Source organism: Hippopotamus amphibius, chromosome 6 (assembly GCF_030028045.1).
Source record: "Hippopotamus amphibius kiboko isolate mHipAmp2 chromosome 6, mHipAmp2.hap2, whole genome shotgun sequence".
NCBI classification, from domain to species: Eukaryota; Metazoa; Chordata; class Mammalia; order Artiodactyla; family Hippopotamidae; genus Hippopotamus; species Hippopotamus amphibius.
In genome coordinates, this window is record NC_080191.1 from 20,963,392 (window position 1) to 21,021,189 (window position 57,798).

At 38.5% G+C, this 57,798-nt stretch overlaps 3 protein-coding genes across 5 annotated transcripts; 2 read left to right on the top strand and 1 right to left on the bottom strand.

The window, feature by feature from the left end:
* Positions 1-2,848: 2,848 nt before the first annotated feature.
* LOC130855588 (acyl-CoA-binding protein-like) lies at positions 2,849-3,380 on the bottom strand. Its single transcript, XM_057739412.1, has one exon. It carries the CDS (start codon positions 3,308-3,310, stop codon positions 3,047-3,049), a length of 264 nt encoding a protein of 87 aa, XP_057595395.1. The 5' UTR covers positions 3,311-3,380; the 3' UTR covers positions 2,849-3,046.
* An 8,768-nt stretch (positions 3,381-12,148) lies between these two features.
* On the top strand, positions 12,149-21,134 carry GTF3C6 (general transcription factor IIIC subunit 6). Its single transcript, XM_057740282.1, has 6 exons — positions 12,149-12,537; positions 12,867-12,947; positions 14,317-14,380; positions 14,485-14,529; positions 16,029-16,142; positions 17,908-21,134. The coding sequence occupies exons 1-6, from the start codon at positions 12,427-12,429 to the stop codon at positions 18,207-18,209; spliced, it is 717 nt and encodes a 238-aa protein (XP_057596265.1). The 5' UTR covers positions 12,149-12,426; the 3' UTR covers positions 18,210-21,134.
* A 1,468-nt stretch (positions 21,135-22,602) lies between these two features.
* On the top strand, positions 22,603-57,075 carry RPF2 (ribosome production factor 2 homolog). Of its 3 annotated transcripts, XM_057739224.1 has the most exons (10): positions 22,603-22,713; positions 25,088-25,220; positions 26,175-26,212; positions 29,345-29,384; positions 35,342-35,423; positions 36,439-36,515; positions 40,527-40,626; positions 49,414-49,516; positions 56,015-56,159; positions 56,888-57,075. In XM_057739224.1, exons 1-10 carry the CDS (start codon positions 22,658-22,660, stop codon positions 57,065-57,067), a joined length of 954 nt encoding a protein of 317 aa, XP_057595207.1. In that variant the 5' UTR covers positions 22,603-22,657; the 3' UTR covers positions 57,068-57,075. The 3 variants fall into 3 exon arrangements, with proteins under 3 accessions (XP_057595207.1, XP_057595208.1, XP_057595209.1); XM_057739226.1 differs by lacking the exon at positions 22,603-22,713 and having other exon boundaries at positions 25,108-25,220; positions 26,135-26,212; XM_057739225.1 differs by lacking the exons at positions 35,342-35,423; positions 36,439-36,515.
* Positions 57,076-57,798: the final 723 nt, after the last annotated feature.

Here is a 57,798-nt window from a genome sequence, read left to right on the forward strand (position 1 = left end):
GGCTGCCACAGAATTTGAACCGCTTCAGTCCTTTTTTGTGTAATTAATCTAACAGCTGCACAGAGGAATTATTAAAGTGCAATTATTAAAGTGCAAGTGCCTGGCATATATTAAGTGCTCAGTAAATGTGGGTTGAATGAATGAATATAAGATTAGAGTAGGTTAGTCAGGACATGTTTCCTGGAGTAAGAGAAGTAATAGGCAGAGACTAAGGAGCAAAGGTTAGCCTGGCAGAGCAAATGACATTAGCAAAGGCCCAGTGGCAAACAGAAAAAAAAAAGAAAGAAAGAAAAAAAGCCAGGATGTAGCGTTTCAACAGATTGGCTTGGTTGGAACAAAAGGGTTAGTTAGTGAGTGAAAAGGAAGTGTGAGGTTTGATAAGGTATGGTACATTCTGATACAAGCCAAACTGTCGTAACAGATTAAAACATGTATAACACCCTAAGTATAACAGTTTTGTTCCTAGAATTTTGACTTCTTTTCTTGAAATGTGTTGATATAAAATGTTAGTTCTGTAAGACTAAGCTATTTAAATAAGTAATATTTTGTAAATAGACTAAATGCCATCAAGATGGTAAAGCAAAAATTAATGGTCTAGGCAATGTCATGGAAGGAGAAAATTTAGAGATTATCTCTTCTAATTCAAACCCTCTTTTACAACCTGAGGGGTCAAGGATCCAGGCAGATTAGGGTCCTAAAGTATTGACAATCCCAGTCTAGGCTGCTGTGCTATTTACCAATTGTTGATGGAATCTTTAATGTTTACAACTCCACCTGAATGGCATAATTGTTACTATTTGAAGATCAACACGGAAAACGTGAAGCATATAATTAGAAAAAGAAAAGATAAAGACATCATACACAGAAGATGTTGAAATTGAAAGGTGGGAAGTTTAGACCTGGATTAGGGCAGCAGCTGAGGGAAATGAGAGGAGAGGTCAAGAGATATTACAGCTAAAAGTACAGTACTTTTAGTAATAGTACTTTTCTGAGTAATATACTTAACCACTGGACTGTACACTTAACAATAGTTAAGATGGTAAATTTTATTTTAAAAAAAGAATAAAAAATAAGTGCATACTTTTTAAAAGAAATTATTTCTATTAAACTTTTGCTCCATCTACTTTGGAGCTATGTCAGCTTTTTATGTTTTAGAAGCACAGACTCACTCAGGTCACCTCAAGTAACGGGAAGCCTATCTATTTTAAGGATACACATGACAACAAAAGAGATAAGAGTATCATACTAAGAATAGCAGTATGATTGGGCTTCAATTGGGAACTAAAAGTGAACATGGAACTGGAGAAACTCCATGTGCACCTAGAGACTGTGTTAACTTGTCACTCTTGGCTGCAGCAGGAATGCAGTATTCCCCAACACAGGGTGTCACCATTCCTCTGTCTCTATGACTACCAGCCAACCACCTCATTTAGTTAGTTATAGCTCTGCTTACTCATTATTCCAGCTTACTCATAGTCTCTATGACCAACTTTCAGCTTCTCTCCCCACAACCAACAGACCAATCCTCTCTGTATATCCCATCTCAAATTCTTAAAAGGAAAAAAAATCTGGCCTACCTCAATTTTCACCTTAAGTGTGCATCAGAATCACCTGGAGAGCCTGTTAAACCACTCATAGTTGGGCCTCATTCCCAGCATTTCTGATTTAGTAGTCTGGGGTAGGTAGGGTTTAAGAATTTGCATTTGTAACAGAATCCTGAGTAATGCTGACTACACAGGTCTGGGGACCACACTGGAGAACCACTGGTCTGGTTAGTCACTCTTTTATCTGTTTGGATACAGCAGATGGGGCTCTACCTCATGTTGTAAATACCATACTTCTGAACAGACTCTCAGGCTCATAATTGGAGATTTTAAAAAACTTCCGTCTCTTAATGACCTCTGCATTTAGGCATTCACCCAAGTCTTACTGTTTTTTCAATTGGAATGTCTCTGACCTTTCCTTTTATTTTCCTCAGTCACTGCCCTAATCCAGCGTCTCATCTCCCCACACCTCAATATCTACAGAAAAGCTTCCTGTTCCCAGCCACGCCCCCCCATTCCAAACTACCTTTCCCACTGACAGTCCCCAAATGCTTTTTCCATTGGCTCCCTTTGCCCATCTCATGTTACAATGAAATAATCATTGTAACACCTCTAAACTTTTCCCTTTTAAGTCGATAATATGTACTTTTTTTTTTTTGGCTACGTTGACTATTTGCTGCTGTGCACAGGCTTCTCATTGTGGTGGCTTCTCTTGCTGCAGAGCGCTCTCTTTAGGTACAGGGACTTTGTAGTTGCAGCATGAGGGCTCAGTAGTTGTGGCACACAGGCTTAGTTGCTCCATGGCAAGTGGGATCTTCCCAGGCCAGGGACTGAACCTGAGTCCCCTGCATTGGCAGGCGGATTCTCTCTCTTTTTTTTTATTGGCTGTGTTGGGTCTTTTTTTTTTTTTTCTGTGCACGAGCTTTTTTTTTTTTTAGTTGCAGTAAGTGGGGGCTACTCTTCATTGTGGTGTGCGGGCTCCTCATTGCCGTGGCTTCTCTTGTTGCAGAGCACAGGCTCCAGGCACATGGGCTTCAGTAGTTGCAGCACATGGGCTCAATAGTTGTGGTTCACAGGCTATAAAGTGCAGGCTCAGTAGTTGTGGTACATGGGCTTAGTTGCTCCGCGGCATGTTGGATCCTCCTGGAGCAGTGATCGAACCCATGTCCCCTGCATTGGAAGGCGGATTCTCAACCACTGCACCACCTAGGAAACCCAGCAGGCAGATTCTTAACCACTGCCACCAGCCAAGTCCTAAGTCAATAATATTTATTTATTTTATTATTATTATTTTTTTGAAAGTAACAAATGTATTTTTAATTGATCTACGGATAAAAACTACTCAGTGAGGGTCAGTAACCATTTCAGCCCCTCTCTTGTTAGCGTCATATCCTGGGCTATTTTGAGCAACTGGGTTAACTAGTTATTTATTAACTTCATCCACAGTATTAGAAAAACAAGGCATTATATCCGTTTAGGTGAAATGTGTGGCTGGCAGTCCCTTATATTCCATATTTTTTCTTTAGTTCTTCTACTTTGTCGACATACGCTTTCATGGCATCTTCCTTGGAAGTCCCTTTCAGCTCATTCCAGGCATCCCGCTTGGCCTTGCCTTTGAGGTCCAACATTCCAGGCCGCTCTGTATTTACATCACCCACAGTTGCTTGTTTGTAGCGGCTGTAGATGAAAAGCATCTCATTGTCTCCTGGCTTGGTCTTGAGGTGCTTAACCTCCTCAGCAGCTTTCTCAAACTCAGCCTGGGACATGCCGGCGGGGATGCAGTGATTCCAGGAAGCTCGCGGAGGTGGCGTGGAGTGGCAAACAGTAGCACACGGCTCAACTAAGTCAATAATATTTAAATGTTCATTTTTCCACACTGATGTTTCCTTTCTAACATGACCTCCTACTCTTTCCCTTGAGAAACCCACCTATCTGAGAGCTCTTAGGACCATATTTTAGGAAAAAGCTTCAACTTCTTTTCTTTAAATTAATTAATTAATTTATTGGCTGTGTTGGGTCTTCATTGCTGTGCGTGGGCTTTCCCTAGTTGTGGTGAACGGGGCCTACTCTTTGTTGCAGTGCTCAGGCTTCTCACTGTGGTGGCTTCTCTTGTTGTGGAGCACAGGCTCGAGGTGCACAGGCTTCAGCAGTTGTGGCACGCAGGCTCAGTAGTTGTGGTGCATGGACTTAGTTGCTCTGTGGCATGTGGGATCTTCATGGACCAGGGCTCAAATCCATGTCCCCTGCATTAGCAGCTGGATTCCTAATCACTACGCCACCAGGGAAGTCCTCAACTTCTTTTTCTATAAAGATGACTCTAGAATTTAACCTCTAAACCCTCTCAAGTCCCATGACTACATTTCAACTGCTAGCTGCTAGATTTACCTAACTATTCTGAGAAGCTCAAACTTGGTGTCCAAGGCCAACCTCAACATTTATCTACTCATACAAGTTCCTCCCCAGGTTTTTCTTATTCCTTTAAAAATAAAACAAAATAAAGAAGTAAAACACACACATACATATACACTCCCATTTTACCAGTCATCCAGGCTCTTAATCATAGTAATTTCAATTTTTCTATCTGCTCCTCTTCTTTCTCTTCTCCTCACTGTACTCCATTTAATTAGAAGCCAAGTTCTACATTCTGCCACATATCACAGGCGCTGTTGTAACCTGGCACTTCTCCAGCTATGAATGTCATCATGATGTTCTAAGCCATCAACCACTTTTGATCCACACCAATATTTCTCAAATATTTCTTCAAAAGTACCTCTAACAGCAGAGAAAATATAAGTGGTGGGGAGGAGGGTTCATACCCTTAGGGAATGTAACCCTTAGCAGCTTTTAAATCTTTCTCTACCCAGTTTGGAGAAATTTCTTGGTAGACTCCTGCTATGTTTAAAAAGTTAGGCAGATTTTGCGTCTTCCTCCATCTATTTTTGCTTTAACATTATAGGCAGCTTCTATAGCTGTCAGTAAGCCAAACTGATGCTTTGAGACATTTTCCACGTTTATCAGGAGCTTCATGTGGGGTACCTGTGTCTTGATTTGAGAAGAATCCCTGTAGACCCCACCTGGCCCCACCCGGTCTCTCCGCCTTCAGTCTCTCAAAGTGTATGTGCCGTTTTACTTCATCACCACATAAAACACACTCCAATAGTGCTACACTGCTACCAAATTAAGTATCAACTGGCTTCTTTTGATTCGAAACCCTCCAAAAATGATCATTTCAATTTTATTTCTGATACAAAGTTCCTTTTCTGCAAGCTGAAATGCTTTGGTTAGTATGTTCTCAATATTTAATTGAATCTGGTTGTTGGCAAGTGGCTTACTTTTCATAGCCATCTAGCTAGGACAGTCATTCTCAAAGTGTGTTCCCCAGACCAGAAGCACTAGCATCGTCTGAGAACCTGTTAGAAATGCATATTTTTCATCCTGTCCTATACCAGAGCTGCTGAATCAGAAACTCTGGCTGAGCAAGCTGTGCTCTAGCAAGCCCTCCACGGTGATTCCGATGCAGCTGAAGTTTGAGGGCTGCTGGTCTAGCATTTCGTTTTTGAACTTAAAAGGGAGTAAGAGATGGATTTAAACAAAGTAAAACAAAAAACCAAAAACCTAATGGAATATAAACTTATTTAAGTGTAAAATGTTTTTTTAAGACAAATTGTCAATATTCACTAAAGGCTCTTTACTAGAATTCTGCTACTAAATATAATTTTCATACAGGCCCTTCTTACTTTAGAAAATGTATTCTAAAGGAAGAGCAGATTAAATAATTTTTAGTTCATTTGTCTCCTCCTAGTGGTAGGCTTTTAAATATCAACCACGACACCTCATTTATGTTTCTCAGAAATTACGTTTCTGAATTTTTTCTTAAGATTCCTCTTAATAGCTACAATTAAAATCAATGGGCCCTCCTACCAAATTACATAGATCTTTCTCTATTAGCTCCAACTGTGGCTGTAGAAAACCATGTAATTTGTCTCTTCCATGGCTCTTTTTAATCTGACCTGTAAATCTTCCCTCATTTTGTTACCCATAACTTCTTAGCAGTATAACTTCATTACTTAGAACACTTTGAAACGAGTCTTCTTCCTTTATAGGATGTCAACAACATCCAGGCATTTACCTTTATTCCTCTCACTACCGCTCACTTTCCAGCAATGCCCAGGGAACCACACAAAACCTCCAGGGTACTGGGATAGCCACTGCCGCCAAATCTCTTGTCAGCGAACACTTTGAGTCCTCAAGCCCCTAGCCTATATTGACTCTTTTTTTTTTTTAAGGACTGATCACTTTTATTTTTTTTTTAAGAATTTTTATTGAGATACAGTTAACATACAATAAACTGCATATATTTAGAGTGTACAATTTGGTATTTTTTTATTATTAGTGTTGTATATATGGCAATCCCAATCTCCCAATTCATTCCCCCCTCAAACCTCCCCACTTTCCCCACTTGGTGTCCATATGTTTGTTCTCTATGTCTGTGTCTCTGTTTCTGCCTTGCAAACTGGTTGATTTGTACCATTTTTCTATATTCTGCATATATGTGTTAATATATGATATTTGTTTTTCTGACTCTCTTCACTCTGTATGACAGTCTCTAGGTCCATCCATGTCTCTACAAATGTCCCAGTTTCATTCATTTTTACAGCTGAGTAATATTCCATTGTATGTATGTACCACATCTTTTTTTTTTAAATTTATTTATTTATTGGCTGTGTTGGGTCTTCATTGCTGTACATGGGCTTTCTCTAGTTGCAGTGAGCGGGGGGCTACTCTTCATTGCGGTGTGCAGGCTACTCACTGCAGTGGCATTTCTTGTTGCAGAGCACAGGCTCTAGGCACATGGGCTTCAGTAGTTGTGGCACATGGGCTCAATAGTTGTGGCTCTCGGGCTCTACAGTGCAGGCTCAGTAGTTGTGGCACACGGGCTTATTTGCTCCGAGGCATGTGGGATCTTCCCAGACCAGGGCTCGAACCCGTGTCCCCCGCATTGGCAGGTGAATTCTTAACCACTGCGCCACCAGGGAAGTCCCTGTACCACATCTTTTTAATCCATTCTTCTGTTGATGGACATTTAGGTTGTTTCCATGTCCTGGCTATTGTAAATAGTGCTGCAATGAACATTGGGGTGCATGTGTCTTTTGGAATTTTGGTGTTCTCTGGGTATATGCCCAGCAGTGGGATTGCTGGGTCATATGGTAACTCTATTTTCAGTTTTGCAAGGAACCTTCATACTGTTTTCCATAGTGGCGGTATCAATTTACATTCCCACCAACAGTGCAAGAGGGTTCCCTTTTCTCCACAGCCTCTCCAGCATTTACTGTTTGTAGATTTTCTGATGATGCCCATTCTAACGGTGTGAGGTGATACCTCATTGTAGTTTTGATTGCATTTCTCTAATAATTAGTGATGTTGAGCAGCATTTCATGTGCCTCTTGGCCGTCTGTATGTCTTCTTTGGAGAAATGCCTATTTAGGTCTTCTGCCCATTTTTTGATTGGGTTGTTTGTTTGATATTAAGCTGGATGAACTGTTTATATATTTTGGAGATTAATCCTTTATCTGTTGATTCATTTGCAAATATTTTCTCCCATTCTGAGGGTTGTCTTTTCATCTTGCTTATAGTTTCCTTTGCTGTGCAGAAGCTTTGAAGTGTCATTAGGTCCCACTTATTTATTTTTGTTTTTACTTCCATTACTCTAGGGGGTGGGTCAAAAAAGATCTTGCTGTGATTTATGTCAAAGAGTGTTCTGCCTATGTTTTCCGCTTGGAGTTTTATAGTGTCTGACCTTACATTTAGGCCTTTAATCCATTTTGAGTTTATTTTTGTGTATGGTGTTAGAGAGTGTTCTAATTTCATTCTTTTCCATGTAGCTGTCCAGTTTTCCCAGCACCACTTATTGAAGAGGCTGCCTTTTCTCCATTATATATCCTTGCCTCCTTTGTCCTAGATTAGTTGACCATAGTTTACCTCTGGGCATTCTATCCTGTTCCATTGATCTATATTTCTGTTTTTGTGCCAGTACCATACTGTCTTGATCACTGTAGCCTTGTAGTATAGTTTGAAGTCAGGAAGCCTGATTCCACCAACTCCGTCTTTCCTTCTCAAGATTGCTTTGGCTATTCGGGGTCTTTTGCGTTTCCATACAAATCATAGAATTTCTTGTTCTAGTTCTGTGAAAAATGCCATTGGTAATTTGATAGGGATTGCATTGAATCTGTAAATTGCTTTGGGTAGTACCTTTGACTCTTAAAATCAACAAGACAAGGTTTGATTTCTTCTAAAAGATTTTATTAATATGGCATAATAATTTATGGAGATACTAGTATACTACATTTGCCCCTTGATCCCTTCCAAGCGGGCAGCCAGGCCACTTATATTGCTTAGTCTTGGATATCTAAAGGATGGAAAGCTGAATCTACTTGAAGACTGTGGCTTTTCCCATCTATTGTTAGAGTTTGAGCTCACTGAAGAAGTTACGCTAGATGTCTGAGAGGAAAAAGGGAAGAGGTGCCTTTATTTTACACTGCAGGAAATCAATGGAGATTTCCTTAGGCTAGGACTGAGTGTAAACTGGTGGGTCCTCATTCCCCTAGCAGCACCCTGGAGAAGTGTCAAAACCTATGGTTTGCTTAGAAAGGCTAGACCACTAAGCATGAAGGTTCCCAAACATAACAGGGATTCCCATGCTCTGCAGAAACAAGAGTCCCTGCATTTCAAGGATCTGTGTGGCTTCAACCACGGGCAGCTCAGCAGTAAACAATTTGGGCTGAAAACTGGAGCCATCTCTCCAAATAGTACACATGATCTGGGAATGGGGGGAGGCTGTGTAAAAGGGAGGAAACTGATGGAGATTAAATTTTCCTGCCATCCTGATGTGACAGGGGCTCAGTTAAGTTCAGTTTGACTTAAAGAAAATAAATATTTTTTTAAAAATACATCCAAGTTTGTGATTGCAATTCACATACTAGGAAATACAGCAAAGAACAAAGCAAAAAGAGATGGAAAACACAGTCATGGACAAGTTCACAGAACAAGGGACACATGCTAATGTCACTCAAGTCTTGCTATACAGATGATGTGGCACACATTAGGTATGACCTCCCTAGTTCTGTCTCCCCTTTCAACTCTGTTAAGTTTGGGTACTCCATCTCATTCCTCCAACCCTAGCTAGGGTTGGCCTGATGCAGGGGTTTGTATCTCTACCAGATCTGTTAAGCTTCCCACTTTCCCAGAAAAGATGAGTATATGGGGGGGATTCGAGGGGGGGGGCGTCAAGGAAGGGAGGGAATATGGGGATATGTGTATAAAAACAGTTGATTGAACCTGGTGTACCCCCAAAAAAATAAAATAAAATAAAATAAAATAAAATAAAATAAAAATGAGTATAGAGGAATAAATCAGACAAGTAAAGTTTCCTAATTTTCTAAGTCTCAGTTTCCTAATGTGTAACAGGGGAATTAGACTAATGAGGGCTTATATTTAGCTCGTATGCCTGGTAAACCATACCTGTTGTTAAATTATTGAAACTCTTCCACATCAGTCAGTAAAAAGCAAGTGCCCCAAGCAATTTTTGCTTCCCTGTTCAGTTTTAAAACTAGATGTTTCTATTATTGTTGTCTTTAAAGCAACAACTTTATTAAAATATAATTCACATATTATAAAATGTTATTTTAAAGTATACAATTCAGTGGGTTTTAGTATATTCAGAGTTGTGCAACCATTACTACTAATTCCGGAAAGTTTTCATCACCCCCAAAAGAAATCCCATATCCAAGAGCAGGCATTCCTGATTCCTCTTCCCCTCAGGCCCTGGCAACCACCGATCTACTTTCTCTCTATATAGGTTTGCCTATTCTGGACATCTCATATAAATGACCATCATCATGCAATATGTGGCCTTTTGTGTCTGGATTCTTAGCATAGTTTCAAGTTTATCCATATTGTAGCGTGTATCTGTACTTCATTATTTTTGCTGAATAAGATTACATAATATACATGCAACACATTTTGTTTATTGCTTCTATTTTTTTTTTTAAAGGTTAGACTTTATTTTATTACCAAGGTTCTATAGTTGTAATGGGCTTTGCTTCTGCGTTGGGTCTTCGTTGCTCCACGCAGGCTTTTTCTAGTTGCAGCGAGCGGGGGCTACTCTTCCTTGCTGTGCGCAGGCTTCTCATTGCGTGGCTCTAGCCGTGCGGGCTTCAGGCTTCGGTAGTTGTGGCACACAGGCTCAGTTATTGTGGCTCATGGACTCTAGAGCACAGGCTCAGTAGTTGTGGCGCACGGGCTTAGTTGCTCCGCGGCATGTGGAATCTTCCCGGATCAGGGATCGAACTGCAGTCTCCTGCATCGGCGGGCAGATTCTTAACCATTGCTCCACCAGGGAAGTCCCTATTGCTTCTATTTTTTTAAGCAAAGATAATTTAGTTCTTTAACGCTGGCATCTGGGTATTATGATCTTTTTTAGTATTGAGAGTAGAAGGTATTAAGAATGGACTCCAATTACAGGCCATGGAAATTCCTCCCAATCACCAAAAGGCTTCTTTCAAAGCTGATGCTGATGGGTTATTCTGCCCAATAAGTTTCCTGTTTTCTGTCTGAAAGATGTTTCAACCTTTAAGCTAATTTTCAAAGGGCATGAGCTCTAGGCTATGGAGTCAATCCTGCAAGGTCTTATTTTCTCCCCACGGAATGGTTTACTAGTCTATGTGCTATGTTATAATTTCAAAACTTACAGATTTTGTATATACATATATTTTTGTCCATACATAGAGTATCCCTGAAAGGATACATAAGAAACTGGTAAAAACAGTTTCCTCTAGAAAGGGGAGCTGGAGGACGGGGATGGAAGGCTTACTTTTTGATCTATATATTTTTATAAATCATTCAAAATAAATAAAAATAATAATTATGTCTTAAATAGTAAACAAAAATAACCTTGACTAGAAGTAAGAGGCTTATTTGAAAGGGACATCCTGAGTCATTACACTGACCTCGTAAAACATATTTTCATTCCTCAAGCCTTCACATCTGCTGCTCCCTTAGCTTGGATTGTCCTTTTCCTCTTCATCCTCCCTGGACCCTCAATAAATTCTGACAATTTATATAATTTTTCAATTAACAAAGCACTTTTTTTTTTGTTAAGTTTTTGTTTGTGCCACAAGGCATGCCAGATCTTAGTTTCCCAACCAGGGATGGAACCCAGTGCCCTCTGCCTTGGGATCGTGGAGTCCTAACCACTGGACCACCAGGGAAGTCCCCTACAAAGCACTTTTACATACATGATCTAATCTTCAAACAAAAAAATACACAATAAAGATGAATAATTTTATCCTCATTTAATAAATAAGAACATAGGGGATGAGAAAGTGCAGCAGCTTGTGCTAGATCACAATTATTATACTTCAGAGCTGGAATTCAAATCTACAACTTCTAACAAGTCCAACGCTTTTTTAAGCTACAAAATCTTATACATTTAATGGAGGAACTGCGTAAAAATGCACAATGATGTTTACTAAAGTGTTGTGCAATATCAATATTGCACAATAAATACCATCACGTAGATCTATATTTATCATGGAAGACGGAAAAACATCCATGATACTACATATAGTGAGAAAAGCAAGTTTAAAATAGATGTACAGTTTGAACACATTTTTGTAATAAAAAATGTGTACATAGAAAGAAGCTGGAAAGATATATTGTGTAGGAAAATTTTTTTGTGTTTTCTTATAAATTTTTATTTTTAAAATTTTTTATTATTGTTATTTTTTGACCACGCTGTGTGGCATGTGGGAATCTTAGTTCCCTGACCAGGGAGCCCAAAGACTTAACCACTGGACCCCCAGGGAAGTCCCTTGGTTGTTTTGTTTTGTTTTGTTTTGTTTTGTTTTGTTTTGCTTTCCCGAACCGTATTGGCTTTCGGAATCTTAGTTCCGGGACAGGGGACCGAACCCCGGATGGCGAGCAGAGACAGCACCAAGTCCTAACCCCTGGACTGCCAGGGAATTTCCGGAAAATGCTTTGTAAAAGTCATAATACTCTTAAATTTTTATATATTACCACTAACAATAGAGTAAATGCACATTAGTGCTGAAAATGTGCCGAACAGTAGCCTAAATGTATTTTATATGTCTTATCTCATTTAATCCTCAAAATAACCAACTTGCCTAAAGGCTTGCTGTTAATAATGCAGCAGAACTGAACAAATATCAGACCCCAAACCTCACGCTCTTTGGCGGTAGATCATTCTGTCTCACGTCCAAAGATCATTTATTTTATAATCAGAAAAATCCATGAGGTTACTTGAAGAAAATCCTGTTCAAAACTTCACTTCCCGGGGTCTCTGGTACTCCCCAAACAACTCGTGTCTCTTACAGCACCTAGGACAATCTGATGAGCATATAATTGGTTGATCCCTTAATCTACCTCTCCTGCATCTTTCGCTTTCTGCGGCCTGAAACCCAAGCTCACTTCCTAGCGCAGAGGGCGCCTGTTACGTGAACAGCGAGGAGTGCCCTCACTTGGATGCGGGAGAACTTGAATTGAGGCTTAGTGCTCACACGACGTTAAGAATTTCTTTCCAAGCTTGCAGGCTTGGGCCACACGAGGCCTCTCCATTTCCCTCGCGCACCGTGACCTCCTTGCCTGCACGTTCTTTATCCCCTCTGCTACGACACTGCTCTCATCCCACCAGGGCCGGAAGCCCGAGGCTTCCCTAGGTCGCGGGACCCGCCCGGCCGACCCGCCAGGACCCCGGCTCCGGCTTGGGCTCTCGGCTTGGGCCCGGGAGCCGCCATCTCGCGTGCTGGCAGAAGCGGCGGGAGCGCCCGCAGCCGTGGCGGGGCGGGAGCTGCTGCCCGTACTCAAGATGGCGGCCCCGGCGGGCGGGGGCCGCGGCTCGGAGGCCGCGCAGAGGAGCGGCGGCATGGCGACGGCGGCCGAGGAAACGAGCTGGGGGGACGGGGACGAGGAGGAGGCAGTGAGTGCGACGGCGGAAGCCTGCGCGGCGGTGGCGAGGGTGGCCGTCGGCTGTGCGCGGTGCAGGGAGCCGGGCTCCTGGCGGGATTGTGCCCCTGGGCGCGGGGAGCGGCGGGCAGCTGGCCCCAGCCCTACGGGCCACACGGAAGTCCGAGGGGGAAGAAGGGAAGTTACCGTAGGTAACGGCGCGCGCTTCCTCTCGTTGAAAGCAGCACCTAGTTTTCACCAAGGTGGGGTCGCTGCACTGGGGAGGTTTGGCTTCTCTTGTTTATGCCTGCCTTTTCCTGCACAATCGCGAGCTCGTGCTTTAACCTCTCTTTCTTCCACCAGGAGCAGTTGGTTCTGGTGGAATTGTCAGGAATTATTGATTCAGACTTTCTTTCAAAATGTGAAAATAGATGCAAGATTTTGGTGAGTCTTGTAGAATTGGGGGGTTGTAGATTTTCTTAAATTTAAAACAAGAATGAGTGGTGAAATATACGCATCCCCTGAGATATTAATTCCACGTGAACAAAGCAGTGAACCCTGGAGACAATCACAGAAGTACAGGGAGACTGGGAGCAGCTGGGAGACAATTCATGCCTAACTCTGCCTGAGTGTCTGCATGTGTGGCGGGAGAGAGAAAGATTTGGAGGAGGTAGCGTTTTGATATGGAACATTAGGTTTTGAAAAAATACACTGTTTTAGATAGTCAGGAGCGTTGAGAAAAACACAAAGGGAAGAGAGGATAATTAGATATGCACACAGAGGTTAAGCAGATGCAAAGTGGTATATACATAATGGATGAACAACAAGGTCCTACTGTACAGCACAGGGAACTATGTTCAGTGTCCTGTGATAAACCATAATGGAAAAGAATATGAAAAAGTATAGATATATATGTATAACTGAGTCACTTTGCTGTACAGCAGTAATTACACAGCATTGTACTTCAACTATACTTCAATAAAAAATAAAAGCTTTTCAAAAAATAAAATACAGAAAACAAAAAACTGTGGAGAAGGGAGCGATAATACCTATTAAGAAAGGACCTCAGAGACCTCACAGTCTACTACTGACTGGAGCTATAGTATCATAAGTTACCATCTGTTTTCTTTTTAAAATCCTTGAGCATTGTTGGCAAAACTTCCTCTGTTCTTACTTTATCTTGAAGAGGATGTTGATTGAAATAGAACTTACTACTTGGGTATAAATTAGTCTTCAGGTTGTAGCTGCTGTGATGAGAGCAGTTTTAGCTTATCTTTTACTTGCTAGGGCAGGAAGCTCCAGAGGTTCTCCAGTTTTGGAAACCAGTTTCCTTGGTAGCAAGGTTCTGTGTAAAAGTCTTATTGGGGGGGGGGAGGAGCAAACCCATGTCCTGTGCAGTGGAAGCCCAGAGTCTTAACTGCTGGACCACTAGGGAAGTCCCTTGTTCTTTCTTTCTTACATTGAGAAATAATTGACATATAACATTATACTAGTTTCAGCTGTACAGCATTTTCAATATTTGTATATATTGTGAAATGATCACCACAGTGTCTAGTTAATACCCATCACTACATATGTGTAGTTAACAATTTTTTTTTCCTTCTGGCAAGAACTTTGAAGATATACTCTATTAGCAACTTTCAAATATAAAGTACAGTATTATTAACTATAGTCACCATAATGTTCTTAAACATCCTAGGACTTATTTTATAACTGGAAGTTTGTATCTTTTGAGCCCCCCTTCACCCATTCCCCGCACCCCCAAGGCTTTTTCAAATGATGGTTTTTTTTATGATCCTATATTCTGTCATAGGGTATTGATACGGAGAGGCCCATTCTTCAAGTGGACAGCTATGTCTTTGCTGGAGAGTATGAAGGTAGGAGGATGTTAGAGAGATGAAACTTGCCTTTTTTTTAATATACCTTTCGGCAAAAGTATTTCTGTTATTTCTCAACAAGTTGCCTTCATGTTTTTATGCAGACACTCTTGGGACCTGTGTTATATTTGAAGAAAATGTTGAACATGGTAAGTGATTGCTATGCTGACTCAACTCTTTTTACTATGAAATATTTCAAACATACTTATGTATAGTGGATATTAAAATTATAACATCTCATGTACCCATTGTCTAGCTGTATCAAATCTTCCCTTTTGGTTAGGTAATTAAAAAACACTCCACGTACATTTGAAGCCCCTTGTATACCCCTCTCTAAACTTCCTCCCTTCCTTTGTCTTCAGAGGTAGTCACTCTCCTGAATTTGGTGTTTTTCTTTCCTATATGTGATTTTATATGACATGTGGCTGTATCCACATACAATAAATAGCACTTTCTGTGTATTTCACACTTGATATAAATGATAGCATATTATACATATCATTCTATATCTTTTTTCAATTAGAGATATGTTTCAAGAGATACATAACTGTTTTCCCTGTTGCTTGATATTCCACAATTTATTCTCCAATTAATGGACATGTTGGTTGCTTCCATTTTTACCAGCAATTATTAATAACTACTAAAATGTATTGAGTGCTTTCTGTATGTCAGGCACTGTTCTAAGTGCTACATGTATTAACTCACTGAATCCACAAGTCTATGAGGTAGATGCTATTGTTGTCTTCATTTTATATTTGAAGAAACTGAGGCACAGAGAAGTAAATAACATTCCCGAGGTCATACACGAAATAATAGGCAGAGCCAGGATTTGAACCCAGGTGGTCTGCTCCAGAGCCCATTTGCTTCATTATGCTTATTAACTCACTACAAAAATGCTGCCATGAATATTTTTGTCTCCTTGTGCATGTATGTAAAAATGTCTCTCAGGTATACACTTAGAAATGAAACTTCTAGATTGATGAATGTGTGTACTAGATCTCACCACATGAAATTACCTATTTGGGCGGCATATTGACAGTTTCACATGGTTCAACTTAATAGATGTCACTGTCGCTTTCTAGAGTGTAGTGTCAGCCACACAGTGGCAGGGTATGAAAGTTTTCATTGTGCTTCTCATCCTTAGCATAGAGCCTCATCCTCCTTCCAGCCCACGCCCACAGTTTTTATAAAGCCGTGACCCTCAGCAGCAGGTTGGCAGCAGTTTTTTTCTCAGCCTTCTTTCATGATCGGGAGTGTTCTTACTCAAGTCTGGTTTCAAGTAGTAAGTCTGACTTTGGTCCTTCATTTTGGGCAGCAGACTTTTAGGCCTCATTATCCTGTAAAGCCAAATTCCTGGCACCACTTTCCTACTTCAGGGCTGGAGCCTTATAGGCCCTTAGGTTTAATCTCACTTTGTGTTTCTGTCCCTTGGAGATGTTTGTTGTCTTTGAGTTCACTTGTGCCTTCAGTTCTTATGTATTTTATCTGTTATTTCTCTGTGCTTGGATCAGGAAGAAAGAGTTAAATCTTGAACTTTCTACACTATCTTGACAGGAAGTAGTGTAATTCTCTAAACTAGAATCATTGAGGCTTAATATGATTATTTGATGGTATCAAGCGGTATAATAGTGTTCATTTTATATTCTAGTGGATGCAGAAGGCAATAATAAAACACTGCTAAAATATAAATGCCACACAATGAAGAAGCTCAGCATGACAAGAACTCTTCTGACAGAAAAGAAGGAAGGAGAAGAAAACATAGGTCAGTTCACTTAGTTCTCCGAAAATAGGTGATTTGATATTGGCTTTATGACATATTGCTACCAGGATGTTCTTTGTACTTTGTAGTAATAACTAGATGTGATAGGTTACGTATATTAAACTTGAGGGTACTCCATGAAAAGTACCAAACATAGATTTAAAACTTAGTTGAATTCTCATATAGCAGGGGGCACTGGAGACATATAAGACATTTCTGTCTGCTTTGCACGGGAAACAAATGTGAGGAGTTTCTCAAGAAACTCCTCCTCCTCCCCTCCCCCTCCCCCCCCCTCTCTTTTTCTCATTAAAACTTCTTTGTAAGTGCAGAAGATATGATGATACCAGTTCTGGATTCCCACAGGATTTCCTGAACTTTTGGCAGATGCAGTAATCTTCCCCGAGATGCTCACAACTGCAGGAAGCTGGCTTTACATGTGAGGGATTGACTCTAGGACCACAGTTGTTAGTCTGGGCCTTGTTCCTAATAAGCATCCATTTAGCCTTCTCCAGTTGCTGGTCATCCCACACAAGAGACTTTAGGCCAGTGCTTCTTGCACCCATAGCAGGCACATGTTTGTGGAGATGAACAAATAAACACTTGATGGTTTAAAGGCCCATTGCTCACCACACCAACCTCTTTCTCTTGCCCTAGGGAATTTGGGATACAGTCAGAATAGAGGTGTTTGTCCACCAAAAAGAAAGGCTTATTACTCAAAGACATACTTGAAACTCTAGTAAATAAGATACCCTATTGATGAATATTCATGGCTTGATTTATTGTATTTTAAGGAATAAATATTTGAAGGTACATTAATTATTTGGAAATTAATTATACCAACTACACATAACTAACAAATCTTTGTTCTTATATACTCTACAACTATCCCTTTTTTTAGGCACTCTGAAAATAATAGGAAGAAGTAGGCACTTGAAGTTCTAGAATGAACTTGAAAGGCAGATACATATAGGTAGCTTAGCTATCATATTCTTTTTAAAGGAAGTTATAGAATTTCCTATAGTCCTTAATAATTGGGTATATATTTTAATCAAGTGAATTAGTAACCAATTATTCAAGGCTATATTGGTTATCTATTGCTGCCTAAAAAGTTACCCCTGAACTTACTGGCTTGAAACAACAACAAAACACCATCTTACACAGTTCCTGTGAATCAGGAATTGGAGAGCAGCTTAGCTAGGTAGCTGGGGTCTCTCATGAGGTTGAGGTCATTTTGTTGGCTGGGCTATAGTCATCTGAAGGCTTGAGTAGGGCCAGAAAATCTAATTGTGAGATGGCTCACTCACATGGCTGGTGAGTTTGTGCTGGCTGTTAGCAGGAAGCTTCACTTCCTTGCCTCCTCACGCTGCTGTGTAAGGTATCATCCATTGTATTATGAAAACTGAATGGGTAAGGAAAAAATTGTAGGGAAGTGACAAAATGTTCTTCAAGACAAGAGATGGCAGTGGGAGCTCAGATACTTTCAGAATGAGTTGAGAATTGGACTCTGGAAAAAGGGCTTGGAATGGCAACTGAAGTTGATTACTTTTAGTGATTTTGATGATGCATACCCTGTAGGCATTCCAAGGTCTTCATGTAAGATAGAAATTACATGATCATTTATGAGTAGGTACAGGCACCATATTCCTTTCTTTATGTTGCGGTTTTATTTTGATAAATATTCATATGAACATTTAAATTAAAAATATATGTAAGTGACTGAAATTCCTTTTTCATGTTTCTTGGGTTTGTACCCCCCCCCCCCCATTAGGTGGTGTGGAATGGCTGCAAATCAAGGAAAATGATTTCTCCTGTAGACCCAACATGATTTGTAGTTTTCTGCATGAAAATGAAGAGGATGAAGTTGTAGCTGCAGACCCAGATAAATCTTTGGAGTTGGAAGAGCAAGAGATTCAAATGAAGGATAATTCAAACCTGAGTTATGAACAGGAGAAACCACCAAACTTGGAAATAGAGGATGCTGGTCCTCTTATTGATATCCCTTCTTCTGAGACAGAAGGCACTGTTTTTATGGAAACTCAAGAAACTGCCTTAGAAATCACTCCTAGATGAAATGTTTCTCATAATAACTAGTCATGAATTTTTTAGTTTTTATATAAAATAACTGGCTTTGTAGCTTTTAGTTGTTTGCAATTTTATTATTTTTGTTGGCTATACACACATTTCCAATGATAATATAGTTTAATATACAAAGAATCATTAAGGACCAGATATGAATTTTTAAAAACATGGTTTCAGTGACTATAGGGACCCTTCTGTGATGAGTCTTTTAAAATGGAGGTTTTACTAAGGTAAGTGTAAGTTTCTTTTGCAGCCATCACAAGTTACTACAAACTTAGTGGCTTAAGTGTATTAAACTACATAAATGTATTGTCTTATAGTTCTGTGGGTCAGCTGTCTGATATGGGTCTCACCTGGGCTAACATCAAGGTATTTGCAGAACTTCATTCTCTTCTGGAGGTGGCATGGGGGACTCCATTTCCTTGCTCATTTGGTTGTTGGGAAAATTCTGTTCTTTGCAGTGGAAGGATCATGGTCCCATTTCCTTGCTGTTGGTTGAAAACCATTGCCAGCTTCTAGAGGGTGCCTGCATTCCTGGACTCATGGTCCTACTCTCTTCAAAGCCCGCAATGGTCAAGTGCCTCTCAGTCTTTGAATCACTCCTGCTTCTTCCATTATCTTATCGATGATGGACCCTTCTGCCTTCTTTTAAAGTCCATTTGATTACATCGGGCACATCTGGGTAACTTCCCTATTTTAAGGTCTATAACCTTAATTCCATCTGCAAAGTCCCTCTTGCCATGTAATTTAAACAGGCATAAAACTGAAGATTATGGCATGAAAATATCTGGGGGGCCATTTTCCAGTCTGTCAAAGTCAGTATTACTTATGAGAACAGAAAAAGGATTCAGAAGTGCTTAAGGATGAAGGTACAGTTGCTGATTTTCTAGCTGTAATTTCACTCCTTTCCCACTGAAGAAAAATGATTGGAATTCAGCTGTAAGTCATTCTCCAGTATTATGGTGATAACCTAGATCTGCTCTAACTTCTGTTTTTTAAGTAAATTAATCACAAATTTTGATACAGGTTGAACTATATGAAGTTACCAATATTTGTTTCTGACTACAAAACCCAGCAATTTTATACGGCTTAACCTGGTAATAATAAGTTAAAACACACCTCATGTTAATTATATGTTACAACTGTTGGAGGTATAACTTTGTTGTGACAGATTAGAGAACTAATGTTCTAGGGTGGGAAATTTTTTCCTTCGGTAGGTTTTGTAAGTTTTTACTATTTAATTGGAAAACAACTTACCCTAATTAAAAGCATTTCCAAATCATAAACACATATATCCTCCCAATTTTTATGACGACTCTCAGCTTTTATTTAATCAAAAGCTTTTTTTAACCAAATGTATGTGGAGAGACTGCTAATTACTCGACCCAATATCTGGTCTTCCTTTTTTTCTTTGTAACAGAATCCCAGAATTTATTCATGTTAGCAGTGTGCCCAGCTTTCCTTGTGTATTTGAAAGTGGCCATGTTATCTAGGTATTATGTCTTCCCAGCTTGATCTATAGATTCAATGCAGTCTGAAACAAGTTTTCACAGCAAGTTTTTTTTTTTCTTTTCTTTTTTTCTTTTTTTAGCAAGTTTTTTAAGGATATTGTCAAATATCAAAAAAAAAAAAAAAAGGCTCTACAGTTTATATGGAGAGGCAAAGACCCAGAAAAGCCAATACAATATTGAAGAACATAGTAGGAAGACTTCAAGACTTACTATAAAACTACAGTAATAGAGTAGGAATTGCTGAAAGAATAGACAAATAGGTTAATAGAACAGAATAGGGAGCCCAGAAATAGACATAAATATAGTCAACTGATCTTAGATCAAGGAACAAAGGCAATACAATGGAGCAAAGATAGTCTTCAATAAATGGTGCTGGGACAATTGGATATCCCTATGCAAAAGAATGAAGTGGGACCCCCCCCCAATCTCATACTATATACAAGATTTATTCAAAATGGACCAAAGGCCTAAATGAATATGAGCTAAAATTATAAAACTCTTTGAAGAAAATATAGGTATAAATATTATGTTGGATTAGGAAATGGCCTCTTAGATATAGCATGAAAAGTGCAAGCAACAAAAGAAAAAAATGGATACACTGAACTTCATCAAAATTGAAGTTTCCTACTTCATAGGACACTATCTAGAAATTGAAAAGACACCTATTCAGTTGGAGAAAATATCAGCAAATTATATATCAGATACGGGACTTGTATCTAGAATATATGAGAAACTATTACAACTCAACAATAAAAAGACAACCCAATTTAAAAATGAGCAAAAATTTGAATAGACATTTTCCTGAAGAAGGTATACAAATGGCCAATCAGCCCATGAAAAGATGCTCAAAATCCTTTGTCATCAGGGAAATGCAAATGAAAACCACAATGAGATACCACTTTACACCTGCTAGGATGGCTTAATGAAAAAAAATGGACAATAGCAAATTTTGGAGAGGAATGGAGAAATTGGAACTCACATAATTAACCTGCAGTTAATAGAATAATGCTCTCCCCAAAAGATGCCCATGCCCTAAACTCAGGGATCTGTAAATATATTACCTTACTTGGCCAAAGGGAATTAGCTATATGATTAAGTTAAGGATCTTGCGATGTGGGGGGTATTATTGTGGATTATCCAGATGGGTCATGTGTAATCGCAAGGGTTTTATAAGGGAGTCAGAAGTGTCAGAGTCACAAAAAGTTGTGGCAGTAGAAACAGAAGTTTGAGTGATGCCTTTTGAAGATGGAGGAATACCAAGGAATGCAAACAGCTTGTATAAGCTGGAAAGGCAAAGAAACAGATTCTCCCTGGAGTTTCTAGGAGGAATGTAAACCCACTGACAACTTAATTTTAGACCTGTAAAACTAATTTTAGGCTTCTGGCTTCTAGAACTCCAACATAATAAATTTGTGTTATGACAGTAAATTTGTGGTAATTTGTTACAACACCAATAGAAAAACCAATTCCAAATCCTCTTACATTGGTAATGGAAATGTAAAACGATGCATGCAGAAAATAGTTTGGCAGTTCCTCAAAATATCAAACATAGAGTTACTTTATACACTTCTACTCCTAGAGAATTGAAAACAAAAGTCTACAAAAAACTTTTACATACAGGTTCAAAGCAGCATAATGCATAATAGTAAAAAAGTGGAAACGTTCATAAAGTTTTGAATGGATAAACAAACATGGTATATCTATAGAATGGACTATTATTCAGTCCTAAATAAATTACAATGTACTGATACATATTACAACACATAAAAACCTTAAACATGAACACGTATGAACATAATGAAATAAGCCAGACGCAAAAGGCCACATATTGTCTGAATCCATTTATATGGTATGTTTTCAGTAGGCAAATCTATAGAGATATAGATTAGTGGTTGCCAGGGGGTGGTAAGAGTGGAAAGTGGAGAGTGCTAGTGGGTTATGGGAGGAGTGATAAAAATGTTTTGGAATTAGATAGTGGTGATGGATGTACATCTTTGTGAATACACTAAAAACCATGAAGTTGTACACGTTACAGGGGTAACTTCTGGTGTGTGAAGTACACAACAATTTAAACATTGGGGGGAAAATAACGATCAGCAGTGGTATTTTCTGCTTACCTTTTATGTGTCAGGCACTGTGGCAGTTATAAACTCTGCCTCACTGATCTCACAGTTTTGTCAACAGTACATATTTCACATTGATAATTTCAGTGACTGTGAGTATCTACCATGCCATCAAACTTTCTAGCATCCTGGGGGATTCCCAGATGAATAGCTATCTGATAACAGGTGACACATGAGACAGGCTGGGACCTGGGACCCTTTCCTGCAATGCTGCAATGCTTGCACCTGAACAAATGCCTCCTCCAGTAACAAAATACAAAGAAATTATAAGGGACTAAAAATAATGGGTGCATGCACAGTTAGGGCAAATGGCCACTTCTGAAGAGCTGGGAGCAAAGGGAGCAAGGTATTGTGCATGCCACCTGCAACCAACACCACCAAAGAGGTGAGCAAACCATCTAAGCCACCCCCCACCCCCACCCCTGGACATACCCACCCCCCTTCACCCTCCGGAAGGAGCAAGGGAAACTTTTACTTGGTTTTGCTCCCTCCTTCAGGTGCAGGAGCCCCAAAAAGGCCTTGCCTGAATTTCTATTGATTGGGGAAGGCCAAGAACCCTGTTCCGGCTCACACACAGATGCGTACATCAAGCTCCTAGAGAAGAGTGTTGATTTCTGGAAAAGAGTCAAGACAAAAACCTGTAACCAAGGAAACAGAGTACTGTTTCATCCCAAATGGCCGCTAGCGCCACCAGGCGTCCGTGACCCGCGGTCCCAGGAAGTGACGTCACACACAAGTTCCGGTTCCGCAAGTTCGATTCCGCTTCCAGCGACGCGCAGCCCTATCTCGCGGAACCTTGAGTCGCATGTGCGTTCCCCCGTTTCGTGGTGCGTTAGCGATGGACGTTTTGGATCGAGTTGTGTAAGTACAGTGGGTTCTTTCGTTGGGGAGAGGGCCTCCAGTAGCCTGACGTTGTGGTAGCGCCTCTGCCTCCCGCTCCTCCTGGCCGCCCGCTCTCCTTTCTCACACGGGTTGCCAGTCAGGGCGGATGGATCCATTCGTCTTTGGCTTCCTCTGTTGGTGCCGCCTGCGGGAGTATGGAGAGCGGGGAATTCCACGTGTGGGAGCCGCGGGGTGGAGGTGGCACTGAGGCGTTGGCCACCTTTATCCTAGACAGTTAGACATGTCTCGGCTTCCGCAGAAGTGTGAGGAAGGTGGTAGAGTGAGAGGTTCTGAGCACAGGCCTGGGACTCTGACCGATTTAGGTGGCAGTCCGGGCCCGTCCACTTAAAGCTTTGTGACTGGGCCATTTAGTCTAAGTCTGAGTTTACCCTGTAAACTAGCGTTCATAATAGTCGTACTTCATGGAACTGTGAGGATTATTTGCGGGAATGTGGGTAAAGGCTTTGCTGCAGCACATAGAGATGCTCATTAGCTTTTTCTCTTTTTCTCAAACTTGTACACTTCTTTGAGTTATCCTTGTGTGTAATGTCTGCCTTAAATTAGTCCAGAAAATGCCTATCGATCTCCTAAATAATTCTGCTGTCCTTTGCTATGGTTTTCTTGAGTTTTACCTGGGTTAATATGTAATCAAAAGGACAAATTATTCTTTTGGTCATTAATTCAGGGATTTTAGCACATCTGCTGACTATTTCTCTGCAGGTGTGAGGACGGCAACGATGAGTAAGACTAGTTTACTGTCTCATTGGGAGACAAACAGGTAATAGAACGTACAAGGCGTTATTTGCATTAGTTGCTGATTAGTCAGAAGTAATAAAACATGAAATATAGAACATATAGCACTTGTATTGGGTTATAGACGCACTAAATCTCTCTTGGTTTGACTTAAAAAATAATGTGTATCTTTACCAACCAGTAAATGATTAAAAGATTTGTATGTGCTTGACATTTTATCTGGAGGAGAATTTTAAAGTCTGCATGGTAAATAAGTGTGTGTGTATTGTATTTCTCTTTCTTCCCGAAGTGTCCATGGGACCAGAAGGAGGGAGGATCATAGTTATTTAAGAGAAGAGGAATTATTTCAGTAGATGGCAGAAAACTGTTGGAAAATCAAGATTCTCACTGTAGTGTAAGCAGAAGTGAACAGAGTGTATGAAAGACCACTTCTGCTGTGACATCATAAAATCAGAATAATGGATTTGTTTTCCCTTCATATTTTGCAGAGTGATTGGTCTAGGTGAATTGTTAAATGTAGCTCATTTTGAAGATTGGCCTACTTGCTAAGCTGTGTGACCTTGGACAGATTTACCTCTCTAGCCTCAGTTGCCTCAGCTGTGAAAGATTAAGCCTTAATAGACTGTAAAAGTGTCAGTGGTTATTATTTCCAATTTGGTGGTAATAATATTTGACTTTCTCGGCAATGATGTTGGAGTGAAACATTGTAAACTTCCTGGCAGGCGTTGTGGTCTTAAACCTGGAGGAAAGATAAGCAATGTTTAGCCTCCCTGTGTTTAGTAGCTGCCCACAGCTCGATTAGCAGTTGGTGTGTGTTAGGGTGTGTTAGCACTTCTTTGTGTTAGGGTGCAGAGTATAGTTTTGACTGCTTTAAGACTGAAGAAAAAATAATGGCGTGAAAGCAGCAATAGTATTCACTTGAGTCGTTTATTTTTTTTTAAGCAAAAGGTTTAGAAAACAAAAGAATGCTGGGAATATAAAAATGGAAGTCATTTTAAAGACCAAATCTAATTAGTATTAATACTTATTAAACAGTAATAACTGAATATCTTTTACTAATATTTCCCCCAAAAGTGAGATTTTTAGTGGTGGAATCCTGTAGATGTTATGTAATGTCTCTGTTGATTTTTTTTAATAGTCTTTTTTTAATATATTTTTATTTTATTTTTATTATTAATTTTAGCTGCGTTGGGTCTTCATTGCTACGTGCAGGCTTTCTCTAGTTGCAGTGAGTGGGGGCTACTCTTCTTTGTGGTGCGTGGGCTTCTCAGTGCGGTGGCTTCTCTTGTTGCAGAGCACAGGCTGTAGGCACACGCGGGCTTCAGTAGTTGCAGAATGTGGGCCCGGTAGTTGTGGCTCACAGGCTCTAGAGTGCAGGCTCAGTAGTTATGGCGCATGGGCTTAGTTGCTCCGAGGCATGTGGGATCTTCCCGGACCAGGGCTTGAACCCATGTCCCCTGCATTGGCAGGAGGATTCTTAAGCACTGTGCCACCAGGGAAGCCCATCTCTGTTGATTTTTAAGAATTTGTGCATAAGTCATGGTTTTGTAATATGGGGAAAATGTTTTAAGTTGTTATGAATTGTGATTTTTCTGAACAGAAAGCCCAAAACAAAAAGAGCCAAGAGATTCCTTGAGAAGAGAGAGCCGAAACTCAGTGAAAATATTAAAAATGCTATGCTGATTAAAGGGGGAAATGCAAATTCAACAGTGACACAAGTACTTAGAGATGTGGTACGTATACATACTTTTTAAATGGTGTTGAAATCATTTTAGGAAATTTTTAGCATACTAATTGGGCTGCCTGAGAAATACATAGAAAAATTTGTCTTGCCTTAAGAAATGCTAGCTTTAGAGAAAAGCTGACGTTGGAGGTTATTTGCCTCGCCAAGGCACTGACTGCTGGTTTTCCTTACAGCAGCTAGTGCCCTTAGTAAACTTCACCTGATTTTAATTATTAGAATTTGGTTTACTCACATTTCAGGAATATATCTAATTTGTAAAATGAGATAACTGCATATTACTATCTACTCTTTCAGCAATACCAACTACTGTACTAGGTGCTAGGGATTAATAGTTATATAAGACACAGTCTCTCCCTTCAGTAACCTTAGTTGAGGGAGACAGACAGGTGAAAGTTACAGCATTGTGAATGAAGTGCTGTGCTGGCGATACGAACAGGGTAGGATGGGAGACTGAGTTAAAATCCCACGCGGGTTGCAACACACAGGATGGGCTTCCTAGAGATGACACTTAAGCTTCATTTTGAAGCAGGATTTGGAACAAGAAGGGGAAAGGAAGAGGAAGAGAAGGGCTTCCAAGGCTGAGGAAAAATCTTGTGCAAAAGGGAGTGTGAAGGAGCATGATGTATTTGGGAAATTGCAAATAATTGGGTATGGCTAAAGGAGAACGGGCTAGATGAAGCTAGAATTTTAGAAAATGAAGGGAATCATTTAAATTGGATAGAATGTTGAAAGGGCATAGAAACTTTTAATTAGGAAAGTCAGGTCTAAGAGTATTAAGCTTGTGTTGCAAGTTATAAGTGATCAAAAGGGAGCCATGCAGGAGACATCAGAATAGGATTCAGTGACCAGGATAATCTTGTGTAATGACTGTTGTAATGCTTTATTTTTACCTCTGCTTTTCAGAGTGTGTTTTGTTTTGAAAGCTATGAATTATGTTTTACAGTATGCACTGAAGAAACCATATGGTGTTCTGTATAAAAAGTAAGTAATGATTTCTTTTACTTCACTTATTAAATTATATTGTTTCATTATAAAAGTAATAAGCAACCACTTTATGGGAGATTTAGAAAAATATTTTGTTTAAAAAATACTATACATCCAGGACTTCCTTGGTGGTCCAGAGGCTAAGACTCCAAACTCCCAGTGCAGGGGGCCTGGGTTCGATCCTTGGTCAGGGAACTAGCTCCCACATGCCACAACTAAGAGCCCTCCTGCTGCAACTAAAAGATTCCCGCATGCCACAACTAAAGATCCTGCATGCCACAATGAAGATCTCGTGCTCAGCAACAAAGATCCCTTGTGCTGCAATAAAGACCCAGCGCAGACAAATAATAAATAAAAAAATAAAAACAACAGCAAAGTGCCCCCTGTGTTTGAGCACTTTCTGGCACAACAAGATGCTCCAGGCTCCTCTTGTAGTTTTCATTGCCACAGCCCTGGAATCAGCCTTGGTTCCATATGTTGGAGACTGATACTTTAGAAACAGAGATCTGGGCACTAAGTATGCTCAGTTGCTCCTGGAGTGTGGTTGTCTCTAGGTCCTCTCAGCAGACAGAGCTTGAAAATACATATTATGTATATTAACCCATGCATGTACACACTTCTCTGTTTATATTTATCTATATGTTAAAAAACTCTGAGTTGATACTGATACTTCCTAAAAAAAATCACGAGTTCATACTAGTGCTTCCAATTCCAGTGCAATACCAAAGACATCATTCCAGCATTTCTCCTTTTCTTTTCTGTAACTTGTCTTCTAAGACAGTAAGAAACCTTGCTTTCATTATAATATATTTAATTATTTGTGTAATTCTAGTAGTTTCAGAATTTGACCTTATAAGAAACAATTTTACTAACTAGAGTATGGAATTTGTGTATAGCTCTTTTTGTCTTTAACCTCACAATATGCAGTAAAAATATTGTTTTCCAGTGTAGGTCAGGTTAGGTTTTTTTTAACCCCTTCAATGTGATTGTGATATTCATTTGTACTATAGTTAAGGTCCTTTAGTACAGTTTGTATTCTGTTTTGGGTTTTCTACCACATACTGGTTGTTGTTTTAATTTATGTATGTAAAATTTACTGTTTGTGGCATATGCTTTCATGGGTTTTGACAAATGCACTGAGTTCTGTCTGCCACTACAGTCATGGTACAGAGACAGTTTCATTATCCTGACAGTTCTTTTGTGCCTTTTTCATATGTATTGCAAGCATTTTTCTATTGATAGATGGTCCTTAAGATATTATTTTTAATGCCAGTATAATGCCTGTTAAATGGTTATACTCAAATTTACTTAACTGTTCCTTAATTTGAGGAAATTTTAATTTTCTTTTTTTGTTGTTCCTATAAATAATGCTAAAATAGCCAATTTTTACATAAATGAGTTCTTTTGTATTAATTCCTACATGAGATTTCTAGATATGAGATTATTGGGTATAGCTTCATGCCCAATCTAGCATATTAACAATAGTGCCTTTTGACAAGTTTGGCTGAGTACAATATACAAGTTTCCAGAGTCTCTACCTACTTTTGGTTTATTTTTTTTTTTAATTAAGAAATGAAAATGACATTTTGTTTAAACTTGCATTTTCCCTATGTTTCCAGTAGGTCATATTTGCTTATTTGTGAATTGCTGTTAGCTGTTAATCATAAATGCTGCAGTAATTTTTCCCGATTTGTCTGGCATCATGTTTTAAATTTTTTTAATTTTTATATATTTTTTGGCTGCATCAGGTCTTAGTTGAGGCATGGGGAATCTTCGTTGTGGCATGCAGGCTCTTTAGTTGCAGTATTCGGGATCTTTTAGTTGTGACATGCAGGATCTAGTTCCCTGACCAGGAATTGAACCCAGGCCTCCTGCATTGGGAGCGTAGAGTCTTAATCATTGGACCACCAGGGAAGTGTGGAATCATTTTTTTTTAATACATTTTTTTTTTACTGATTATAAAAGAAATATATATTTATCTTAGATAATTGGGATAAGAGTAAATAATCACCCATAGGTAAGCACTGTGTATATTTTCTCCTCATGCAGTTTCATATCTATACATGTTTTTTTTCTTTGAATAAAATTGAGATTATGATGTATATAGGATTTTATTTCTCTTTAAATTCATAAAAATTATGAACTATTTTATACTTTACTTACATAACTAAAAAATCAAAAATATACAGTGAAAATATAAACATATACTCTTCCCAGAACAGCTACCATCATTAATTTCTTACGTAACAGAATTTCTTTATGCATATTTCAGCAAATAAAAATATATAATCTTTTCTCCTTTCTGCATGAAAAAGAAAGTATTCTACATTTCTCTACCCACTGTTTCTCGATCTCCACTACTGCTATTCCTGGTCCAACCCACCATTTTCTTCTTTTTCTCCTACATTACTGTGATCGCTCCTTACTAACCCCTTCACTCTTGCTGTGCTACATTCCAGCCTCACATAGCAGGCAGAGAAGTCCTTTAAAAAGAACATTTGAATCCAGTCATATCACTCTCTTGCCTAAAACCCTCCAGTGCTTCCCGCTGCTCTTTTAATAACTTACGTTCCTTACCTTGACCAACAAGGCGCTACATATTCTGGGCCATGTCTACATCTTTGACCTCATACCCCACCATTAACCCTTCGTTGACTAAGCTTCAGTGACAACTGTCTTCTTTCTGTTTCTTGAATAGTCTAAGTTTGTTTCCATCTCAGAATCTTTTCTTATTCTGTTCCCTCTTCCTAGAATACTCTTAACCTCAAAACTTTTCCGTAGCTAACTCATTTATCAGGTCTCAGCTCAAATAATCATTTTCCATTCTTTACACTAACACAGTGCCCTATTTTATTTTTGTCACAACAGATATTACTTTTTCAAATTGTTTATTTTCCCTCTAGAATGTAAATTCCATGAAAGCAAAGATCTTGTTTGGCATGGAATTATGGTATCCCTAACTCCTAGAACAGTGCCTGGCACATAATAGACACTAAATAAATATTTGAATGAATAAGTATTCGTCCAGCTTTTTTTAATCATCTGAAAATAAAATTATCTTTACTTAATATTACATTATTGTTATGAGTGAATTACTTATTAAAATTAAGGTCACTTTTTTAATATTAGGAAAAATATTACAAGGCCGTTTGAGGATCAGACATCATTGGTAAGTGCAAGAATCTTTCTGATTTATGAGGGTGTATAAGTGATTATTCAAACTAATTCATTTAATTTAATAGTACTTCTAATTTATGATTTTAAATTAGAAATCATCCTATGTGAGGGAATTTTGATGCAGAATGCAGGGAAATAAGACTTTTATACTTCCAAATGTATAACTACAGATCTTATATTTCACCATGAATAGTATGTATTCACTACAAGTATACTGATAGGACTTTTAAAAATTAAATTATATTTTAAGTATATGATTAATGGATTGTCAAAAGGAAGCTTGTTATGAATCTGTTTTTATGGAGCAAGTTTGATTTTTAAACATTTTACTTTTCTTTTTTGAGTATTTTTAGAACAAGAAACACTACCTGAATTTTTGCTTACAGTTGTCAGTTGCTTTACTAGATTTAATCAAATTCCTGTTTGAGTGTATTGGCAATCAAAACTAAATGAAAAAGGCTAGTGAATGAAATCAGCAGATAAAAGGTGGTATATAATAAACGGTGAATGATGAACGGACTTTGAGTATGTGATGATGTTAGTTTCTTACTAAAGAAAATCATAAGAGAATACATGGATTAAACTATTTAAGTTGACTTTAAAAAAATCAGAACGTGATTATGTTCTCTTGACAGGAACTCCATTGCTTGTTCTTTTAGTTAGTGAATTTAAAAGAAAGAATTTTTAAATAGAATCACAGTTAATTACAAAACTGAAATTGAGCATCTTATCCTAATGTGGCAACTAACTGCAGTGAAAATTGTAGTATATTAAGAAAAATATTGTCAAAATAAATATTTAGTTTTTTTAATAAAATTGCTTTTATCACAGTCTTGGGTTTTTCATAGTCATTTCTTGAAGAGATCATGAAAGTGAAAATGTAGGGTCTAACCCAGAATTTTATGTCTTCCACACATGACTTATCCAGGGCTGGTTTTGTTTTGTGACACTATGGTGTTTTCAGGTGAATACCACTTTGTAGAGTGTTATGTTGTAGAATATGTAGCATTCTGTACTTTTCAATACAGTGTCAATATGAGAGCTTTTCCTATACTTGAAATTGTGGCATTTCCTCTTTTCGATCTCCCATTTCCAAAGACGAGATATTTCATTGGCTGTAATAAATCTCAGACCACTGGAGCTCAAAATGGCTGTGGAAACAGTGATCTTGTTGGAAATTTGGTTGAATTCCTCCTTCTGATGTTCCATCCCCCAACAGCACATTTCTTTTTTTTTTTTTGAGAATACTTATTTATTTTTATTGGCTGCTTTTGGTCTTTGTTGCTGCACACAGGCTTTCTCTAGTTGATGCAAGCGGGGGCTACTCTTCATTGTGGTATGCTGGCTCCTCATTGTAGTGGCTTCTCTTGTTGCAGAGCCCAGGCTCTAGGTGTGTGGGCTTCAATAGTTGTGGCACATGGGCTCAATAGTTGTGGCTCATGGGCTCTAGAGCACAGGCTCAATAGTTGTGGCGCACGGGCTTAGTTGCTCCGTGGCATGTGGAATCTTCCCAGAGCAGGGCTGGAATCCGTGTTCCCTGCATTGGCAGGCGAATTCTTGACCACTGCGCCACCTAGGAAGTCCCCCCCCCCCCCCCGCCCCCAACAGCACATTTCTTACAGTACAGTCTTGGAACTGTGCTTTAGCACAAGAGTTAGCAAATATACCTCCTGTAGGCTAAATCCCTGTTTCTGTGAGGGCCATGAGCTAAGAGTGGTTTTTACATTTTTTAAGGTTTTTTGTTTTTAATTTTTTTAAAAAACCATATAAAAAGTCTAAAATATTTACTTTCTAGCCTTTTGGAGAAAATTTGACTACTCTTACTCTAGAATTTTGACAAAAAGTGGACTTTGTTAAGAAGGATGACAGATGAGTACTATATATATGTGAAAGGTCGTTTATGGAAAGCTTTGAGATGTTAACATAAGAATGTTAAAGTTTTTTTTAAGAAAGGATTTTCATTGATTTGGACATTTAAAAAACATTTTTTGAACACCTGATTTGTGCCAGACACATTGTTAGTTGCTTTCACATATGACATCTCACATTGGCCCTTGCAGATTTTTGTAGGAAGTGTTATTGTCTTTGATTTACACATGATAAAACTAATTCTCAGAAAGGTTGACCAGGACTTCCCTGGTGGCGCAGTGGTTAAGAATCCACCTGCTAATGCAGGAGACATGGGTTTGATCCCTGGTCTGGGAAGATCCCACATGCTGTGAAGCAACTAAGCCCATGCGCCACAACTACTGAGTCTGAGTGTTGCAACTAATGAAGCCTGCACGCCTAGAGCCCGTGCTCCGCAGCAAGAGAAGCCACTGTGATGAGAAGCCTGTGCAACACAAGGAAGAATAGCCCCTGATAGCCACAACTAGAGAAAGAGACCCAACACAGCCAAAAAAAAAAAAAAAGAAAAGAAAGGTTGACCAGATCCTGTAGTAAAAGGCAAAGCCAGAATTCTTGGACTTCTTGACTCTATCCTGTACACGGGGCGTGAATAGGCAAGTAGGTAGTTGTTTTTCACATTTGCTTCTGCTTAAACACTGGAATGAATGATAACCAAACTAGAGGCCCATACCTCAGGGGATCTTGCACTCAGTAAAGAAAACTTGAGGATAATGGTTGCTTTGAATGTTCTTTAATATTTTTGTCATTGATTTAGGAAGCTTTTCCAACTATGCTAGAACAAGACTAAAACACATTCAGTCTAATTTTTGTGCTGAGATTGGGGCTCTGAGTAAACTGAATCAAAATATGTGGGATGTAAAGTATAGGCACTAGTGTAGAAGGAACTATCTAGGATTGAAACCCTATAACTGTGTTTCCACCCTTCTCAAATCTGTAATGGAAGTCAATACTTCTGAGAGCCAGATGGAGGAGATATCTCTTTCTGGTAGGAACACCATAGATCTGTCAGTCAGTCCTTGCTTGGTACACAAAATGGAACTAGTCACAGCTGAGATTGTGTGGAGATTCTAAGGGAAGATTCCCGTGTGGATGAAGTTTGCAGTGAAAAGTAGTTATACGAATTGTAAACTCATGAGTGCAGTTATAAACATCCAAAAGCACCATACTGATTAATTCATGTAAGTCCCCAGTATATTCATGTGTGTCGTGAGAGTGAAGGCATTTGTTCAGCGAATGGAGTATTCCAGTGTGCTATTCCAAAATAACTGCATAGCTGAAAATAAACGTCCTCTTTTTATTTATTAAGCTAGTAGTTTTCGTATATTTTTAGTCTTAAACTTAACATCTTTTCCTTAGGTATCCCAAATCAGAAAGTTTGAAGTTAAAAGCTACAAATAAACTCCTTTTTCTTTGCTTAGTCCTATTTTGTTCATTGTCTTCTTTAATTTCCACTGAAAAAACTGATGTACATTTTGTTTTTAGTTCAGAGGTACAATTCTTTATATTTATTTATTTAGGCTGTGCCGGGTCTTTGTTGTGGCACGCAGGCTTCTCTAGTTGTGGCACATGGGCTATAGAGCTTGCGGGCTCAGTAGTTGCGGCTCACATGCTTAATTGCTGTATGTGGGATCTTAGTTCCCCCACCAGGGATCAAACCTGGGCCCCCTGCATTGGGAACATGGAGTCTTGACCACTGGACCATCAGGGAAGTCTCTCTTTTTTCTTTTTTTTTTTTTTTAACTGAAATATAGTTGATTTGCAATGTTGTGTCAGTTTTTGGTGTACAGCAAAGTGATTCAGAGAGATATATATATTCTTTTTCATATTCTTTTCCATTGTGGTTTATTACAGGGTACTGAATATAGTTCCCTGTGCTATACAGTAGGACCTTGTTGTTTGTTGTATATATAGCATGTTTACCTATTTTATGTATAGTATATACATATAATATATATAAAGTATATTTTATATGTACTATTTTAACTCTTTTATATATATGTATCTGCTAATTCAAACTCCTGATTTATCCCTTCCCCACCCTCTTTCTCCTTTGGTAACCATAAATTTGTTTTCTATGCCTGTGAGTCTGTTTCTGTTTCGTAAATAAGTTTGTTCCATGTATAAGTGATATAGTTGTCTTTCTTTGTCTGACCTCACTTAGTATGATAATCTCTAGGTCCATCCATATTGCTGCAAGTGGCATGATTTCATTCTTTTTTATGGCTAAGTAGTATTCCATAGTGTTTGTGTGTGTGTGTGTGTGTGTGTGTATACACCACATTTTCTTTATTCATTCACCTGTCGATGAACGTTTAATTGCTTCCACGTCTTGGCTATTGTAAATAGTACTGCAGTGAACATTGGAGTGCATGTATCTTTTCGAGTCAGTTTTCTGCAGATATATGCCCAGGAGTGGGATTCCTGATTCATATGGTAACCCTATTTTTAGTTTTCTAAGGAACCTCTGTACTGTTTTCCCATAGTGGCTGCACTAACTTACATTCCCACCAACAGTGTAGAAGGGTTCCCTTTTCTCTACACCCTCTACAGCATTTACTGTTTGCAGACTTTTTAGTGATGGCCATTCTGATTGGTGTGAAGGTGGTGTCTCATTGTAGTTTTGATTTGCACTTCTCTAAGAGTTAGTGATGTTGAGCAACTTTTCATGTGCCTATTGGCCTTCTGTTTGTCTTCTTTGGAGAAGTGTCTGTTTAGGTGTTCTGCCCATTGTTTTCTTTTGTTTTTATTGAGTTGTGTGAGCTGTTTGTATGTTTCGGAAATTGAGCCTTTGTTGATCTCATTGTTAGCAAATATTTTCTCCTAGTCTGTAGATTGTCTTTTCATTTTAGTTATGGTTTCCTTTGCTTTGCAAAAGCTTATATGTTTGATTAAGTCCCGTTTGTTTACTTTTGCTTTTATTTCTGTTGCCTTGGGAGACTGACCTAAGAAAACATTTGTACAATTTATGTCAGAATGTTTTGTCTAGATTCTCTTCTAGGAGTTTTATGGTGTCATGTCTTATATTTAAGTCTTTAAGCCATTTTGAGTTTATTTTTGTGTATGATGTGAAGGTATGTTTTAACTTCTTTGATTTACATCAGCTCTCCAGTTTTCCCAACTATCCTTGCTCAAGAGACTGTCTTTTTCCCGTTGTATATTCTTGTCTTCTTTGTCAAAGATTGCCTGTAGGTGTGTGGGTTTATTTCTGGGCTCTCTGTTCTGTTCCATTGATCATATGTCTGTTTTTATGCTAATACCATGGTGTTTTGATTACTGTAGCTTTGTAGTATTGTCTGAAGTCTAGGAGGGTTATACCTCCTGCTTTGTTCTCTCAGTATTGCTTTGGCAGTTCTGGGTCTTTTATGGTTCCATGTAAATTTTAGGATTATTTGTTCCAGTTCTGTGAAAAATGTCATGGGTAATTTGATAGGGATCACATTAAATCTGTAGATTGCTTTGGGTTGTTTGGCGATTTTAACAATATTAATTCTTCCAACCCAAGAGCATGGGATATCTTTTCATTTCTTTAAATCTTTAATTTCCTTTATCAATGTTTTATAGTTCTCAGCATATAAGTCTTTCACCTGCTTGGTCAGGTTTGTTCCTAAGTATTTTATTTTTTTGATGCAATTTATTATTATTATTATTATTATTAACCATGCCCACGCGGCTTACGGGATCTTAGTTTCCTGACCAGGGATCGAACCCAGGCCACTTGCAATGGAAGCATGGAGCCCTAACCACTGGACAACCAGGGAATTCCCATTCCCTCTCTGATATTTCATTGTTAGTATAAAGAAGTGCCTCAGATTTCTGTATGTTAATCTTGTATCCTGCTACCTTGCTGAATTTGTTGATCAGTTCTATTAGTTTTTGTGTGGCGTCTTTAGGTTTTTCTATGTATAGTATCATGTCATCTGCATTTAATGACAATTTTACCTCTTCCTTTCCAATCTGGATACCTTTTATTTCAAAGAGGTACAATTCTTAAGGTTCTTATATTTATACATTGATTGAATGGGATTTCTTTTGGTTTTACAGGAATTTTTTTCAAAGAAGTCAGATTGTTCTTTATTCATGTTTGGCTCCCATAATAAGAAGCGGCCAAATAATCTGGTAATAGGTAAATATCATTTACTTCTTTTTTTTTAATAAATTTATTTATTTATTTATTTATTTATTTTATTTATTTGTTGGCTGCGTTGGGTCTTCGTTGCTGTACACAAGCTTTCTCTAGTTGCTACAAGTGGGAGCTACTCTTCATTGTGGTGCGCAGGCTCCTCATTATAGTGGCTTATCTTGTTGTGGAGCATGGGCCCTAGGCGTGTGGGCTTTAATAGTTGTGGCACATGGGCTCAATAGTTGTGGCACACGGGCTTAGTTGCTCCATGGCATGTGGAATCTTCCCAGAGCAGGGTTTGAACCTGTGTCCCCTGCATTGGCAGGCGGATTCTTTACCACTGCGCCACCTAGGAAGTCCTCATTTACTTTTTAATACTTTTGTTTTATAGAGTCAATTCTGTGACTCAGATTAATTGATGGTATTGAGGATTCAGGAGTAACCATTAAGCACTAAACTAGTTTTTTACTTTTCCTTGTGAGTTTGAATAAAATTTGTTTTTACCTATCAGTCTTCAGGTAAAGAAGGGGCATGTAAATATCAACCTACCTCAAGGTGCAGAAATTTTTCAAATATAAAAGATATATCCTAAATCAGTATTAGAGTTAGAAAAAAATAAGTAGCATACTTAACCTGTAAATTTACCCTTCCCTAATAAATACCTGTGTAATGAATACATTTGAAAATAAACCCTTGCCCTGTATTGTGTATTGATACTTGGGCTGGCATGCTCACTGGCCTAGGCAAGCCCTTTACCCTCCATGAGCCTTTATTTACTCTTTTGTAAAATAAGGGAGTTTGGCTAAGTGATCTTTAAGATCCTTTCCAAGGCTAAGGTTGCAACAATTCATTCTAGGTCCAGTTGAAAATTTAAGAAAGAAGGGATATGTTTGGGAGGTATAAGGAGAAAGAAAAGAAGCAGATGTTAGGACATTTTGAACATGCAGATAAGTAGGTGAATATAAGGCAGCTGTTTCGGAAAAATAAATGGTTAAAAGAAAATGTGTTTTCCTTCTAGGTCGTATGTATGACTACCATGTGCTAGATATGATTGAATTAGGTATTGAGAAGTTTGTCTCCCTTAAAGATATTAAGGTAAGATACTGATCATAAAAATAAGCATTTTATCATGTTGCTCTTGGGCAGTAGTGACATCTTGTGGTGAAGAGTAATGATAGAGTTTTGTAGCTTAAATTAGAAGGAACTTTGTTTTTATTCTAGTGTGCTTTAAAAGCACAATTTCATTTTACCTTTACTTACTTACTTACTTATTTTTTGGCTACATTGGATCGTTGTTGCTGTGTGCAGGTTTTCTGTAGTTGCAGCAAGCGGGGGCTACTCTTCGTTGTGGTGCACGGGCTTCTCATTGTGGTAGCTTTTCTTCTTGCAGAGTACAGGCTCTAGGCGCACAGGCTTCAGTAGTTGCAACACACAGGCTCAGTAGTTGTGGCTTGCAGGCTTAGTTACTCCAGGCATGTGGGACCAGAAATCAAACCTGTATCCCCTGCACTGGCAGGCGGATTCTTAACCATTGCGCTACGAGGGAAGTCCCTGCCTTTACTTTAAAAAGAGGAAGATATTTACAGCGTATAACACATATGTAGGCAGTTAGACATCAGAGTTACTAATTCTTGTCTAGGCCCATAGATGAAATGCTGTCCTCTCCCTCTGAATTATCACAGCACCTATTTTATGGAACCTCAGAAATACCAGTTTTCAAAGTGAGCCCTGTTCTATACCTAGGAAGCTTTGGCTGATCCTACAGTGTTTTGACTGCTAGGTACCAAATTAGCTAGCTCACTTCTCCCCTTGAGGACTTGCATTTTTGTGTCTCATTTGTTTGAATGGGATTATGAAACAGAAAGTAGTAAATAGTTTCAGAAAGGCAAGAGAACTGTCCTGATGCAGTTCCTGGATCCAAGGTGGGCTTCTGCTCCCTGAGACGTCTGCTCCTGGCTTAGTCTAATCCATCAAATACATTATTTCACTTAAGACCTCTTAGCTACCCTCTAAGGCTTTATTTTCCCTATTATATAGATTTGGTGACTGAGACCCAGAGGAATTCCATTGATGACCTAGAGTCATACGTGTAGTAAATGGTATAACCAAGATTAGGACTCTAGGACGTTGAAAGAAAGGATATTGATGTTTGTAATTGAAAGTTACATAATTGTTCTCAATTTATGGGTCTTTGAGGGTCTTGGTATAGTTGAAAGAATTATAGCAAATATGTAATCACTCCTTTTCTCAGTCTCCCATAAGAAGAAGACATGCCTTCTAGGTTTCCTTTGGGTTTGAAAAAAGGCTCTTACCAGATACCCTATTAGTCAGCTATACCACCTTCCTCAGGTATAGGATAGAACAGTGAGATTGGATTTGGAGGCAGAACACTTGAGTTTGAGGCCTTTCTCAGTCATTTAAATATTATTTGTGACCTGACAAGTCAGTTACTTCCTTGACCACAATTGCAATCGAGTATTAAATAGGTGTAACAACATCAAATGAGATAATATATGTGAAAATGCTTATTAATGAAGGTAATATATTGAAAGATATTTTGAAAACTGTATAAACTGTGATGCTTTATTATGGATGCCATCATTTTATTAGTTTATTAGAGGTTCTCTTTAGGGCTGTGTATGAATCCCTGGAGATGAGCAGTACCACTGCAGCCAGCATGGTCAGCAGTTAGTGGGTGTGAGCCCTGGATGATGTCTGCATGCCAGCCTCTCTGCTTTTTCCATTTCCCTTCCAAAGCTGCACCCCATCACTGTGCAGCTTCTAAACTGGACCACAAAATCATTATTGTTTGGCAGGCTCATTCTTAACAAGAACCATTTAAACTGAGTACTGAGTTTTCACTCACGGAGCATATCCGTAACTATAAAATTAATTAATTGATGAGAATGTGCTCACATAGGCAATCCTTACATAGACTATTAGCCCGTCCCATTCACTTTGACCCCATTATTTGGTTACAGGCTTATATTTTTAGTTTATTTTGGAGTTGCGTGTTTTGTTGCACTTTCCCTCCATATTTATTTTTTCTTTACTTCTACCTCCTCATTTTTTTCTTTATTTAAAATTTTATTTATTTATTCGCTGCATTGGGTCTTCGTTACTGTGCGGGGGCTTTCTCTTGTTGCGAGCAGGGGCTACTTCTTGTTGCAGTGCAAGGGCTTCTCATTGTGGTGGCTTCTCTGGTTGCGGAGCACGGGCTCTAGGTTCACGGGCTTCAGTAGTTGTGGCATGAGGGCTCAGTAGCTGTGGCGCACAGGCTTAGTTGCTCCACAGCATGTGGGATCTTCCCAGACCAGGGATCAAATCTGTGTCCCCTGCACTGGCAGGCGGGTTCTTAACCAGTGTGCCACCAGGAAGTCCCTACCTCTTCATTTTTAAGACATCTTTACCAGGCATTTCTTTTCTTAACTTGCCCACTTTTATTGCTAAGCTTCATCCCTCTGTTAACTCTTAAGCAACATGTGATTAGACGCTACCAGGAAATAGAGTGATTATTCTAGAAACCTATTTTCTAAGATGGCCAAAATTGTAGGGGTGGTTATTTTACATAAAATAAGCCCAAGGAATGATATGATTTAAAAATTTAAGGTTAGTTGGGCACAGATGGAGCACAGAAGTCATTGGGTTGGGAAAGTCTATTCAGGCCCTCAATCAAACAGATTTTAGGTCCATCTCCTAAGTACAGACAGTTCAGGTTTGGGTTGGAAGTAGAGAATGTCAATAAGAGTGGTCATGGTGGACAGGGAAGCAACAGGTGAGCAAGGGCAGAGGATGTTTGTTTGTTGGTTGTCCTGTCTCTCCCACCCCTGGACAATCCTTGATGAGTGTCAGAGCAGAGATAATAGAATCAATGGGAACCTGAGACCAACAGTCATTCTTCTTCCTCCATAAATTAACCTTTCAGTTAAAGAATTTTTTCTATTTGATTTTTTTCTTTCACTTTGGTAAAACAAAATTCATATTCTTTTTGGTAAAGAAAATCCAGAACTAGGGAGTTCCCTGGTCATTCAGTGGTTAGGACTCTGCTTTCACTGTCGAAGGCCCAGGTTCAGTCCCTGGTATGGGAACTAAGATCCCACAAGCTGTGCAGTGCAGCCGAAAAAAAAAAGACAATTCAGAACTAAGACAAAGTACTTTTTAGAGTAAGAGCTTCGATCCTGCTGAGTGAGGATTGCCCATATTTTCTGTAGCTTGTATAAGATTATATTTTCCCATGTGAATGCTTAATTGGTAGTTTAGCTTTCATTTCAAAATACTGTTTATGTGACACAGTAGGAAAGGCACACTGTTACCGATAATTCAAAGAAATTAAATTTATTTTGAGTCAGATGTTGGCTATTAGAGGGTTGTGTTTGTTTTCGAGCAAGTTTAGCTTTTTGTTTTATTCTTTGCATAGAAAGTGATAAAAAGTAGCTTTCATCATTTTTTAAAAAATATTTATTTATTTATGGTTGCGTCGGGATCTTCATTATGGCATGGGTGATCCTCTGCTGTGGTGTGTGAGCTTCTGTCTAGTTGTACATGACTCCAGAGTGTGTGGGCTCTGTAATTGTGGCCCGAGTGCTCACTAGTTGTGGTGCACAGGCTTGGTTGCTCTGCGGCATGTGGGATCTTAGTTCCCTGACCAGGGATCGATCCCCTGCATTGGAAGGTGGACTCTTAACCACTGGGCCACTAGGAAAGTCCCACATCATTCTTTAATCACTTATTAATTTGGCACTAAGAGGGAGTGGAATGAAAAGTTAATTTTTAGTATAAAAATCTGTAAATTAAAAAATCCCCACTCTGGCTTTAAGTCTAAAATCACTATTCATAGGGACTTCCTGGTGCTTCAGTGGTTAAGGCTCCGAACTTCCACTGCAGGGGGCACAGGTTCAGTTCCTGGTTGGGGAACTAAGATCCCGCATGCTGCTCGGTGCGGCCAAAAAAAGATAAATAAGTAAAATCAGTATTCATAGGCATAATTTTAGGACAGCTAAGAAAATGTGAAAATGAATCCCTATATATAAATATTGACTACTTTAAAATCAGCATATAAACTGTTTATACTTGATAATTATATAATTACTTTTTTTTATTTCCTAGAATAGTAAATGTCCTGAGGGAACAAAACCCATGTTAATATTTGCAGGTGATGATTTTGATGTAACAGCAGACTACAGAAGGCTGAAAAGTCTTCTTATTGGTAAGTATTTTAATACTTATCCACAGGATAGCTCAGGTAGGCATTCTAAGAGTTGTCACTGGTGGTGGCAGTTTGCAACTTCACTGTAGATATACAGCTTTTTCTCTTTGATCTTTTTTTCCTTTTTATTATTTTGTTTATTCCCCACTAGAAGCAGGGAAAGTTAAAGGGATGTTATATTCTATAGATCATTATTACTTTTTGATGGTACAGTAACTTTGGTAGCAACCTATTTATATAGCATTTTACACTTTACTAAATGCTTGCACCCATCTCCTGTCATTACTGGCATTATTAGATTAAATTTAGAAAATTGAAAAGTTAAAATTTTAAGATTAGTATATATTATCCACTTCGAATTCAAAAACCTGTATTAGTTTTTTCTTAGTCTGATATACAAGGCTTTTTACACTATAACCCCATATAACTTTTTCTTTTTTTTTTAATAAATTTATTTATTTTTGTCTGCATTAGGTTTTGGTTGCTGCATGCGGGCTTTCTCTAGTTGTGCTGAGCGGGGGCTACTCTGTTGTGGTGCAAGGCTTCTCAGTGTGGTGGCTTCTTTTGTTGCAGAACACGGGTTCTAGGCTTGTGAGCTTCAGTAGTTGTGGCACACGGGCTCAGTAGTTGTGGCTCAGGGGCTCTAGAGTGCAGTCTCAGTAGTTGCGGCACACGGGCTTAGTTGCTCTGCGGCATGTGGGATCTTCCCAGACCAGAGATCGAACTCGTGTCCCCTGCATTGCCAGGTGGATTCTTAACCACTGCGCCACCAGGGAAGTCCCTAACTTGCTTTCTTGATCTCCACCAATTTCTTTCCTCCCTTTTCCATTTCAAAAAAAGTCCAAAAACCTTGTAAGGTTGTTTTATAGGTGAGTGATTCTTAGTGAACTATGCTCATTCCTAATGTTTTATCTAATGACTATGTCCCTTTCTGTGTGTTCACAAGTCACCTTCTTAAAATCCAATATATAATATATAGTTATTTTCTGAGATTGATGTTAAATTTACCTATTTTATTTTATTTTTATTATTTTTAATATTTATTTTTTATTGGCTGTGTTGGGTCTTAATTGCTGTGCATGGGCTTTCTTTAGTTGCAGCCAGCAGGGGCTACTCCTCCTTGCAGTGCACAGGCTTCTCATTGCAGTGGCTTCTCTTGCTGTGGAGCACGGGCTGTAGGCACACGGGCTCAGTAGTTGTGGCACATGGGCTTATTTGCTCTGCGGCATGTGGAATCTTTCCAGACCAGAGCTCGAACTCGTGTCCCCTGCATTGGCAGGTGGATTCTTAACACTGTGCCACCAAGGTAGTCCCTCTCTGTGATTTCTTTGTTTTTTAACTAATTAATTAATTAATTTTATTGGCTGTGTTGGGTCTTTTTTGCTGTGTGCGGGCTTTCTTTTTAGTTGCAGTGAGTGCGGGCTACTCTTCGTTGTGGTGCATGGGTTCCTCATTGCCGTGGCTTCTCTTGTTGCGGAGCATGGGCTCTAGGCGCATGGGCTTCAGTAGTTGCAGCACATGGGCTCAATAGTTGTGGCTCTCGGGCTCTAGAATGCAGGCTTAGTAGTTGTGGCCCACGGGCTTAGTTGCTCCGCGGCATGTGAGATCTTCCTGAAGCAGGGATCAAACCCGTGTCCCCTGCATTGGCAGGTGGATTCTTAACCACTGCACAACCTTGGAAGCCCTCCATGATTTCTTAAAAGTCGCTAAAACTTTACATTCTGTGGTCACACTTGGCAGCTCTATTCTAACTCTGAAAGGTAATTTAGTTTGTCTCTAGAGATATGAACTCTTCTAATACTCAGTGGCATTTTCTCAAGTTTAAATAATTTATTCCTTTTGAGCTGTTCTTGCACCATTCTCACAAGCTATGTCTTAACTTTTTTGGTTGCCCTTCTTTGGGATTTTCATATATTCTGCCCTAGATAAAGTTGGTGGGGTATATGTTATAAATAAATTGTATACATGTTCTTTACAAATCTTAGCCGACCAAAGAAGGTTTTTGGGTAGACACATTGCTTCATTTTCTTTGTTGGAATTATTTATGGTCTTATTGTTGGGAATACAGTTTGGGGGACTTCTCAGTTCTCTTTATTAATAATGGCTAGTTTTGAAAAACTAAGTGTCACCTGTTACCTGTTTAATCCTCACTAAAGCTCTTGAGTTTGGTAACATTTCATTTTACAGATGGGAAGATGGAGTCTCAGAGAGGTTAAGAGCTATTAAGTAGGTGAGGCACAATCAAACCCAAAGCCTGTGCTTTTCTGCTTCTGCTCTTCATCCTGCCCATGGTGAATAATTCCTTTGCAGAGTCCTTGCTATAGGTTCTTACCTCTTTTTTCCATGAACTAAAAAGAAAAAGAAAAAAATCATACATGGAAGACAAGGCCCAACATTTCTTTGAATATCACATATCCCAAAACATCAAGGGAGGGTTTTTTAGCCAAGATTCCTAGTACTTGTACAGTGTTGGCCCAGATTTCCTGCTTTTTTCCCTTGTTCTTCCATGTAATTATTATTACTGAGGGAAGTACTTATAATTTGTTATAACAGAGCTTTGTTGCTTCTCTTTAAATGGTTTTTATCTTACTATTTCGTGTTTCCTCTAGATGGCAGGAATAACCACATAATGCAGTGATGAGTGGGAGGGAGTGAAAACCAAAAAGGAATAGGGAAAGAAGAAAGATGGATAGAGGGGTGGAGTGAGATTGTCCAGCACTAAGCAAAGTTGAATTTTTAATATAAATAAGAAGTAAGAAAGTTGAAGACTCCTGGGTTTGTGTTGTGTGTTCAAATGAAATAACATAGAGCAGTAGGTAGAGAGAATTTTATCAAGGGCTTTTTTCCTGTTAGGAAACTGTGTTTTTGTTTTTTCTTTCTGTAATTGGCCAGAAAGAAAAGTTAATGTCAGTATTTTCATGCCAGATACCCATTTTGTTCATTTTTTTTTTTTAAGTTTGGTCACACCGCGTGGCTTGTGGGAATCTCACTTCCCCAACCAGGACCAGGGATTGAACCCAGGCCACTCAGTAGAAGCGTGGAATCCTAACTACTAATCCATCCTAATTTTTATGGTTACTTTTTAGTATGACTACCCTTTTTTTTTTTTTTTTTTTTTTTTTTTATGGCGCACGGGCTTAGTTGCTCCGTGGCATGTGGAATCTTCCCAGAGCAGGGCTCGAACCCATGTCTCCTGCCTTGGCAGGCGGATTCTTTACCACTGCGCCACCTAGGAAGTCCTGACTACTCTTTATATATAAAGATGATAATAAATCAAGTAATAGGTTAGTTTTATTAAGTGTTCCTTTAAAGCCTACCTTAAATTTAACTACCTAACTGGCTTATTTTTTTTTCTTCATTACCTTTGTCTATATTAGTGGTCATATTTACATCTATGGTCATTGTTTTAATTTTTTTAACCTTTCTCATGTTCTAATTCTTATTCCACTTTAATGTATATAGTAATGAAAATAACTGCCATTGATTAGGTCAGGTAATTATTAAATGTAATCCTTTCTATAGCTCTACAAGGGTACTTATATGAGTCTGCTCAGGCTGCCATAACAAAATACCATAGACTGTGTGGCTTATAAACAACAAAAATTTATTTTCTCATAGTTCTAGAAGTCCAGGTTTCTGGTGAGGACTCTTTTGCTGGCTTCTTGCTATGTGCTCACAAGGCTTTTCATTGTGGAGGCTGAGGGGAGGAAGACAGACAGGGGAAAGAGGGGTTTAAGTTTTCTGGTATCTCTTATAAGGACACCGATCCTATGGGATCAGACCCTACCCTTATGACATACCTCATTTAACTTAATTACTTCCTTAGAGACCTCGTTTCCAAATATAGCCATCCTAGAGATTAAACAAACATTCACTTCATTACTGTAATATTCCCATGTGTGGATGAATAACTTGAGACCAGTTCACTTTTGTCCAGAGTGAAGAGGTAGTAAGTGGCAGAATCAGGATCTGATGTGTTCTCTGACTCCACATCCCCTGGTCTTTCCCATCAACACCCTGGTCAACCTGTGTCCTTTCCCAGTGTTTTTACTCATGGACGCAGTTACATTTGAGGTGTTATTTTTGCTTGAAACTGATCCATTGAAAAAATGTCCAAACTGGGGCTTTCCTTCTGACTATAACCAATTTATTTTCCAACCCCTTATTTCTGTCAATATTTAACCAGTTTTTTATCCTTATCTCTATTCTCATAATATCTCCCTTTTTACTTCAACCATCCTTCCTGCCCAGTTTAGGGTCAGCCTTTTTGACAATGCTCTGCGTTTCAACACATTTTAATCTATCAACCCCTTGATGTTTTAGACTCCTCTTGTACCTTAATTTCTCTAGTCCTGGAATCAGCTATTTCTGTAAGGAGCCTGGGGTTTTTTTAAGTGAGAAATTATTTTAAAAATCACATTTTGTTTGCTAGGGATTATTTCTGGGTTGGTCAGTGTTTTACGCTTTTTAGTGGACAGAACTATGAGATGTGTTTGTTAAGATAAAATATATCCTGAGTTCATACTGAAACTTCTTACTTATATTTAGGACAGAAGGATATGTACACATATGTACCTTCTTTCATCCATGACAAAAATCCAGATTCTCAATGACTCCAACATAACTGTGCGTTTACTTTATATCATACTACACGTACAACAGTCTCCGAATAAAATACCATTACTACTGATAATATGAATATGAGTACAATTGAAGGATGTTTGGTTTTGGTGTATTTTTGTTTTTTTGTTTGTTTGTTTGCAGTTCTGTATGTCTGTATATCCCGTTAGGAATATGGTCAGATTACTGTGATTTGAAGTCACTTGAAATAGTCCTTTTCTGTATGATTATGCCTTCAGCCCAATACACAGGTTCATTTCATTTTGTTTTCAGTTTTTAGGGATAACTTTAATAAGTTTTTTCATTTTAAATTATTTTTTAAACAACTTTTGGGGTATAATTTACATACAATCAAGTGCACATATTTAAAGTTTTAAAATTTAATGAATTTTGACATACGTATATACCTCTAAAAACACCACTGCAATCAAGATACAGAACCTTTCCATCACCCCCCAGAATTTCCCTGTGCCCCTTGGCAATCCGTAGTTTTTCTCTGTTCTAAGCAAACTTGATTTGCTTTCTGTCATTATAGATTAGTTTGCATTTTCTAGAATATTTGATAAATGGAATCCTCAGTATGTACTTTTCTTGGCCTAGCTTCTTTCACTCTGTTTTGAGTTTCATTCATGTTGTTGTATGTATCAATCCTTCATTTCTTTTTATTGCTGAGCAGCATTCCATTTATAGCTATTCTGCAGTTTGTTTATACCTTCATCTATTGATGCCCATTTAGATTGATTCCTGTCTTTAACTATTACCAGTAGAGCTGCTATGAACCTTTATATATAGATTTTTGTGAGGGCCTATGTTTTCGTTTCCTTTGGGTAAATAGGAATAGAATGGTTGGGTCATTTGAATAGTGTATGTTAAACATTTTAAGAAACTGCCAAACTGCTCTCCAATATGGTTGTACAATTTTGCATTCTCACCAACAGCGTAGGTGCTCCACCTCCTTGCCAATACTTGGTAGGCCATTCTTTTTAATTTTAGTTACTCTAATGAGTATTGAATACTGACAGTGAAGTCAAATCTGCAAAATAAAGGAGTGGTAGCATTGCGGTTTTAATTTGTATTTTCTGGTGACTGATGATGTTGAACACCTTTTCATGTGCTTATTGGCCATTCATACATCTGGTAAAGTGTCTCTTCAAATCTTTGCCTGATTTTTTTATTTGGTTATTTGTCTTATTGAGTACTAAGGTGAAAGTGTGTGAGTGTGTGTGGGTCAAGTCTTATGTCTGTCTGACTTATAATCTTTGAATATTTTCTCCCAGTCTGTGGCTTGCCTTTTTGTTGCACGGATGGATGGATGGAGGGAGGGAGGGAGGGAGGGAGGGATGGATGTATTGGCTGTACCACTCACCACACAGAATCTTGGTTTCCCAACCAGGGATCGAACCTGCACCCCCTGCAGTGGAAGTGCAGAGTCTTAACCACTGGACTGCCAGGGAATTTTCTTGCCTTTTTGTTTTTAACGATGTCTTTTTAAAAAAAAAATTTTTTTTATTGAGGTATAGTTGATTTTGTAATATTATGTAAGATTCAGGTATACAACATAGTGATTCACAATTTTTAAAGATTATACCACATTTATAGTAATTATAAATTGTTGGCTATATTTCCTGTGCTGTATAGTATATCCTTTTAGTTTATTTTGTACCTAGTAGTTTGTACCTTTAACCCCTCATTGCTCTCTTGACACTCCCCTTTCCTTCTCCCCACTGGTAACCACTGATTTGTTCTCTGTATCTGTGAGTCAGCTTCTTTTTTGTTATGTTCTCTAGTTTCTTGTATTTTTTAGATTCCACATACAAGGGATATCCTACATTATTTGTCTTTCTCTGTCTAATTTCACTTAGCATAATTCTCTCCAAGTCCATCCGTGTTGCTGCAAATGGTAAAAATTTCATTCTTTTTATGGCTGAGTAGTATTTCGTGTGTGTGTGTGTGTGTGTGTGTGTGTGTGTATATATATATATATATATATATACACACCACATTTCTTTATCCATTCATCTGCTGGTGGACGCTTAGGTTGCTTCCATATCTTGGCTATTGTAAATAATGCTTCTATGAACATTCTTTTTGATGTGATTGTAAATGGGATTATTTCCTTAATTTCTCTGATGCTACACTGTTAGTATATAGAAGTGCAGCAGATTTCTGTGTATTAATTTTATATCCTGCAACTTCACTGTATTCATTGATGAATTCTATTAGTTTTTTTATACATCTTTATTAGAGTATAATTGCTTTACAGTGTTGTGCTAGTTTCTGCTGTACAACAAAGAGACTCAGCTATGTGTATACATATATCCCCATATCTCCTCCCTCTTGAGCTTCCCTCCCACCCTCCCTATCCCACCCTTCTAGTTCTACTAGCTTTTTGATGGCGTGTTTAGGATTTTCTATGTGTAGTAAGTATCATGTCATCTGCAAACAGTGATGTCTTTTAAAGAGCAGAAGTTTTAAATTTTTGTGAAGTCTACTTTATCCATTTTTTTTTCTTTCATGGTTGTTTATACAGTGTTTTAAGAACCCTTTGCTTATCCCAAGATTGCAAAGGTTTTTTTCTCTAATGTATATATATATTTTTTGAAGTTGTATAATTTTAGATCTTGCATTTAGGTTTATGATCCATTTTGAGTTAATTTTTGTGTATGGTTTGAGGTAGGAGTCAATATTCTTAAAACTTTCTACCTCGTTTCAATTTTTTTTCCTTCTTTCTTTCTTAAAAGCATATGGATAAAACACATGCCTGTAAGGTTTGCATTACAGAAGCTGTTTCAGGGGAGACTGGAATGTACATATCTTGTTCCCCAGAATGACTCTGACTTCAGTAATGCTGCCACAACAGTGAGTGGGGCTTTATTAACTTGGCCACTGAAGGCAAGTCAGGTTTGGCAAAATTATGGGAAAGTTCGTCATTAATTATGATCAAATTTTAGATCAAAATACCTTGAAAAAGTACATATTTGGTTTATAAAATTATCCCCAAGGGATTCTTATTTGGGGTAGTAAAGAAGGGTGGTGCGTACATGTGCATGCACACTTACGTCTGTTTTATGTACATTAGTGATGTGATTTTCTTTTAGTTATTTAAGAAGGAAAAGAACTACAAAAAATGTGCATGTCCATGCACATGGAGGTAATTCCCATCTTAAGAGCTAATGGGAGGAGGGAAGGAAAGTGCTAGGTGGCTACAGATTGGGACAGGATGAGATATCTCCTGTTTATGACATCACCTGTCTTGGGGCAGCTCTTTTATAGTAATTAAGTTGCATGACCCTTTTATGCATAACTTTTTCTTAGCTTAATGTTATTTGTGTGTTTCCATTTAGCCTCCTCTGAGTTGAGATTTTTTAATCTGTAAAATGAGGTGACCAAACTTGTTTGCTGTTTTCCATACTTTTTTCATTCATGTGCTACCTTCATAAATTTAGCCATGTCCATGAAGTATCCATAGCGTTGTTCACTGCAGAGTTCTTTAAATTGACACCTCTTTTAAAAAGGAAACTTTATGTCCCTACTCTGAATAGAAACTGGTGTATGATAACTTAAATAATACATTGTAGATTATTATATCTGCCTGTATATCACTTAAAATTATCTCATGTGTCACTTGGGTATTGTTACCACTCTGTGGGAGAAGTCTACTCATTGATCTTGATGGTTCTCTTCTGACTTTGACACTAGGTTGCTTTTCTTTGCTCATATAATTGAGATTCCTTGTTAGAATTTTCTTGGCTTGTTGGCATTCGCCAAATAACAAATACTAGTTGAATTTAATAGTCAAAGTTTGAACAACCATTTTTATAGACATTTGCCATCTTAACCTACCTTAGTTGATTAAAATTTTATACCTTGTTTTACATTTTATGAAAAGTTAATATTGACAATAAATTGATGTACTCGTACAAATTGGTTTAGAGGGAGAACTTCAAAACTGAAAAATCACATGGCCCAGTGAACTAAACACAGAAATACAGTCATGAGATTAAATGGTAGAGGGGCAGGACCATCAGATTTTTCAGGGATTAGTTTTTGTGCTACTTAACCTTTTTTAGATAAGATACAAAGAGTTGCATTTAGAATGCAGCTAATTTGTAACTGAGTTTTAAAGGTGTGTTAATCTTTTTTTTAACAACCTAATTGTGCTTTTAGATTTCTTCAGAGGTCCCACAGTATCAAATATCCGCCTGGCTGGTTTAGAGTATGTTCTGCACTTCACTGCACTGAATGGGAAGATTTACTTTCGAAGCTATAAGTAAGTGCATATCTTAGCATGTTTTTGTTAATCCTCAGGGTTAGCGTTTTAGTGTCACTGTTTTATAGAGCTCAAACTTCGAATTGATGTCTGGCTGAAAGTTTGTTTGGAGAGTTTGCAGAATAGCAGTGACAGAGTAGCTCTGTGTTGATCCTCAGGTCTGTCATTCCCCTGCTAACTTCTGCCTCCTGGAAACTCTGCTTTTCCAGTATCAAATGCTACACTCCTCTGAGCTTAGAACACTTATTCAGTCCTGACCTGCCATACTTTTATGCAGTATCTCATTTTTTTTTTTTAAGATTAATTTGTTATTTATTTATTTATTTATTTATTTATTTATGACTGTGTTGGGTCCTTGTTGCTGTGCATGGGCTTTTTCTAGTTGTGGAGAGCGGGGGCTACTCTTTGTTGCTGTGCGTGGGCTTCTTATTGCAGTGGCTTCTCTTGTTGTGGAGCATAGACTCTAGGTGGGCAGGCTTCACTAGTTGCGGCACATGGGATCAGTAGTTGTGGTACACCGGTTTAGTTGCTCCGCAGCATGTGGAATCTTCCCAGCCCAAGGATTGAACCCGTATCTCCTGCATTGGCAAGCAGATTCTTAACCACTGAGCAACCAGGAAAGTCCCTCCTTATTTTTCTTGACTGAATTTAGAGTGCCAAGCCACAAGTCTTAGGCCAGCGAAAGCAAATCTCAAAACTCTTGAGTCTAAAAAATGGAGTCTGAAAGGAAGAAGATGATTCAGTGGCTAAATTCATTTTACCTTCTTTCTCCAGTCCAGGCCTTCTACCTCTACTCCCACCACAATATAAATATAAATCCTAATAAGCTGATTTTGTTTTCATTAAAAACCTTAATGACATGCTACAGCTTGAAGTAAGCATGACTTTTTTTTTTCTTATTTAAAATAAAGTGTGAACACCGATTTCCTAGAGAATACAGTGACTCCCACAAACTGCCTCCCTTTGTACATTGAATTCAGATTGATAACTGTTGTGTGGTGTGGTGTGGCATTGCAGCCTGAGGGCCACCAGCCCAGTGTTGACAGTGTGTTCGTGCAGTGGTGCTATTTGTGTGACCATTTGTGGACTTCGGCATTTCACCCATGGTTTGTTTGTTTTTTCATTCATTCATTCATTCATTTAGCTAGCTAGCTGCGCCAGGTCTTAGTTGCAGCATGCGGGGTCTAGTTTCCTGACTAGGAATCGAACCTAGGCCCCGTGCATTGGGAACATGGAGTCTTAAATGCTGGACCACCAGGGAAGTCCCTCCATGGTTTTAATTTTGTCTTTTTGTCATAATAGTCCAGTGAATGTCCAAATGAACTAAATAATCACCTCTTTTTTCAGTAATTTCCCTCTTTGTCTCAGCTATATGGAGTCAGAGATATTCAGTTCTTTTCACCACGAGTGGTAGCACCATTTCTATTTTTCTGTTATTTTCTTATTTAAATAATAATAGGGACAGGATTTTGTAATTGTTTTTAACTAGTTGAGATTGAAAGCCCTTGTAGTCTGTTGTTAGAATTTCCAAACTTGATTTTTGGGGGCTTCTAAGAATGTATTATAAAGTAGGTGACTCCTATTTATAGAGCAAGAAATAAAAGATGAGAAATCACTAACATAAAAAAATTTTTTTGAAAATTTATGTGAAACAAGGAGACCCTGGGGATATAAAGGAACTAAAAATATAAAGATAAAAATCTTTGAGAATGAGAAATGAAGAATAACAATAATCTAAAACTCTTTCATGGTGGACAATTTCAAAGAAAGTACTCTCTTGTATCAGAATTTATATTTAGTGACAATAAAGATAAATCTGTAAAGACAGAAATACAGAAAAATAAAGCAAAATGGACAGAAAACGAGCAAATCAGACTTAAAAACAAGGATAAATTGACAGTGTAACCACACATATCCATCCGTCCACTTACTTTAAGAAGTATGGAATCACTGTTAGGTTAGCATGGCGTCTCCCATAATGAAAAAAAAAAAGATTTGAATTTTTAAAATCAGAAATGCTAGTGTAAAATTTTAATCCCAGGTTTTCATATCTATATCCTATAATACCTGTTAGCTCTTGATTTGAAATAGAAAATGTACAGTGTGATTGAGAGTGAGCTGCTAGTGGGGAAAATCCCTAGATGTGGATTAGCTTAGCCTCTAGGGGCCGTGCTCTGCTTGGGAGGGGAAGGAAGAGGTGGTCCTGGGAGTGAGCATCACCTCTGAGCCTAGTGACCTGGCTCCGTGCCAGGCTTCGCCCCACGACATGAGCAAGTCACTTCTCAGGGCCTGTGTTTTTCCTTTGCAAAGTGTAGTGATACTATTTAGGTAATTCGAGGTCCCTCTGAGATGGACAGTTCTCCTTCGTGAGAGGGAGAGGGGTGCAGATAGAGGTGGGAATGTGCCAGGAAAGTGTGTCTGACTTAGTTTGGCTCCCCAGGCATTCTTACAGGCTGCTCTTGGGTGTCCTGCCCTCTTCCAACCAGCCCTTAGGCAGTTGGTAAAAGGAATAGTCAATATTGGCACTTTTATTAATTTGTGAAGATCAGTAAGGCTTCTAAAATGGTTTTGAGCTTCTTGGATGAAAGGAAGTCTGAGCATGGAATTACATTAACAGAACCTTTGACCTGACCTTTTGGGGAAATAAGTCATAGTGTTACTGGTATCTTCCTATATATCCTATGATAATTAATTCCTTGGAGAATTTTATTCATCCTAGGGCCGGAGCTATTCATGTGAAACAGATGATCTTTAGTAACTGCCACAAATGCCTTTGCCATGGTACTGGGTAGGTTTTATGGGGAGAAATATGCAAAACAGAAAGTATCAGCATACCTTAAAAAGGAAACACAACGAGTCCAACTCGAGGATGGAAGATGCCTTAGAGGACTGGGGCAGGGAGGGTGGGGGGGACTCGGGGGGGGGCGTCAAGGAAGGGAGGGAATATGGGGATATGTGTATAAAAACAGTTGATTGAACCTGGTGTACCCCCCAAAAAAAAATAAAAAATAAATAAAAATAAAAAAAAAAAAGGAAACACAACATTCTAGGTAAGGACTTTAAGTAATGAAAATGGAATGTCAACAGAAGAGAAGGATCTGGAAGGGAGAAAAATAAGGAAATTACAATTTAAACAAGAGTGGTAATTCCAGTCTTTCTCAAGAAATAAACAAATCATATTTAAATATATATAGAAATTACCAATTAACATGTCTAATAGCCTGATCCCATCTGAGAGGGAAGGAACTGAGTTCTGTTTGTCTTTGTGTCCCTGTATCTTATATGATGTAGGGTTTTTTTTTTTTTTTCCTTTGGCTGCATTGGGTCTTCATTGCTGCGTGCAGGCTCTTAGTTGCAGCGCACGAGCTCTAGAGCACAGGCTCAGTAGTTGTGTTGCACGGGCTTAGTTGCTCCGAGGCATGTGGGATCTTCCCAGACTTGGGATCAAACCCATGTCCCCTGTATTGGCAAGCAGATTCTTAACCACTGGGCCACCAGGGAAGTCCTACCATGTAGTCTTGCAGAACTGAATATCACTTGATTTAGAGCTCATAGGGAAACAAACAACACTTGAGGTCAGGATCTGAGATGGAGATTTACATGGGATGTAAAGGTTCTGGGCAGTAGATATTTGGCTGGAGATATTAAAGCCTGGAATCAGAATGTCTGTCTTTAAAAAGAAGTGCAGTATCTATGAAGGTATTGAGGGTAAAGGAAATGGTTTTAATTTTTTTTTTAAGAGTTGGTGTTTAATAGACTCTTCATTTTCCTTAGCATGATCACAAAAATCCTTTATAAATTCTCTATCAATTGCATTTCCTCTGAGAAAGAGTAAAGAGGTTGTTTTTTTTTTTAAAGATTAACAATTGATGATTTTAGATTTCACTGTTAAAAGCTATTAATAAAGAGAAAAGATGGGGACTTCCCTGGTGGTCCAGTGGCTAAGACTCTGAGCTACCAATGCAGGGGACCCGGGTTTGTTCCCAGGTCAGAGAACTAGATCCTGCATGCCGCAACTAAAAAAAGATCCCGCACACGGCAACTAAGACCCAGCGCAGCCAAATAAATAAATAAATATTTAAAGAAAAGAGAGAGAGAGAGGAAAGATGATAGCCCTATCACAAGAAACCATATGTAGAGAACTGAACACTGGAGAAAGTTTCCTTCTATTTCTATCAAATAGAAATAGAATAGTAAATATACTCAGTGAAATGATTAAAAAGATTGTCCACACAGACAATATGGCACTGTAACTTAATTCTTCAGTAAATAGCAACATAGGTAGTTATATGTAGTTACTTGAAAATAATCTTAATTTTTTATACTGCTCAAAAGATTACGTTGTTAGGAGGACACTTGCATAAATAAAATGGTACTTAGGTAATCTAACTCCATCAGTCATGCCTGTTCTGGATTGACAAGTTTTCCATTTAGCTGAAAATTAGCATTTTAAGTGGTAGAAAATGGTTTCAGTGAAATTTTATATATGTGATTTTCTTTTTTTTTTTTTCTTTTATGACTGTGTTGGGTCTTCGTTGCTGCTCGTGGGCTTTCTGTAGTTAGGCAGGCGGGGGCTACTCCTTGTTGCCATGCTCAGGCTTCTCATTGCAGTGGCTTCTCTTGTTGCGGAGCCTGAGCCCTAGAGCGTGCAGGCTCAGTACTTGTGGCTCGAGGGCTGTAGAGCGCAGGCTCAGTAGTTGTGGCACACAGGTTTAATTGCTCTGCAGCATGTGAGATCTTCTCAGCCCAGGGATGGAACCCATGTCCCCTGTATTGGCAGGCGGATTCTTAACCACTGCGCCACCAGGGAAGTCCCAATGTGATTTCCTTGATTTTTTTTTTTTTTTTAAAGTAATCTACTGAACATAAGGTGTTAATCGAGATTTAGTCCTTTTTCATTTCTTTTCTTTTTTTTTTTTGCCTACGTTGTGCAGTATGCAGGGTCTTGGTTCCCAACCAGGGAGTGAACCCATGACCCTGCAGTGGAAGTGCAGAGTCCTAACCATTGGACTGCCACGGAATTCCCAAGATTTAGTCTTAATATGAGTTCAGCATGATAAATATCATTTATTTGGAGATACAAACGCAGAGGTACCTGTGATATAAGAGAATCAAGTGATCACTGCCCCCATATGCTTTAATTAGGTATTAGGGAAGATGCCGTGATGTCAGCCAGCTTTAGCTCCTAAAAATATTTTCCCCTACAGTAGGCCTGAGACAGGCCTTCTCTCAGGTCTCTTCTTCTGGAACCACCGTGAGGAGAGTAGTCTAAGGGACCTTGTTTAGGTCCTTTTTCCCTGTGCTTGCTCCCTTCAAGCCCCATAGTAATATTTATTTTATCTTTTAATGTTAGTATCTTTGTTTAACATATCTGCTCTTTATATATCCTAGGCTGTGGGTTTTTGTTTTTTTGTTTTTTGCCTTGTTTAATTGGATATAAATTACTGATATTATGTTGTATATATAATTATGTCTGATACAATATATCTATCATGACTCTTCCCTTAGCCAGTAAATGCACCTCCTTTGAGTGGACTGTATTGGTTGATTGTCTTTATATGATGCAGGACTTTTAACAAGATTTTGCACATTCAATCCTGCTTCCTGGTGTTTGCTGCTCTCCTGGGTATTCCTTACTCTGCTTTCCTGTTCTGTTCTTGTTCTCTTCTTATGTCACTTGTTGCCTCTTTTCACACTCTGGCTTTTATGTGAAAAGGCTGATCTTTTTAAAATGTTATTATTGAGTCTTTTTTCTTGTGTCCATATGGAGATCTGGCCACTGTAACAAATTGAGTCTTAACTCAAATAATCTTCAGGGCTCTGAGCAGTTGCTGTGGTATCAGTCACAAAAAAAGAATTTGTGAGTCTCCCTCCCCCCTGTATCCTTTGTATGCTTTTGGATCCAGAGCTATTTGGACATATGGTATCCCCCAAATTGTGGTTTTGTTATATTAAGTTCATTCCAATCCACAGAGATCAGTAAATGTCTGTGCTATGGAGAAAAGTTGATTCTGAATGGATCTTAGAGAAATAAAAATTTGTTAATCATGTTATATGTTTCAAAGACCCAATTAAAATTTTTTTGTAATTATGTAAATCTTATGTAAGATGAAGTCAAATCAAAGGATTCCACTTCTTAGAACTGTCTCACTTGCTGTTTCTCTACAGTATTGCATACTTTTATGTTTTATTTTTGCAAATAAGTGAACTAAAGAAAATACTTGGTCTAAATATATAAAGTATTAAGCTTAGCCTTTATTTTTTTTTATTTTTTTAATCTTTTGGCTGTGCCACGCGGCATGTGGGATCTTAGTTCCCAGACCAGGGATCGAACCTTGTGCCCTCTGTATTGTAAGTGCAGGGGGGTCCCTAAGCTTAGCCTTTCTAAACATTTTATGTTATTTTATGGAACTGTAATTCTCTATAACAAAAATATTTGGGGGGTGGGACTTTTATTAGGGTCAAAGCAAAATTTCTTTCTTTGCCATTTCTGTAAAGGTTGCTGTTGAAGAAATCTGGCTGCAGAACACCACGGATTGAATTGGAAGAGATGGGACCTTCATTGGATCTGGTTCTGAGGAGGACACACCTAGCATCAGATGACCTTTACAAGTTATCTATGAAAGTGCCCAAAGCCCTCAAGGTACATGACTTGCAGATTGGTGCCATGTTTATTTATATATTCCACTCTTCTTTCCAAAAAGGGTTTGTGTGTATTAAAGAACATACATAAAGTAGATAAAATTAGACTCTCAGAGCCAGAGAAAGGAGGAAGAAGCAAAGAAGCTAACCATAATCGATAATAAAATTGTAGAAACCAGGCATCAGGTGTTGCTTCATCTCAAGACTGCAAGTTTTCAGCAAAAATGGGGCTCATTTTGGGCATTGTAAAAGTGTAATTTCAAGCATAGGATGTATAACGCATACTTGCGTGAAATGTTTTGACTTTGAATGGTTTTAAAAAGCAAGTACAAATGGCATCTCTGGAATGCCAGTAAAGATTGAAATGATAGTCACAAACCTTAAGCTAAACACAGGAAATTCTCTCAGTGCGTGACAATGGTTAGAGTAGTTTGTTGTGTTACTTCTCAGAGTATGGTCTGACAGTTTACCTGGGAATTGTTAGAAATGCTGAATCTCAGATCCCACCCTAGTCCTACTGAATTAGAGTCTGCATTTTAACAAGATCTCTGAGTGATCTGTATATACCTCAGTTTGAGGAGAAAGGGCTGTAAGGCTATAGACTTTGTATTATTAAAGGGGTGCTCACTAATGGTAATTGTTAATATGATAGTTGTTGTACACTAGATTTTAACTAGTTCATGACAGTAGACCCAACTAAATATATATTTATATATTCTTGTTTCATAGCCAAAGAAGAAGAAAAATATCTCTCATGATACTTTTGGTACAACTTATGGAAGAATTCATATGCAGAAGCAAGACCTGAGCAAACTACAAACCAGGAAAATGAAGGGGTTGAAGAAACGACCCGCAGAAAAGCAAGCAGAAGACCAGGAGAAAAAATCAAAGAGAATTAAAAAAGATTGATGAAATTTAGCCAATAACTGCGTTTTTATTATAGTCTTAAGAGAATTATCAAGCATCAGTTATTTCAGAGTTTCTTATAAGATTTTACTGTGTATTTTTATAACTTGATAATTTACCTAAATAATGTATTATATGCATTGTTAAGAGTAGCATACTAGTATTAGGTTGAAAGTTAGACTCTTATTGGAAACATTACACTCTGGTATGCTGTTTTCTTTCTGTGATATGATAGTTCCCTCTGTCTACCCCCTACAAAGTCTCTGATCTCATTGGGCAGGTGAGTGAGGAGGGATGTCCAGAACAACCATTGGTATTAGAGAGTTTGGGGTTAAGCTTTAGATAAAGGGAGGAAGTCATGAAAAGTAGAAATGGTCCAAAGAAACTGTAAACATGCGTAGTGTGAGCTACCTGGAAAGTTGACCACATCTTCCAACATATACCTCCAGCGTGAGTTTTATTTTTCACTTTCCTGTTGCTTTGCCTGAAATTCTACCACTTAGAGATTCATTTTGATATTTTAAGCTCTGTGTCTTTAAAACATAGGTCTCTAAGAGAGATGTCCACTACCTGATCATTGACGTATTACCTTACTGTTGGTTACTTTAAGAGATTCTGCTACTAATGGAGCCCTGTCCCTCTTCTTTGAGAGAAAGGAAGTTTTGATAAGGGTTGAAGTGAAAAAAGGAGAGAATAGGTAAGTTAAGACACAGGACATTTTAGGGTACTGGGTA

Excerpts from the sequence above, each read along its gene's own strand:
- LOC130855588 (XM_057739412.1), bottom strand. The coding sequence starts at position 3,310 with ATGTCCCAGGCTGAGTTTGAGAAAGCTGCTGAGGAGGTTAAGCACCTC.
- GTF3C6 (XM_057740282.1), top strand. The coding sequence starts at position 12,427 with ATGGCGGCCCCGGCGGGCGGGGGCCGCGGCTCGGAGGCCGCGCAGAGG. Across the intron at positions 12,948-14,316 it reads AAAATAGATGCAAGATTTTG|GGTATTGATACGGAGAGGCC; the intron begins GTGAGTCTTGTA and ends ATTCTGTCATAG. Across the intron at positions 14,530-16,028 it reads TGAAGAAAATGTTGAACATG|TGGATGCAGAAGGCAATAAT; the intron begins GTAAGTGATTGC and ends TTTATATTCTAG.
- RPF2 (XM_057739224.1), top strand. The coding sequence starts at position 22,658 with ATGTGCGTTCCCCCGTTTCGTGGTGCGTTAGCGATGGACGTTTTGGAT. Across the intron at positions 29,385-35,341 it reads TTGAGGATCAGACATCATTG|GAATTTTTTTCAAAGAAGTC; the intron begins GTAAGTGCAAGA and ends TTGGTTTTACAG. Across the intron at positions 56,160-56,887 it reads AAGTGCCCAAAGCCCTCAAG|CCAAAGAAGAAGAAAAATAT; the intron begins GTACATGACTTG and ends CTTGTTTCATAG.